The sequence below is a fragment of the Nyctibius grandis genome, chromosome 6 (assembly GCF_013368605.1).
Source record: "Nyctibius grandis isolate bNycGra1 chromosome 6, bNycGra1.pri, whole genome shotgun sequence".
Classification (NCBI taxonomy): Eukaryota; Metazoa; Chordata; class Aves; order Nyctibiiformes; family Nyctibiidae; genus Nyctibius; species Nyctibius grandis.
Window position 1 is genome coordinate 31415232 of NC_090663.1, and position 72089 is coordinate 31487320.

The 72089-nt window shown below is 39.6% G+C and overlaps 1 protein-coding gene, 1 long non-coding RNA gene and 1 other non-coding gene across 7 annotated transcripts; 2 read left to right on the forward strand and 1 right to left on the reverse strand.

The window, feature by feature from the left end:
- Positions 1–19916: 19916 nt before the first annotated feature.
- On the reverse strand, positions 19917–47739 carry USP46 (ubiquitin specific peptidase 46). Its single transcript, XM_068403558.1, has 9 exons — positions 47429–47739; positions 34774–34854; positions 33788–34001; positions 31326–31555; positions 27774–27850; positions 23709–23792; positions 23212–23409; positions 21342–21420; positions 19917–20341 (listed from the first exon to the last, which is right to left on the reverse strand). The coding sequence occupies exons 1-9, from the start codon at positions 47462–47464 to the stop codon at positions 20240–20242; spliced, it is 1101 nt and encodes a 366-aa protein (XP_068259659.1). The 5' UTR covers positions 47465–47739; the 3' UTR covers positions 19917–20239.
- Positions 47740–55764: 8025 nt separating this feature from the next.
- Positions 55765–58817, forward strand: LOC137664917 (uncharacterized). 5 transcript variants are annotated; one of them, XR_011048408.1, is made up of 6 exons: positions 55765–55865; positions 56183–56412; positions 57452–57563; positions 57742–57907; positions 57989–58074; positions 58526–58817. It is a non-coding gene; the product is annotated as an uncharacterized lncRNA (long non-coding RNA). The 5 variants fall into 5 exon arrangements; XR_011048407.1 differs by having other exon boundaries at positions 57801–57907; XR_011048409.1 differs by lacking the exon at positions 57742–57907.
- LOC137665402 (small nucleolar RNA SNORA26) lies at positions 57729–57846 on the forward strand. The gene has a single exon (XR_011048502.1). It is a non-coding gene; the product is annotated as a small nucleolar RNA SNORA26 (small nucleolar RNA).
- Positions 58818–72089: the final 13272 nt, after the last annotated feature.

The following is a 72089-nucleotide window of genomic DNA, read 5'->3' on the forward strand; positions in this document are numbered from 1 at the left end:
TAATAAAACAAAATTGTTTTTAAGAGATACTGCAGTGAGTAACTCCTAGAAATAACTACAGAGTTAGATTTGCAAAATATCTGTACACAAGAGAACTGGTCATTGTGCAAGCAGGGAAATCAGACTAAAAAAGTCACTGCAGTAGAACTAGGTAAAGATCTTTAAACAAAATGAAAGTTAAAAAAAAAAAGAAATTAATAATCACAAAAATATTTTATGGTCCTATGTAAGACCAATACATACTGACATGACATCCGTAGTTAATTGTGTTTGTGGGTGAAGCAAATTCCATCGGGTGTAGTGTGGTCCTCATGGATAGGGTTCAGCTGAGCTATACTCATATTTGGCAAAGGTGCAAATCCCAATTAATTCTTGTCTCTGTTTTGTTTTAAAGAGGGAAGTGGGAATTGTCACATTTTGTTCCTGGATGTATTGCTGCCCTGATCTATCACACTGGGCAATTCATCTACATGTTTCAAGCTTCTGTCTTTCAAAGGAAGACAAAAGCTTGCTGGAGTATTACGGTGAGCTACTTACCATTTATGCAGAGGTTTAAACATGTGAAGTGTTGGTTTACAAAATACTGTATGACATGATTTGTTGGCATTCTTCACAACTGACATTTTTTTATCATGTGTCTTGAACACTTTCCCCTTTCACCTATACTGCCCATGAATCACCTTGTTTCTCCACAAGTTCTCCAGTTTCGTGTAGTTCTTGTTGACACTCCTCACACCTTCCGCAGAGATACAGAAAAAGACAGTGTCATCCTTTACTCATGCTGAACTCATGAGTGATCCTGTAATAACAATAGCTAATAGTAGCAGTCTGTGTAAACAAATGTTTATGAATCTCGCTGCCAGGCCTTGTTCAAATGTGAAGTTGAACTGCCTTTGCTGGTATTTAGATGGTTCCAGTGTCCTGCCCCATCTGTGGGTGTATAAATGTCCACCAACCTTTGTAGATGCTTCAGTTAATTAGAAAAAAAAAAATCCAGTATCCCACAAGTCCCTCAGAGTCTCTGTCAGGGTCCCCGGCTGGTGCTACGTGGTCCCCCCATGAAGGAGGCTGGTGTCCAGGAGCAAGACTGGGTCACCCTGACAGCGCATCTGCATGTCTGGTTGTACCCTGTGCCACCTGACAGAGAAAAATGAGCAAGATTCCAGTCTGTATTGCTGATGATCAGGCAAGTACAAAGCACCCTAAATCAGAAAAATATTTCTAATGTTTGAGATTTGAGAGAAACAAGTAATGTTTTTATAGTAGCAGCCTAATCCTGATCTTGAATAACAAAAAGCTGTTTCTCAGAAACAGGAAAGACAAAAGAAAAAGACAGAGAAAAATTATCACAGACATATTCCTTCTCAGTCTCAAAAACACTGTCATCTCTCTATTTTCTTATGTGCTTTTTTGACTCTGATATTTTCAGTGCAATGTTTGCCTCCCAATATGACATCAAACCATTACTTAATGCTTACATATTGGCTTATGACTTAAGAAAGGAGCACTTTGTTCTGCTGCATTGTTTAACATTACTCTTTGCTATTATTGGCAGAAATATGGTACTGTCATTCGCACACTGACACAAATTCAATCATCCTTTCAGTGGATGTCTTACCCAGATTAAATTAACCACTATGCATTGTATAAAAACATTTCAAGTTAAAATGATTCACGTCAGTCCAATAACCAAGTCGCTCAATGATTCATTACAGCTGATATCTTTAGTCATACTAGTATTGTATCGTTATCTTTTTTGAAGGCAATTAATTTTTTGCACCCTGGATTTTATTAGTGCCGAACACATAGGCCTTTCTGATTTAATATGTTTGGAGTGGGGAGCTGTATAATTTTTTTTTCCCTCTAACTTTTTGTCCTGGGTTTCAAGGGTGGCAGAACAGTTTCTTGGTCTGATGCAGATGTCAGCTGCAGCTGCTGTGTGGGCGATGCACCAGGCAGAAAGGACCCCTGCATGGCACCCACCCTCTGCTTACCGCTGGGACACTCATTTCCTTTCCACTTGTCGCAGCATCTAGTCCAACCCCCTGCCAAAGCAGGTTCACCTAGAGCAGGTTGCACAGAATCACATCCAGATGGGTTTTGAATATCCAGTGCTCTGTCACCCTCAAAGTAAAGAAGTTTTTCCTCATATTCAGATGGAACTTCTTATGTTTCAGTTTGTGCCCATTGCCCCTTGTCCTGTCTCTGGGCACCACCAAGAAGAGTCTGGCCCCATCCTCTTGACACCCGCCCTTAAGGTATTTGTAAGCGTTGATAAAATCACCCCTCAGTCTTCTCTTCTCCAAGCTAAACAGACCCAGCTCCTGCAGACTTTCCTCATAAAAGAGATGTTCCAGTCCTCTAATGGGCTTCGTAGCCCTCCACTGGACTCTCTCCAGTATCATCAGAAACTTTTCTTTCAGAAAAGACAGCAACAATTAAGGATGGAAGGTGGTTTCCATGTGGTGAAAATCAGTAAGATTTCATGGCTCCCAGCAGAGCTACCCAGTCTATTTCAGCAGAGAACTAAGGTCCTTAGACGCCTACAAGGTTTTTTGTCAAAGATGACTCTGTTCTTGGAGATGCATGCCAGAGTGAGCATGTTGCCAGGCAGCCCCAGAGCAAAAGAGACAAGGCTAAAATCTCTGGACTCAACACATGCTGATGCTGGGGAAAACCTCAGGTTTTCTAGTGCCTTCTTCCTTACTCTAAGAACTAGATAACACTGATGAAACACCTTGATGGAAACTTTCCATAGCAAATTTCAAACAAAAGAGGTAGGAGTCTGTGGGTGTATAAGAGAGAACAACTGAATTTAAGGGGTTTTAATGGATTATAAGGGGAAGAAACTGCCCTAACTTTTAAAATAAGCTTCAAACAGTACGATCTGCATACAATCTTTTAGTTATTTGATTATTTCGTCTCATTAGCCGATTTGATTTATTTCCTTTATGACGAGTCTGTCAGCTAAGATACAATGGGACTGCAAAAGAACTCTTAAATTTAATGGCTTTAATTAGATTATGAGGTTCTCACTTCAATGAATAAGGAATTGTTCTCACTTGAATGAATAATGGATTATGAGCAATTTAACTCGTGAAGGGCAGCAATTGTCACAGAGTGAATTTGAACTTATGGAGGGGGCCAGGAGGAGCAGGAAATATTATTATGAACTTCAAACTGCTGTTAAAATCCACATGGGATCTGTGGATAGAAAAGAAATATAGAATCTGAATACCCTGATTTTTCTTAACTATAAATGCTTATTAACCAATCAATCATAACATTCTGACATTTAGATAAACGGCTGTATGAAAACATAGCATTTGAGTAAAGCATCTTTTGGCTAGCACCTTAAATTTAGTATTATTGCCACTGAAATAAACTGAAATCAGGAGTGGCCATATATGTGAGCCGACACAGGCAGGACACAGGAACAGCCACAAGACCACGGATAAAATGCAAAGAGCAAATTTATTCCCGTTACCTCGCAAACCAGGGGATCTCCGAAGCAGCGCCCAGGGCAAAGGCATGCAAGCGGGGACGCAGGCACCGCAGAGCTCGGTTCCTGCTAGAGAGCGAGCGAGAGATTCCGGGCCTGCTGCTTTTGCCTGTATATTAGGGGTTTCTTGCAGGTGGTAGTTTTCCACTGCACTTTGATCTTTCTCACAGCAGGGCAGGAATCTCAGGCATGAACAATTAGGTGCCCCTGAGTCTTATCACAGGCCTATGTTATCTGAATGGAGATGTTCTACTTGTCCAGCACACAAGACTAAACAACAGTTACTAGTATGATATATGTGTTTTTCGACACCTCAGGTGCAAGTCACTTGAGCGTGTTTACAATCCTCCTCCCCAATCTTCCATTATATTCCCACACCATACTATGCAAGTTGTGTAGGACCAAACAAGCATCTATTCCATTTTCCCATCTCCAGCACTGACCAGGTCCAGGCCCACAGCTTTATTAATGCAGCCTTAATGCAAAATCTATTGAATTAAAGGGAAAGATTTCCCTGTTGAATTCAGAAGGAGTAGAAGTAAGCCATATAAGTGGCAATTATATATTCTTTGCTTGTTTTCAAGCCAAAAAATAGAACAGAATATTTTAATACCCCCAAAATAGTTGAAGTAAATTGCATTAATCTAAGTTAATAGAAAAATAACCAAAAGTTGAAAGAATTGTAATAAGGATAGTCTCAGTTTTGCTTGTAAAAGCATTTATATTTATCACCATGACATTTGTCTTTCCACTGCTGTGCTCCATGGGAGACACTTTGGTGCTATTAGTGGTGTTTTTTAGTTGAATCCCAGCCCTCCTTAGAGCCAAGTGACTTGCTGCCCTTTTTTGTAATAACAGCAGAGAACTTACTGGTGAAACAAGCAACCTGTATAATTACCTCAGGGTCCTACTTGCCAGTGGGCATGGGGAGAAGGACAAATGGTCCGGAGTGTGGATGGGAGCGAGGGGGCCCTGATGAACCTAGGGAGACATAGGAATTAGGAGCTCTGGGTTTTATTGTCCACAGGTCACTGAGGTGTTGTGTTACTCCAGTCAAGGACTTCACCTGGGTGAACACTTGTAAAGGGCTTTTGGGTCCTTGCAAAAGAGCATGCTCATGTATTTCCAGAAGTAACCTCAAGGGTCCTGAGGAGAGGATGAAAGACTCACATTTCCCCAAACCGCTTTCATAGAGCACAGGCTTCCTGCCCTTTACGCAGTCCTGAATGGGAGACTAGGACTTGCCCCCTCTCTTGTTCCAAAGGGCATACCACCCTTTTCCAAAAAAAAAACCTAATTAAAAAAATAGCTACTACATATTATGCCAGGATCTGTAAAAAGTGGGTTTATATTTTATGTGCACAGTAAACCAAAAACTTTTGCTCCTTTATATGTTGCTATAGAGATGCATACAAAAGATCTTTGTAGGAGACATTTTAGGAGTTTAAATGCAAGTGATTTATGTGAAAGGAGTCATAAAATAATTAAAGAACCAATATAATTTTCACTTTAACTGTTAGCTTCTGTTTGCTGTGGTACTGGAGACTGGAAATTTACTGCTGCAGAGATGAAATACATACCAATGAGACACTCAGGCAGGAGAGAGTTTTTGGAGTGTGGACCCTTTTATCAAAATAAAGGCAGCATGAGAATATTTCTTGGTATTTTTTTTTAAGGTTTAGCACATGCTTGTTCTAAATTCCCTTTGCTCCCAGCACCAAAGAGAACCTCCATCAAACAGACCCGTGATCAAACACCTTAGGAGTTGTTTTTATTCAAGCTCCTTGTATACAAGTTGTTCTTCTGCAAGTCCTTAGATTACGACCAGGTACTAAAATGGAGGAGAAAAAAATTACTGACCTCCGAACCCCACTGTTTCATGATGAGCCACACTCCTTCTGCAGCTGGTATTTCCTCCAGAAACCTGGATCTTTTTTGTCTTTTCAGACTCTGGTTGTCTGGAAATTGTCCTGGAAAGCACAGGCAAAACTGTCAGAGTGCTTATAACTTCAGGAAATTCATCACAGTCTGCCAAGGTCCAACATCTCTACACTGCATTTTCAACTATAGTAACATGCACCTAGTTACGAGTATTATATGTGTACTTTCAATTAACAGACACCTAGTTACCGGCTGTCCTAGCCAGTTTTCCAACACAACAGGATAAAGGCTGCTCACACTGACTTCCGTGAATGCCCCAAAGCACATTGAATTGTAGCAGTAAAAGGTAGGATTTCTTTCCCATCTGTTCATGTGTATCAAATACTGCATGCATGTAGATGATGATAATTCAGGCCATTTGGGGGTTATTTGGATGTGGTGTTCTGTTTTGAGCTCATTTTTCATCAGACCATGTTCACCAGTGCCTGGGTCCGTTTCATCCACTGGCACTTAGGACTTTTTGAGGCACAGAGGGGTTGCTTTGTTTGGCTTTTTATTAAATTCCTGTTATGGAAGGATGGCAGGTAGGATTTGGGAGGAAGAAAAGCAATGCTAACAACAGCTCACAGAAGAAGGAAAATACAGTTCCAGTGTGAATAAATCAGTGTCAAAAGGCATCTGCTGCCAAGGAAATACACTGTATTAGGGCAATAAGATCATAGTTTTCTCCTACTGCACCTTCTCTGTTTTGATTAATATCTGTTCCAGTCCAGAGGAAACAGCAACAGGAGGAGAAGCTGCTGTTGCAAAACAATTGGGCACACATGGTATTAAGAATAATCTTTTTTAAAAAGTAACAGTAGGATGATGCTAGATGCTTTCATTAGCATTGCAGGACACTCTGAAGCACAAGAATGCCCATGCCCTGAGACTCATTCTTGAGACAGTCATCCATCCATCACTTCTCCCATCACTTTCTCAAGCAGACCTCAAACCTGAAAGCCAGAATATTCTGTGTGTGAAATATGTGTATTGACTGAGAAGCAATAAAAGCGGATGATGATTTAACTGTTAGAGAAAAATCCTTGTCACTTACAAGTTCCTGTGTTATACTCTTGTGCTAGTTATCCAATCCACTGTATCTCCCATGAGGAGATTAGGCACAAGCTACCCAGCCTTTGCCACTTGTAAATGGATTTAAACTATATGGCTTGTGAACCCATAGCAGTCCTAACGTGAGTTTAGTTGGGTCCTATGTACTGCTTCTAAAAACAAGTATTACTAATGTTTTTACATCAAATTCATAAAACTTGGAACTTGTTTTAGGTCTGGATCTGACCTTTCCCAAAGTCTGTGAATGCTGGGATGATTATTATAAGACTGTGACGCCAAAGAGTAAAGGCAACGCTTGGTAAACATCCACAAAGAAAAGCACTAAGAAGCACAAACATTTTCATGTCGCATAGCCGATATGGCCCAAAACCAAGGGACAGTGACTCTCTGGTGTAATGTCCTTGACTCTTCTTATTTGTTCTGTGAAGTGTCTCTCTGTTAAGCAGAAAAGCCACACAGCCATACAGGTTTGCTTAATTTGTTCAAAGGAGTTGAAAACCTTACGTAGAGTCCCTTCCTGGCTCTGTGCAGGTTGGGTGTGGGAGGGAAACAAAAGCAAATTATTCCGCTGTAGTTGGTCAGAGTTATACAATTAACATTCAGCCAAATGCAAATTTTCTTCTACAAAAGATCTTATCATCTTTTGGAAGAGAATAGCTGCCTTTTCTTTGCTAGCTGCCCAGTAGAAAGTGTCTGGTAAGAATGGACATTGAAAATGAATGGCAGATCTTTAAAGCACCAGTCCAGCACAGCAACAGCTGAGGATGGTTCACTTCTGCATATTTGCTAGTGTTTGTTCCAGCCTCAAAACGTGGGTTTTTTGGAAACGTGATCCTTTTGAGCTCCAAACGCCCATGTGGCTGTGGAATTACCCTTTATAAAAGGAACACAGCATTTCTTACTCCCCTTCATGAATATTAACCATTTCCTTCTCAGAACTTTGCAATGCTTTAGCTGACTTCTCTGCTTTGCAGATGTGAAAAATAAGGTTAAATGAAGAGTGCAAAACCCAAGAGAGATATAATTTAAGGGCAGAATTCTGAAAAAAATAGTTGTTGTTCACCTTTTAAATATTTAACTTCATAACACCATTGAGGGGTTGGGTAGGGGGTTTTGTATTATCTTACCTTACCCTTGCTAGGTCTGTTTTGTTGATGTGCTTGTAGTTATCCTAAAAACCTTCCAAGGGCCCAAGATATAATAAGCAATACTGTAAATAACATGATAGCATCTTGTTATCTGAGGCATAAATGGAAAAATATTATGGGAGACAAAATATTTTCTAGGGGGGAAACGAGCAAAGTGAATAAGTAAAGAACCAGGCAGTATGCAGGGTATAACCCATTAGTCTAATTCCTATCTGTAAAAAAGGCAACAATTAACTAAGTTTGGAGAGAAGGTTTCTTTCCCTTGGAAACTTTCCTTTCTTTTCTTTGTAAGGAAATGATCTTCTTTAATCTTCTTAATAAACTTCTTTTATTTCATAGCTGCCTGCAATAGGGTTTTCTCCCTTTCCTTTGAAATCTCTAGGTACAATCACTGTGAGAGACAGCAAGCTGAAACAAACACACAGCAACTCCTTTGCTAGACCACCTATTACTCACTCTGGACCTGATCTTTGCCCACTGACTTTGATTGGGGTTATGATGGGATATGCTGCTTGGAAATAAAATTCAATAATACTGACCTTTCAGGACAAAATTGGAATATATTTATATCACTGAATTAATTCCTGTCACCTCTGGGCAGTTGTTTGATCTCTTTGTAAAGATCTTTTCATGTTAAATAATGGGCAGCTAGTCTTACTGTCTGCAAATCTCCCCCCTTGAAGGGAGTGCTGCAGGTATTAAAAAAAGACTGACTGAAATGGAAAAAATATACTGTTATAAGCTAATTATTGTGCGTATGAGAGTAATTGAGGTTGCAGCCTCTACTTCTCCAACTTAAGATCCATAGTTCTCTGAGACAGATAGATACTAGCATACCCATTTTCTAAGTGGGAAATAGAGGAAGAGGCATTGCATTATTTGCCCCACATAATACAATGAGTTCTTGACAGGGATGAGATTGGAAATCACAGACTCTCTTCTTCAGTCTATAGACCTTGCTGCTTTCCTGAACATCCTCTCCTGAAGGACGAGTCCTGTGAATGTGCCTCTATAATATTGGATATTAAATGGTTACAAAACTCACTGAAGCTGGTGGACTGGTATTGCAGTCCCTCAGAGAGAGAAGCTAAGTACTCTTCCTTGAATGGTAGAAGATACCGTCCAAAATTGCAGGAGTAATAGGAAAAATAAAGAAGTCCATACATTATGGCTTATGAGAAAACAAACCAAAACAAATCAATAAAAAGGGGGCAGGATGTCACTTGAAATTATGCCAGGGAACCTGCATCTTAAGAAATGGTTGCATGAATTCAGGTTTAACAGAGTTTCAAGACAAAAAATGTTTTACCTGGGAGATAAGGCTCATTTTCTTATTATAGGTATTTTGAGTAAAATACCTTTCGATAAATAAAGCTCAATTGTATATAGAGCATGGTGAATGGAGTGGTTTGTTTTCAGCTCAGTATCTGGAAGCTGGGACTGACTGCACAAGAGTTTTAGAGCAAGAGATCCAGTAGGTTAAGGAAACATTCTCTAGGTATATTTCTTCAAGTGTCATGACAACTAAACGGACTTACTACACAGCGAGTGTTTTTTCACTGCTGTGACCACACTGAACGCTGGCTGTGCACCGTCTGTATTCTGCAGTACCGTTTACTTTATGATAAAATGATTGTCTTTGCTCATCCTCTGTAACTGCTTTTGGGAACATTAAATGAGTATGAATGTGTAACATTGCCATAAAATAAACCTTTTAGGTTTCACGCATCACCTTCTCTAAGCCGTGGTAAAAATAATACACTTTAATAGAAATATTGAACACTACTCTGAAGTATGTTATTGCAAAAGTGTGGTTAATTCAATGCTGGTTGAAACCATGTCATAGCACAGTGGTGCAGTATGCCCAGAAATATCCCACATATGCTAACTGTAGAATTAGCAGCTTGTACTTGAGCATTTAAAAAATATCATAGTTGTAAAGATTAGGGGGAGGAATTCTGCTTACCTTTGGGACTTTTTTTGTCCTCAAGGACAGCTTCTGAGGGGCAACTGAATGTCATTCCGGTGTCTTAGCCAACACTGGTCTCTGCCTGAACTACTCATCATGCAGAATTGAAACAGTCAAAACTTCAATGACCTTACCTCAGAATATTTTTGCTCATCTGAAAATGTAACTAGAAATATCCAAAACTAAGAAAGGGAAATAAACTGAATAAATGACATCATCCTTGCTTTACCTAATATTTCCTGCTAGTGTATAACAATTATCAACTATTAAGGGGGCAAAAGAAAGCTAATCCATTCCTTGGCACGTAAAGCGCTGTTATGACAAACTTCCCAACTAATCTCAGCTGCCCCAGTGCGTTCCTGGCAAGAAAAGCTGTTTCAGAGATAGATAGCAGGGGATCAGGTTATACTGGAGCGATGTGCTGCAAGATCTGCACTTTGAACTGCATCTAGAAGTGAAGAGGTCATCAAGGCAGCTGCCAAGGAGCTGGTGAAAATGTTCCTACTAGTTCACCTGGTCTAGCTGAGGGGTGGCCAGATTCAGCTCAAGTTATAGTTACCTAAAATATGTAGGGATTTTGGTACACATTACCCAATTTCTACAATTCTCACCAAATTAAGAGATTGAAAGGTATTAAGTTATCTGGTAAACTATTTTAAGGATGAAAAATGCTTCATAAATGACAGCGAGAATTATACAATTAGTGACTAAATAAAGTGTAAGATTTTGTTCGTGCTCCTAAACCGTGTTTTCAGAGAGCAGAGAGAATCCCACTTGCAGTTCTCCTCCAGTCCTTCCACACATAACCATGCCTTACAGCTGCACAGAAAACACAGCTTTGCACACCAAAAGCTTTATGAGGACGTTGTAAGAAACTATACTTCGGTTTCTGTTATTACTAATCCCACTGTAAAACTGCAAACCTGTCTGGAGCTTCTTTATAGCTACACCAAGGTGACTGACGGTGAAATTTGGTCTCGACTGGGTAGTCTTTTGGTTGATGCCTAAGCATTTGTGATGTTTAGGTTGCAATGTTGGGTGAAATCTGCAGCTTCTGTTTCAACACGTTTGCTGTTCTTGAACACGACTTGAATATTTTTCCTCATATGTGTGTGAAATGAAATCCAAAGGATAAAGTTTCGCTCTGGCTTATTCCAAATTTCATTCCAGTATTGACCTCTTTATTTTACCCTTGCAGTGATTTGACCAAAAAAATGTCTATCAGTCTCCACTTCTTGAATTCTGTTTGATCTTGGTAGGTCTCTCCATGCATCCTGGGGCAACCTACAAACTCCAGGTTATTGCCTCCTCTGCTGTTCCTGTAGTCATGGTGAGATGAAACGCACTGTTATCACCAGGTGAAGTGTTTGTGTCTGGTTAAACTGATACAGGCAAAGAGTATGGCCACTGTGATAATGATCATTCTTTACAGCGGTGAATGCCACCGATGGATTTTTTTTCACAGCCCATCCTCCACATCCAAACCCGAACATTGTGCTCGGAGTTGTAGACACCTGCTATGACAAAGTGAACTGAGAGTGCCTCCCCCCCACCATGTAAGAATATGGGGAAGGGAACCTCAGGGAAAAAAAGGGAAAAGTTGTTATGGTTCAGAAAGGTCTTGGATTGATTCATCAAAGGAATCTTAGGCTCAGACCATGTGAGCAAATTGAAGCAGGAGAGTACATACAGTTATTTATCTTTTTTCTAGATCTGTTAATGTATTTTCTTATGTAAAGCAAAGTGATCTGTACTGGAAATAATACAAAATCTTGCACCATGTGTTCTTTGAAAGACAAACTTGGGGAAAATATGTATTGAAGCCACTTAGGTGTGGAGTGGAGAGAGCCATCACTGGTCTGGTGTGCCCTGGGAGAAGGGATCCAGGAAGATCCAGGTTTTCAGAGGGTTGCTGGCCCCATAGCCTGTGCCACAGGTCTCTCAGAGACAGCAAGGACATGTGGCTACAATCTCTTTAGACTGAGGAAAGCTTGAAGATCTTAGGTCACAGTAGAGTAGCCAAATGAGCCATGCAGTGAGGGTAAGTGAACTTTAACAAGGCAATGGAGTATCTTCTACTATTTGATATAAAATTAATAAGTGAAGATGAATATTTTTCAGAACAGATAATTGAAATGTTCTGTTACCATATATATATGTTCATATGTCCTGAAAATGGTTATGCTATTTTTCTTTAAAAATTTTACTTGATTTTTAAATTGCACACAGACATTCAAGGAAATTAACATCTCCAGAAACATGGTCTTCCATGTCGTATATTTAGTCGTGTCTAATAAATGTTGTTTCAAGTCTGGTGAATGTATTTAAATAAGGAATCTTATAATTTTCTCCTACCATACCTGAGTTTTCAATCAAGATGAAATTATATTTTTAGCATTCCTCTGTTTATCTGGTACACAGAACACAATGCAATCTAATCTAAAATGATTAATCTAACTTATACCAAAAAACAAGGAAAAGAGACATAGCTAAACATCATACAGCTTCTGGGAAAATGCATTTGTGAAGTGAGAGCAATTCTAGTTGAGCCCATGTGCAGTGATTGTGAACCTTGCTCTTGGAAACATTTTCTTGGTTTCTTTATATGTACATATACATTCTATTTGTTTTAAAGTATGGATTTGTGACTTATTTATTTCAGTCATCTCCTCCATTTTAAATTTCTGTCTCCATCCTGCAGTTAAAAGCTATGTTCTAATAACCTAGGAATAAATTTGAAGGTGCTTCAAGGTTTTCAATTTGAGAGGAAAGATGTACTGTAAGATGTGCAGTGTTTTTCAACCTAGTCCTTTGACAGTTTGATGTGCCATAAATCTTACAGCATGTTAGCTATAAATTTAACATGCAGTTTGACAGCTGTGTTTGACTTTGGTTCTGAAGGAATAACAAGAATCCATTTAGACAAGAGCGAGAAACTCCAGCCTTTTGTTTACCTCACTTTTTGAGAAAGTAAATTGTGTTTGCTAATGAATAACTTCAGGAAAATGAGCAGACTACAGGAACCTTTTAATTATCTGACAGAATTTTAGACCTCACTAGCAAAACCGTTTCCCACTCTGGCAGTCACAGGTAAAATCCCAGGCTAAAGGTCTTGGGATTCTCGTTGTTTCCTGATGCAAAAGTAGTTCAATTCTGGCTGCTTTTTATTCTGTTCAGTTTTAGCTGTTCTCAGTAACATTGGCAAGGTCAGTGACGTGCTGTAACTAGGTACAGCTCAGCCACACAATTGTATGCATATTCCACCAAGACGACTCATGAACTGCATGCAAAGTTTGTTCCCTTAAGACACTTCAGAGGCAGTTAGCCCAGGTGGTGAAATATTCTCTGAAGTCACCTAAAATGCAACGACTCCATTAAATGAAATAAAAAGGGAGCATCAGCAGTCTTGCCGTCTGTGAGGATACAGATTCAGAAGCATGTTGTGTGACAACCAACATCAGTGTTCAGCCTTAGTCTGGCTCCCACTGAATTCAAAGCAAGTTGAATGGAAACAAGATCAGCTAGGGAGTTTATTTTACATAAAATATAAACATGTTAACAGAAGAAAATACTGTTTTCTTATGTTACAATCTTAATAACCAACATGAGATTTATCTTACAGTTCTGCAGGTAGTGCAGGGTTTAATTACATGTACATGATTAAAAAGAGCAGACACAACTGTACACATACACCGTGTATTGTATGCTTTACCAGAAATTCAGTATTTTTATGTGTCCCCAATTGTGTGCCTAATAATTTTACTACCTCTTAGGCCATTTAAAAAACTAGCACAAAATATTTAAGTAGTTTTATTATGATTGCATCGTTTTGACAAGGTAGAGGAGGACTATATATTTACAAACAGATATATATATTCAAAGCCTCCAAAAAAACTAGCCCTTTCCGTATTTCTTCCTCTTCTCTTTCTTCTTCCCCCTACCCTACACTCATATTCATAGAGCATATGATGACTTTACTCCTGAAGAGTCATGGATAAGTTATGGACCTTGTGTTAGGTCTTCTTTAACAAAAGCCACTGAAGCTAGAAAATCGTCTCCAGAAAAAGCACTCGAACCTGTAACATGGCTGCCCTGATGTTGCTCTTGCTGTTAGAATGCGAATTGAGAGAGGACTAGGGAACAATTTAGTGCGTGAACACAATCTGTCTTGGGACATTTGCAAATATGAACACCTTTGCAAACACGAACACCTTTGCAAACACAAAGCTGATGTTTAAGCTCAGCCTCTTTAAGAAATGTATACCTATTAATGAGATTTTGGGGAGCGGGGACAGAGGGGTTGCAACTATTCTTTGATTATCTACTGTGGCGAGCAAGATGTTTTGGTAAATTGCAAGGTGTCTTTGCAAGGGTTTGTTCCTGCCGCTTTGCAACCCCTAGGAGAAGGGTTAGAATTATCTAGAGGATGAAGCACCAACTTCAACTGGGTACAAGCTGAGGGTTAGGAAGGTGCGTGCCAGTCCAGCTCCTCCTACAGACCTACCATGCTATCACAGAAAAGTCACTTACTCTTTAATGTTCTTACATACAGTGAAGTTGCCACCTGCAAGAGCCTTCATCAAAAGCATTAGGCTGTTAAATTGACCACTGTGAATAGCACACACAAGTTAATTTATTTTACATTATGCAATAGTCCCAGTCTTGATAACTAAATGAAGCAGAATTATTAAAGAATTATAGCAACTCTGAGACCGTGAATAAAGGGAGTTATGTGCGGTTTCATATTAAATCATTCAGGCAAAGCCAGCAAGCAAACCTCCTAGGGAGTAAAGAATCATTAGTGTGTAAAAAGGTGTGGGCTTAGCCCAGATGGTCCCATCAGGTGGGCGCATATATCCTGATAGCTATTATTTGACCTTGTATGCAAGATTAGTGTGTTAATCTGAAAAAGTCTTGTGGACAGGTTCAAGCAATCTCTTCGAAGTAATGTATGTTAACTGGAAAGAAATTAAAAGGGTGTCTATCGAGGCTTCTCAAGGGCTATTTAAATATTAAGTGCCATGTTAAATTGAGAAGAAACACCTCAGCAACAGAACTGATGCAACAGGAGAAAGCCCTGGTCTTTTAACCGATCAAAGAGAATATAATGGCTAAAAAACTACAAATAAGCCTTGCATTAACAGCACATAAAGTCACTGACTTTCTGATATAGATACCACAGATAATGGCCTCTAAGAAACATCCAGTGTCTTTGATAGATGGTGTGGTTTTTTTACACCAGCATTTATTCTCCTTCATTATCTCTTCCCTTTATAGGAGCCCAAGTGGAGAGAAGGAAGATGTAAAAAGATTGCTCTCCTTTCTAGCACTTACACAAGGGTCAAGAACAAATGCAGCTCTTAAGATTATTCATACTTGAGACTGTGCAGAGCACAGATAAAATAGCAAAGAGAGCAATACCTGTATCATCAGCTGATTGACAGCTAACTCTGTGTTTGGTAAAAAAGAACTCTCCTGTGAGAAATGAAGTTTTCTAAATTATAGTCATTGATAATTGTGCCACGTATTAAAGTATCACAGTCATTCTCAGATGGGTTAGCAAACAGAGTGCAAAAAAGGCTGTGAAATGTGCACTGTGAGTGCAACTCGTCAGGTACATACTGCTATGTGTAGCAGATACACAGTAAATACTGCATCTTTCTATGTATGAACAAATATGTATGAACAAAATTGGGCTTCCCAAATTTACAACCCAGCTAGGACTACAAGCCTAAAAATGGAAATCGGGTTGTAACTAGAGATGTTGGATCACAAGCTGTAAAAGCAAAAAGACAAAGGCAAAATGTTAAGCTGATTGGAATTTCACAAGATTGAGATTGTTGCTTAAAGTGCTTGGGTTGACTACGTTTTTAAAAATCAAAGTACATAAAAATTAAAACAGAAAACTAATAATAGTAGCTCCATAAGTTATTATACAAATACAATAAAAGACCAAATAAAGAGAAATAAATTAAAACAAACACTGATAAAAGGTTCTAGCAAAGAACAGGTACACAGCCAAAACTTCTTAAAATTTCTAGTACACATTCAGCTGTAAGATACTGATCACACTTGTCAGCCACAAGCAGCAAAAAAAGAGATGAAACAAGAAGGGTCTGCTGCTGCGAGGCATCAAATCACTGGCAGCTGCAAGTTGTCGGCTCAGGTCCCAAGTACATGGTGCTGTAACAGATGGGTGAATGAAAAGTAATGTCTGAAGATAAAACACAGGTTGTGATAGCACTTTAGGACCCACCATGTAATGTGAATTTCACTTTCAGCTTAGTTAGGTCTTTAATATCTTTATTAAATCTAACATGAAGAAAACATCTACTGCTTTATTTTCTTTACTCCAGGTACTAAAGGAACAAAACTTTAAAGATGTAATCTACAGCTCTGAGGTAACTGTAAATTATTAAAATAAAATTGACGGGAGTAATTTTGGGACTTAATTTCAACAAGGTGTTCTGCTTCACTGGTATGCTTTCTCCATCACTCCCCTCTTCTGCCTCCCTCTGCTATGTCCCAAAAAAAGAAATTCCATAAAATCCTGACAGCCTTTTCTGTGAAACATAAAAGTTGAGGTCTGAGCTCATCCTCTAAGATAACTGATTCATCAGCACTGCAGTGCTTCATTGGGTTCAGTGGAAAAACAACACAGGACAAAAACGTTCTTTTTTCTAAGTGAGAACATAGTAATAAGATTTATAAATGGACAACGCATCTCAGCAACAGCGTGTGACACAAGTAGAAAACTTCAGATGTCTTTAGTCCTAATATTCTCAGAACCCAACATCATAAAAACAGTCATTTTAGGGAAGCACAGAATACCATTAGACATCTGTGCTACAATTTTGTTTTCTAGCTGCTGACTGAAAAGCTTTTATTGCCTTAGGTATTTTTCCATTCTTTCGTAAGGGACTGGAAATCTATACATAAGCGTAAGGGAAAAAGGATTATGTTTTGTTTAATCAACTAAAATACTTTGTATCATATGACTGTTCCTGTGAGGATCCCAATCCTGCAAAACCCGTGTGAATGTGCTTAATTTGAGATAGAAGATAAGTTCTGCTGCCTAGATCGGCACTATTCATGCTGCTGTGATGGACAGCTTTTGCTGGACTGAAGTCAAGACGTTTAGCACACTGTAGACTGGATATAATTCGTAGAATTGTGACTGCAATTTATTATTTTTTTAATCAAAAGAAAATGCTCCTTAGTTTAGCTGGTGTTAGCATAAAGTGACTATTCCACAATTTTTCAGAGCTGATGTCATACCACTGATGTTGGACTGGTGCAATACCAGCGCTGTGATCTTTTCATGGGCTAGCATGAATTTAAAATGTTTTTTCATACTTAACAAAAAGGCGTGTTCTAGTCATTTTACTCTCAATAACATACTGCAATTATCTGTGTGTTTTACAACCTAGAGCTGTCTTGCAGCTGAAGAAAACCAAAGATTATTACCCTGTACTTTAGCTTTTAAATATTCATATTATTAACATTAAAAAGCTCAATTTTCAGATGTCAATTGAAATATGGAAAATATTTCCTAAAATTGAACTGATTTAAAAATTATTTTTATGAAAAATTACTTTTCATATAAACATGAGGCCTAAACATTCAAATGATACCTTAAGAATATCTTTTTTTTGCTTGTTTTAAAATTGGAGAATGCCCTAAGAATGTTCAGCAGTAAACTATGAGGTACAGACCTTTGGACCAGCACTCATTAATGCTGATCTAGAAAGTGGCTTCATTCACAATGAGGAAACCTCACCCATTTTCAAAGGCAAGTGGTTATTATATTTTTATACGGAAATTCTGAATGCTTCTAAATAAATCCATTAAAGAGGGATTTGAAGGTTTAGCTTTTCAGTGGAAAAGCTGCTGGGTCTCAGTGAGAGTTGAAGTCTCCTGTAAGATGTCTGTCTTCTGTGTTAGAGACAGAACATTTCATTCTAACATCAATAAAAGAACTAGACCTGCATCCCAATTATGCTTGTCTTGAGCCTGCATACCAGCCTTCATTCATGTGAGTGATCTCTGTAGATCACTACTATTATGCACCTAACTAAGTACTCTAAGGTTACATTCTACATCCGTTTTCTTGTAGCGGTATAGTGACATGATAAATTCCAAATAACGTTAGATGAAAAGTCCACTTCTGATTCTCATTCAATGTACAGTGCTACATTCCTTAGTTTAGAAAATGGCCATTGATAAATCCAACTGAACTTCAATTGATGTTGCAGTAGAAGCTAGTACTTCATTTTCACCATTATTTAACAAAAGTTATTTCACATTCACAGTAGATTACAATGAAAAAGAAGTTATCTTTCCCACAGAAGACTAAAATATAAGATATAGCTGCACTTTGAAAGCCATTTCTTGAAATGAAGTGTCGACCATAAAGAAAGAAAAGAAGGACCAAAAGCAAGGTTGTCTAATAAATACTTAACAAGAGTGAATGAAATATAACAGGTAGAAATAAATTCTGTGAGATGAGAGAGTATTTCCTTGTAAATACTAGAACCAGCTGTCAGCCCCGCTGAAGAAAACAAGAGTGTTTTTGCTGTTGACTTGGCCCTTGTGGCCAAGAAGGCCAATGGCATCCTGGGGTGTATTAGAAGGGGTGTGGTCAGCAGGTCGAGAGAGGTTCTCCTCCCCCTCTACTCTGCCCTGGTGAGGCCGCATCTGGAGTATTGTGTCCAGTTCTGGGCCCCTCAGTTCAAGAAGGACAGGGAACTGCTAGAGAGAGTCCAGCGCAGAGCCACGAAGATGATTAAGGGAGTGGAACATCTCCCTTATGAGGAGAGGCTGAGGGAGCTGGGTCTCTTTAGCTTGGAGAAGAGGAGACTGAGGGGTGACCTCATTAATGTTTCTAAATATGTAAAGGGCAAGTGTCATGAGGATGGAGCCAGGCTCTTCTCAGTGACATCCCTTGACAGGACAAGGGGCAATGGGTGCAAGCTGGAGCACAGGAGGTTCCACTTAAATTTGAGGAAAAACTTCTTTACTGTAAGGGTGACTGAACACTGGAACAGGCTGCCCAGAGAGGTTGTGGAGTCTCCTTCTCTGGAGACATTCAAAACCCGCCTGGACGCGTTCCTGTGTGATATGGTCTAGGCAATCCTGCCCCGGCAGGGGGATTGGACTAGATGATCTTTCGAGGTCCCTTCCAATCCCTAACATTCTGTGATTCTGTGATTCTGTGATTCTGTGATTCTGTGACTTCATTGGAATAGGAATTTGGCTACTGAAGTTCAAGAACTGTGAAATGGAGTGAAAGTGTCAAACCAAGCAAGGTATTTACCCAGTGTTACCACTGCCTCAACCTGCTATCGATCCTTTCTCATACCCTATTGATACTTTTTTCTACATTCATTCTTTGCCAAATTCCAGTATGTGGGTTCAGCAATTTTACTAGCCCATGCATGACTAGTGCCAGCCAAATTCACCCAGTAAAACGACAAACTAAGCCTTTTGATGCTTTTAAAATCAGACATTCCGGAGCCCTATCTGTTTCTGTGGTGACCCAAATGCTGTCAAACGTGGCCAAGATGCTAGAGATGATATACACATGACTGTGTGTGTAAACTAATAGCTGTTATGTATTATGTTATGTTGCTAAGAAATGGAGTCTGCCTTGAGAAATGAAAATGGAACGTACAGATATTCAGAAAATTGCAGGACCAAGCCGTGTCTTATGTACTGTATGAACAACACGTATTTAAATGGACTGTGTAGTTTCAGTCCTGATGGAATAGGTGAGCAGTGTTGCAATCTCTGCACACTCAACAAAGTAAACAACCTATGATATCATTTTAACAGAAAAAGAAGCTTAATGTCTATAAATGTAATTTATCTCTGTGTCATTTGTGCCATCTCACTCCCTTTATTCCAGTGCTCTGTAAGTTCTGAAATCTCACCTCATCTGTACTATCTCATGATAAACAAAGTGACTGGACATACAGAATTACTTAGTTCCACTGTAATTTAAATGCTTCTATGTGAATTTTAGGCCTGAGGTTATGCACTGAAAGTTTTTAACAACCTGAAGCTTAAACGGTTTTGGAAGAATTTCTTTTTTGCAGCAGAGTAACATGTAAAAAAATCCCCTATACAACCACAATTCCAATCATCATGAAACAGATTTTTTTCTTTATATTTAAAATGGGTAAGTATATGTCAGGATGTATTTAAAGGAATGCTTTGTAAATCAACACACCCCAAAGCCATTTAGAAAGTTTTAAACAGTTTTGTCGTAAATACAACGAACACTTCCATACAAAATACTACTGTAGGTGAATTGGGTTTAACAGTTGACATCCAAATCTTATTATCTGTAAATGTTAGTCCATATAAATTCCACAAAAATCTGACTGCAATTAACTCTTCAATCAGTCTTAGAAACTACAAACACCCTCCTGCCTCCCCAAAACAAAGTTCCGCATGTCAAAAATGGACGGTTATAGTCAATATCACATAGATCATTTAATAGGAGACAGAGTGTATCGTTGTTCAGTCATATGAGATGTGGTGTGCATAAAAGTCAGTTAAGGGGGGCCATCACCTTCTTTTGTGTGCAGGATCGTTGTGCGCAAATTGTCACAGTTTGCCCAGTCACTCTCTTGACTGATAGAATAAAATATAGCCAGACTCTGAATTTTTTGATATATCAGAGGTCAGACCATAGAATTCTTCAATAGCTTGAGCATCTATTTTCTACAAAATAAATAAAAATGTTTAATGTGCTGTTAGGTAAAAAAGATACTAAACATGGACTAAATGACTGTATAAACACAAAAGACAAATTCAGTTATTTGTTTCAGGGTAGCAATTAGCAAATTCTGTTTGCAATTCAAGCAGTGAAAGGGTAATGTTCAGGGGCTGAGCCCTGCTGGTCTCACTCATGGAAGTTAGTAGGAATGTTTGTCTCAGTGAACCTAACTGAATTAGGCTTTTTCCGATAACAGAGAGATTCCTTGAAATGCAGTAGTGAACACTGTCAAAACACATAAACGTGACCATGTGACTCCATCTTTCTGAAATTTCCAGAAACCCTCTTCAAGACTTGCCCCATTCAATGTCCCAGTGCTTACTTTCCTCCATTGGATTTCCTCCTGGCAAATCAGACTCAAGACCTCAGTTTTGCCAGGTGCCACAATGACATAAAAGGTTTGCTTAGGAATGAATTGCAGAATGCTTAGACAGAATCTGTAACAGCTGTGGGCCAGATCCTGCTCTAATTTACATTCAGACAAACTCAAATCAACTACAGAATCCAGACTTTCATGTAACTTCCCAATTGTTAAAAAATTAAAATTCTACAGCAACGCTAGCTTTACTCAATCCAATTTTGCCAAGTGATATTGCCAACGATTGCAACATAGTTCCTGGATATTTTAGGTTTTAATGTATTAAAATTGATTTTATTAGATATAGAAAACGTTCAAAATTAAACCCTTGAAGTTTGATATTAAAAGCATTTGATGGTACTCTGAAATAAAACAACCCCCTCTGACATTGACAGAGTAAGAACTACAGGATGAATCATTTTGTTTGCAATCTCACTTCCTAAGAGTTGAGCTAAATGTCACATTACAACCAAACGATGGCTTTGCAGACTAGTTATCTATACCCAGATCTGGATCAGAATTTTAACCCCAAATAGAGAAGAGAACATAAACACAAAAGTTGTGCTCATGACCTTCAGCATACTGACCTCTACAATGTCATCATCAAACAAGAGCCAAAATCCGTGACTCTTCACAATAGTAATATAATGCCCCCGATTCGGTCCACTAGAAAACAAAACAAAAACACAAACCCCAAAATATTAGGAGATAGTATTGAGTCCATTTGGATACATTTCTATATGCAAGCAGACTGAATCATAACTAAATGTTATGAAGAATATAGTAAACCCACCCCTAATGGTACAGTAGACATTTACTCCTTTCACCTTTTCACTGACTTGTTTGCAAAGACTTCATCAACTGAAAGCTAAATGTGTTGTTTCCATCTGTGCCATGACCATTTGCAAATTAACCTATAGAACACTTAACAATTCGCTCATGGCAGGCATCAACTATTGCAAATATTTAAAAAACATCATGAACTAAATTTAAGGGGGAAAATTGTTTGGTATTAACCGTGAATATTTAGTTACATACAGTTTTTGAGAAGAGGGAGAACAAGTCGTATTCCTAGAGCCCCAAGGACTTTTCTGTTTGTTTCATATTTGACAATACCCCAAATGCGAGAAGCTTTATTAAACTATCATTTTCATTGCCTTGACAGGAGATCAAGGCGATCTGTTGTAGGGTCTAGATCCTAGCAGGGTCTGGCCCTCACAGAGTCCTGGCTCCCAAGCTCTCTAAGTGGGCCACGAGGAAGGAGACAGCTCCATTAACTTAAGCCAACCTTGTGACTTTTGGAGGCCTGAGACATTATTTTTTAAACAAGTACAGATTTACTCTGAGGGAGGGTGGCTAAGAGGTTCGGGGCAAGTGTGGGAATCTGGCCCTTCCTTTTGAGCATTGTCTCAGAAATCGTAAACCACGTGCTCGGGCGACATCTTATGGCGGCTGCCTGGAATGCCTGAGCCTGGCAACGTGGGATGGCGCAATAAGCTAGGCGCCCGCCCTCCACCCTCCTCCGGATGCGTGTCTCCGGTGACAGCCTGGCAAGGGGCCAATCCTACGGCGCAGGAACCGGACATGTCCCGCCTTCGGACCTGTGATTGGCGCGAACTGTTGACTGACGGCTCCCAGTCACATGACTCTGCCGAAAAACTCTATAAAAGAGGCTGGATCACTTCAACACGTGGGACCCTCACCGCCATCTTCCAAGGAAGACATCGCTGGATCTCAGGGTGGTGAATATTTTCTTTTTTCTTTCTCTTTCAACTGTTTTCTCTGTTTCTTTCTTTCTTTCATATCTCTCTCTCTTTTCCTTGAATATTGAGTTGCCTCAGTGTTGGATCTAATAAAGTCAGAGCCAAGTGTGTTGATACCGTGCCTCGGTTGTGCTTTGTCTGAACTCAGGGATCACGAATCTTTAATATTTCGGGTCAGGATTGTTTGGGGGTGCTTTACCTGCCGGCAGGTTAAGCATACCGGGTGTTCGCATTGAACCAGGCACGCCGCACGTGGGCTGCACTGGAATTATTTATATTTTTGGCGGGCCCTGCGCGCGGGCTGTCTGCATTGAACCAGGCACGCCGCACGTGGGCTGCACTGGAATTATTAATTAGGCGGATCTCTCTCTCTCTCTCTCTCGGGGAGCAGGGGACGGGGATTGTCTGCATTTTATTTCTAGATTTGCTCCTTTTTTTGACTAATTAGGCGGGCCTCTCTCTCTCCCTCTCTCTCTCTCGGGGGGGGCGGACGGGGGGCGGCTGTCTGCATTTTATTTCTAGATTTGCTTTAGAGGCGGACCTTAAATCCGGAACCCGACAGCAAGACACAGGCAAGTTGGTGCAGCAGAAGGGTTTGTGTCCTCCCTCCTACTCTCCCCACATTTTGTCAGGGATGCCTCTGCCCTTGGCAAAAGTCTGGCAACAGCTTGAGGTATACACGAAAGTATCCTACCTTCCACAGTGAACGACAACAGCTACCAAGTCGTACATCCGATCTAAGTTGACAGCATCGCCGGATGTGTTGAAGAGACGTAACTCCAGAGGAAATACTACACGATAAGACAGCTTAGTATACCTGTGTAATTGCTCCATATACTTGAATCTCTTGAGGTGTAAGGCAAGAATCATTGGCAGTTTTTTTACTCTCATCCTGTGAAACCATTAGAGTGCATATGATAAATACCTGACCAGTTCAAAGCCATTCTGTCTTTCCTTAATAAGTAAACATTTGCATTATAAAAGCATTTTGTAAGTAACAGTAGTCAACTAGCAGTAGCTTCTAGACTAAGACACATGTAACAGCTTTGAATCTGTCTGTAGGTTCTCTGGCCCACAGAGGGAATGCAGTTGGGGTATAAGGCTTCTAGGTACCTAAACACAATAAATATCAGGGAAGAGGTTTGTCAAAACCCAGGAGGGACATGGTAAAATAGCCTGCTCTTCACTTACCTTTTCTGTGCCTCTTGTTTACTGCAGCAAGTTTCACAGTAGTATTTCTGTTCACTACACAATGTCTCTGTGTTACTGAAGTCTCTGTAAATAAATACAATTATCAGTTCTTAAAGGATCTTAACACTTTTGCCCCACTTGGGCTGAAGAACTGGAACCCTAAAAAGACACACGGGATGAAATCCTCTCTTCACTGAGTCCAGTTTTCTAGAACATGTAAAGCAACTGTACTGGGGTTTGCAAAGGGACTTAAGGTATCTGGCTGCTATGACAGCCCTCTATTAGGAACTGAGGCCCTCCGTACGATACAGGTGGAGGGTCAGGTATTTCAAAATGGGACTTATATCCTGATCTCTTATATGCCAAGGGGCTGCCTAGACTTGGGTGTAGTCGCTCAATCTGTCCAGTCCCTTTTAAAATTATTTGCAGAATGGAACAGCTTCAAATGCACTTCTGCCATCCCCAAATAGCTCACATATTATGGTGTTCTTCTGTAAGATAGGTTTGAATCCTCTTACACAGAAGAAGAAAATTGAACTCAGTTTTCTCCATCCTCTAACCTCTTGAAATGTCATCCAGAAGTTATCTGATTACACTTTCTTGTTGTCTAAAAAGGAAAGTATCATCTAGTATAGAGGATTTTGTAAACCCTGATCAAGTAAATATGCTTGGAAATGTTGCTGGATTGAGCTTTTAAAGTGAGAGAGGCAGAGGAAGGCTGGTTTGATAGTGTCTCTCAGTTCACAGAAAAGATTTGTTGGAAGTCACAGTTCTAATATGATTTGGAGCAAATTTTAAGTACGTAAAAAAACTTAACTCTAAAAAAAACAACAGTAATTTTTTGTCAACTCTAGTGTTACATTGCAGCTGAGCAGGTGTTTTCGGAACTGTAAATGCAGACATGAGCACCTATCTTCCACTTTAGGAACACAGGATTTCTTGTGACTTTGGGCCTTAAATAGATATATCTGAAGTACAGAACTGTCCTGTGCTTTGCACCTATGTTGTACCTAATAGACTTCTGAACTCCAGACAAATTCAGACCCAACAAACTCCATTCTACCATTGCAGTTCATATGCACGGAGGCTGAAGCCGCACTCTCTGCAAGTTCAGCCTGCTCTCACAGCAGGCAGCACCAGAACCATAGGCTTGATAAGCTGAGGGACATTCCCTTACACATCCCTTGGCATTTGTTCTTTTGTTCCTTTGTCTTCTACTTCTACCTGACAGGCTGTTACCCTATTCTACCAAGGCAGGTGAGGCATAGTCATGGAATTTAGAAGCACTACTAATTCACTTATTCAGCACATATTAATTCCTTTTTCTGTAGCAGGAACAAAACTGGTGGCATATTTATAAGCAATAGCTCTTTCCTTGGGGGAAGGGAGGTATGCAGGTGAGAATTAGATGCTTTTGCTGCCCTCTACAACTGCAACTTCAGTAGCTGTTTCATCAGTTGAGAATTTTCAGCATGGCACTTCTAATAGATCTTGAACAGTTAAAAACAACAGATCATTGACTGGAGTTCACGCAAAGTCTGCATGTACAAGAACTATAGGCTTGAGGAACTTTTATCTATACCTGCATAGCTAGTTTAAAGATATTTCTAACTCTTTCCTATTTCATTAACAGGCCAATCTGCATTCCTTTTATATGCTATTTTAACAGGAGAAAGGAATTTTTAAATACACCTGGTCAAGATATACTAATTTATCATTGACCTCGTGCCTCCATAGTCCATCTCTCTACAGCCTCTATGTTACAGTGTGAAAGATGTTTTCTGTTGATTATATGCATAAATAATACAAATTTTCTGTTTTAAGAGATGAGAGAATTCTTAGAGGAATTAAAAAAGCACAGTCGAACTAGTTAAAAGTCAGGATCAAATGGACTGGTAAACTTTGAAACTTCTAGTGGAAATAAAAATAATGGATATGTACTGTATTTGTTATTAGACTTCTATTGCTTCAGGTCCGTTTGTCTACCCTGTGGAGTTAGACTATGCCAGAGGCTTGTGTTCTTTGGACCTCTTGTGAACACAAGGACCTTTTCAACCTGAAAAGCTAGAGAAATAACTAAAAAGTACATTAATCTTTAGTGTCAAGGAAATTCATTCTACTTAAATATTATCTTACACATTTTTTCTTTAATTTATCTTTTCAATGCAGTAACACTTAAAGGTGTAAACACACAGCAAAGCAGTTGTTAAAAAAAACGAAACAACAAAGTTTCCAAAAAGAGTAATAACTTGACTGTTCCTATTAACAGAAACCAGAAAAGCACTTACACTTTATTTAATAATGCATAATACCATAGAGTAATGAGAGGAAATCCATATTCTAACTGAATATGTTTGCTAAACAGAGGTAGACATGCTGCTAGTATGAAAGACAATCAGAATAGATGATAGGTGATGACTGACTTCCTGTTTAATTTGTAAACAGCAACTTGCACCTCCCTCCCCAAGAAAAGAAAAACTGGGATTTTACTTCCCTTTATTTCCAAAAGGAGCAATGGATGGACTTCAAAATACATGTCATGCTATTGGAGTAAAGGCAGATACTATACTGGGATGTATAAGCAAACTTTTAGGGCATCCATTCTTCTCACAATTGTGTAGATCCCTGCTGGAATATTGTGTCTAAAATAATGCACTCCTTTCCAAAGCTGCTCTTCAGTTTGCTCACCTTTTAAAATGAGGCTAGCTACTGCAATGTGGACTACTTGAGGGCTAAGGACTGCTACAGTGTCCTACAGGAGACCGAACAGAAGTTGAGAAGGAAAAAAATTACTGGATCTAGCACTTTAAAATGTAACAACTTACTTAGGACAGTTGTGGTATCCACAGAGGAGTCACTGCTTTCTGACTCAGGAAATGGTTAGTACCTCATTGGCTTTCTCTTTCTGTAGCTCTCAGCTTGGGGTGAGATGACAAGCAACCCTTACTAGGCATTCCAGAATAACTGTTAAATGCAATTTCAAACTTGGCAGCAATTTTGGAGCTTGAAAGAGTAATTTGACCAATTGATAATCATTACTGTAGAGCAGCAACATATCGTCTTAAATCTGGGTATCGGTTTATTGTATCAATGCCAAAACTCTGGATATTTCAAATCTCTCAGAATAATAATCCATGCAAGTCTGAAAATTATTTTGATCTCTGAAGTATCTGTTTAATAGTCAAGAGTGTACCAGGAGCAGAACTGAAACTTAGAATAAAAGACTTCTTCCCAGAATTTTAGGATGAGACACAGAATAAGAAACTTATATGGCAGAAAACTCAACTTTTGAAATCTTTTGCCCTCTAAAGACTCTAGCACTCATTCTGTAAAGCACACACTTAACTTTTAGGATGCATGTAAGTCCTAATCAACAAAGCACTTGAGTAGAAGCTTAAAGATAAGCACATTTACATCCCTTTGAAGCCAAGCATTATTCTGCAGCAATTCTTCCAGATGACAAGGCAATCAATTATTTTCCCCAAGAGATGATTTTTTCCTCTTTCAAACGCATACTTTGAAAGTGAGTAAAACAAAACACATTAATGTATATTTTGTCATTAGAGGAAACATCTAGTTTACAGTCTTTTTCTTCTGCTTAGGAAAAGCTCAAAATATTTATCGTGCTCTACAACTACCTAAAAGGAAGTTCTAGTGAGGCAGTTGTCGGTCTCTTCTCCCAGGTAACAAGTGATAGGAGGAGAGGAAATGGCCTCAAGTTGCACCAGGGGGCGTTTGGATTTGATATCAGGAAAAATTTCTTCACTGAAAGGGTTATCAGGCATTGGACAGGCTGCCCAGGGAAGTGGTGGAGTCACCATCCCTGGAGGTATTTAGAAGACGTGTAGATGTGGTGCTTAGGGACATGGTTTAGTGGTGGACTTGGCAGTGCTAGGTTAATAGTTGGACTCAATGATCTTAAAGGTCATTTCTAACCAAAATGATTCTATGATTCCATGATTCTAAAACCTGATGTTATTTTACTTCTCTTTTCTGTGCCTACTAGACTTGGAAAATTTAGCAAAGACAGACAGAACTGTCTGCCAAAGAGATGCATTAATTTACCTTAGACAGTGTGTAATTGATGTGTTCTGCTCCACATCAACAGAAAGGTCAAGAAAATCTTCATCTTTGCTACTAACCTGTTGCAAAAAATATACACGTAAAACAGAGACTTAGTAAAATGCCATACATGTAAATGCTGTTTATATCTATGTGCAAATGCTAAAGATAGAGCAATTTCTGTAGAAATGAATTACACAAAAATAATTCATTTCAATGCTTTAAATTTTTTTTCTACTTCAGTATGACTATATTTATTAGTAACTCTACCAATCCAGCTTTCATATACTTTAACTTTCATCTAATCCACTTATCAAGCCCACCAACCGTGGGCCAGTAACTGCAGTCTGCTGTTCATTAAAAGGGGACCATCATCCCCTATATTAGCTGTGACTGGTGCATTACATATGTTCCCTTGTTATGCAACACAGACTAGTTTCTTATTTTACTGGAATTTTATTTACCTTTTGTATAATATATTACACTATACAATCACAGTTTATGCCCTACATAATTATTTCCACTATTAAGGATACAATGAAGATATTTTCCAAATAAGCATCTGTCAAGAAATGTCATATTTAACCATGTTGTGTGTTCTCTCCAGTGAGCATGCAAAAGGCTGGCTTTATATTTCTGGTTGACAGCTGCATTTCCCTATTGAATATTGTTCCTGGTCAATAATTTTGATCAAAAATTTAAAAGATTAAGAGTAAAAGTGGCAAAGTGATAATATTTTGCAAAATCATTTCAATTTTGCCTTTTTTTTTTTTTTAGACAGAACAAGAGGACCAAAATTCTAATAAAGAGGTTTTATTTTAAAAAAGTAACCCCAAATATTTTCAGAATGACAATCTTGGTTTTTGCTTTGAAAATGAGTTTTCACTTAGAGAGTTTAATCTTGAAGATGAAGTAATGAAAAAAAAATAAAAAAACTTTCCAACGGATAATTGTAATACTTCAACTATGTCAAAAAACTGCAGAATTACTTACTGCACATGAATTTAGTCATATTCATAAAAACCAATTCTGTTTATAAAATTCTGCATGAACACTTCGTAATTTGCCTCCTATGACTGTGTTTCCCTAGAATAACTAAATCAGATGACAGGATAGTGAAGTTCAAACCAAGAACTTCAGTGAGGTGTCGAATCCATTGTTCTGACGCAAGTCCCTCGTACTCCGATTTCTGCAATTCTGTGGATGTGAAAGTTATGTACTATTTTCAGCTCATCTTTGCATTATGTCAAGGATCCTATAAACATGGTGAATGCAGCCTACATCAGTCCTGAATCCAGAGGAACACCTTTAGCAGGACGAATTTTGATATTATCAAAGACGTACAGAGGCATAACATGCACCCAATTAAAATGAAAAGCAGTTCTTCAAACAAAAATACTCCCTGAGACATGATTCGACCCACAGGGGACAGGAAACCACAAAACTGGCAGCAATCAACTGCGGTATCAACATACAGCTGGAATTCGAAAGATAGAGCAACAAAGCTTCAGAGAACATTGTGTCTCTACGGCTGGAATTAGAGTTCTGTCAGACACACTGCATATCAAGAAAAAGGTTAAATACTTGGAAAAGTCTTTGGCAAGTATAGTGTTTCATCTGAATACCACAATGAAGCTAGGAATTTTGTTATTGATTTCACCACATCGAATATTTACTGAGAGGGGAAGATGAACTAGTTGGAGCTAAAATAATATAGACCAAAACTAAAGGTAGCTGGAAAACCAGATTCAAACTGCACTCTTTTAAGTGAGAAAAAGAACTGCTGGAATCTGAATGATTCTTCATGCACTACATGTGGATATTTTAGCAAAGGAACATCTTTTAATACATTTTACTATTTCCCAAAGATTTCAATATACAATAATACAAGAAAAACAAACTGGCAAAATATGCTGAGTAGCATACAGTGTTTCTGCATTCACAGGAAGCTACAGACAAGCCTTCCTATAGCAGCAATACCTAGTGCTACTTTTTTCATAAAGCTTGGTCACTTTGAATTACAAATAGGGTATTGTGCAGTTTTGCTGTTACCCAAGGACACATCCTGACTACAGTACAGTTTGTCTGAGTAAACACTGGATATTTAGAATTAGGCCACAAACATTTAAAGAGGCTTGACAGTTTAAAAAATAATTCTACTCTTTCACTTATTTTAACTTGCTATTATTACTTGGGTTTTTATAATTGAAATAGATTAAAGAATTAATCTTCAATCTCTCTCTCATGTTTTCACTTCTACAAGCTTGTTCCAAAATTGGTCCAACCCCCTTTTTCATATTGACTATCACTGTATCTTTTTCCCTCTTCTCTGGCCCAAATTCCTGGAGAAGTCATATTTTCTTGGAGTACAGAGCTATTCTTTATGATTAGAAATATCAGAATACGTTCTTTGACACATCTGGTAGGAACTGGGCAGGGTTTATCTCACCTAACTTCAGCTATCTAAAGTTAGATATTTATCCTTAGCTTGCTCTCTGAAGATACCTTCTCTGGGCACCTCCCATCTCAATACAGATAATCTAAAGTGGCATTTTCTTTAGAGGAAGTCCTTGGTAGTAGTACTGGTCCGAGTTAAAAACACATTATTCTTAGGTCAGATCAGTTTGCTGGCCCAGTTCACAGCACTGCTGCACCAGCAGTTGCAACAGCTCAGTAACACCATGGAGCCAGGACAAGCTGTATGGAGCAGAATACCTGATACTGCTAAAAACTTTCTGTTTCATGAAACAGCTGAGAGACAGATGGAGATAACTTCCCGCAGAATCTCCTTTGCAATCTCCATCGTATACAGAAGGAGCTGAGAAAACTAGTTCATCTTTGACATCTATCTTCTACAAAGCAAATGTTAGGTGAGATTAATTCCAGCCTTTTTGGAAAGTCAGTGTCACTGTTCTCCCCAAAACAGATTTTTTTCCTGTCTGTGTTACTCTTTCACATAGCAACCTCACAGAGAAACAACTTTTTTTTTTTAAATTATTTCTTTTCCCTTTAAGTAGAAGCATGTGATTGAAAACCATGGAAATCAATAGGAGACTTGCAATCAGGTTTCCTCACTAAAACTGATTTTTACTCATACTTCAAACATAAAAGACTTCAAACTGACAGCATCCTTTAGAAAATATTAGGGAGATGAAAGAAAACATACGGTTTGTTAATAACAAACCCTTTGTATACCAGTCACATTCTTAAGATTGAATTAACACAAATTCATCTTAACATTTCACTTATTCATGGAATAATGACGTAAATATCTTCTGCCAAAATTACAGTAATAAGGAAGGGTATTGATTAACTAGCAAGGATTTTAACTGTAGAGATATGTACTAGGACAGCAAGACTCGGCGTAGGATAGCCAAGTTATCCTTAGAAAAATAAATTTGTAGAAAAGAATATACTCACTTCAGGAAGTAAATTCTACAGGAATATCCACAATTCTCAGATGTCTGAAAAGATTCATATATTTATATATATAAAATGTATCTATCTATTAATGGACAACAACCAAAAAAAAAAAAAATCTATCCCAATGCTTACGGTTTCACAGTTCAAACATCTAGTTTCGTTAGTCAGTGTTCCCTGAAAAATCTCATGCACCCAGGTGAGTTCTTGTTTATTATTCTCTTCAGCTTCATTCATGTTGCCATTTTTCAGTTTCCCATTTTGCTTTTCCTGTTTCTTCTCCTCCTGCAAAATGTCTGCGATGGTGTTGAGCAGGTAATTTAAAAACTCATGTGCATCCTGCTGCATGTAGTTGTCAAAGAGATCTGTGAAGAAGAGAGTCGAGATTTCTAAAGCTGAGTATATCCTTTCCTTCAAGAAAGCAAACTAAATTCATTATTTCTTTCCAAATACATGTAGTGGCCCTTGCTCAGCAAAGTATTTAGAATCATGCCAAAGAAGAGCAGTTTTGCTGTCACGCTGGCTTCTGTGAAGCTACTTAGGGGGAAGGTTTCATCTCACCTAACTTGAGCTGTCTGAAAGGTTACGCTCTTCTTTGGAGTTGGTTGTGTAGGCTCCCACTACAGTCAATGAAGAAAGCAAGAGGGTGATTCATCCTAAATTAATTCCTTAGACTAGATGCCTAACTTTAGGCAGCACTGACTCCCACCCACATGTTCCAAGTCCCTCAGACACTTAGCAACATCACAGAGTTTGGACAGTAAGATACATGGGTGAGGAAAATTAAGGTATTGGATGCTGACACACACTAGTGTACTGTGTCTGGCTGGGATGGCGTTACCTTTCCTCATAGCAGCCCATACAGTGCTGTGCTTTGTACATGTGCCTAGAATGATGTTGGTAAGGCATCAATGTTTTGGCTATCACTGAGCAGTGCTCACATAGCATCAAGACTGTCTCTCCAACCCAAACGCTGGTAGGATGGGAGTGGGCAAGAGGTTGGGAGGGGACATAGCTGGGATATTCCATGCCATGTGACTTTATGTTCAGCAATAACAGGTAAGAGAAAGGAGGAGTGGGGTGGGGGGGCATTCATTATTAAGACATTTGGTTTCTGAAGAAACTCCTACGCATATCAAGGCCCTGCTTCCCAGATAGTGGCTGGAAATCGCCTGCTGATGGGAAGTAGAGAATAAATCTCCATTGTTTTTTCTTTGCTTCTGCATGCAGCCTTTGCTTTTTTTTTTTTTTTTTTAATTAAACTGCCTTTATCTCAATGCACAAGCTTTTTTCGTCTTATTTTCTCCCCCTGTCCTGCTGAGGAGGGGAGTGAGAGACAGGCTTGGTGGGTACCTGGCAACCAGCCAAGGTTAACCCACCACAAATAGTAATAATAACACCATCCAAGAAAGCTCATTTTTCACACACAAGTCTTATGAGCAAAGACTTGTCCTCTTCAATAAGAAATGCTTGCAGGAGGAGGGAAGAATTCAGTGGTGATTTAGTACAGACTTTGCCAGTGAAGGCTTAATTTGCCCACCACGTTGAAGAAAAAAGAATCTGTGTTCCCAAGAAATGTGTATTTTTATCCCCCTGCTACTGAAAAACCTCACGTGGATTTCCTCAGAACATATTGCACAGATCCTTCGGCTTTGCAGTGTCTAGCCTGGACACATAAGCAGGTTAATAAACACCGAGTCTGGCCCTAATTTAAAAAAGCTGAAAACGTAAGATCCAGTCCCTAAAAGTGATCCCCAGCAGTGTGGGGGCATTTATCACTAGACGACTCAGAGTTAACTTTGTCACACTTTCAAATGCCTGTTCTGGAATGAACAGTCTGCTCATTTATATGCTGTCACCAGGAAGCAATTTCTTCCAGGTGTTTGACTCGTACTTTTTCTCTTCATTCAAAGCTCCCCTGTTTCTAAGCATACCTCCCACATTGATATGAATCCAGGCCAAGATGGAGCTGCGTGGCAGGCTTCCTTATTTCAAGAGGTTCCTCTTATCCCTTAGACAGAACTACTACAAGATTAGGCATATGCTGTTGCCAACATAATGCTCAAAAAGGGCCTGATGCTTTACAAGGTAAGACTTGTAAAGACACTTCTAAGAATAAATGCAGCAGTTGATGTGTAGTCCACTGAACACCCCCACATATGTACAGTTACCTGTCCTCCAGGGTGTTCTAGACTAGTAGTGCCTGTAGCACTCGTAGGTCGCACAGTTTCTACACTGCCAACTGCCCTCAATGTTTCTCTCTGCCATATTCCACTAAAAAATAATTAAAAAACTACATCAGACTGTCACCCTATTCCCAGCCCTAGCTCACTGTACAGTGTGGTCTGTCCCATCATGCTGTGGAAACATCATTAATTCATGCACCTCTGGGAACTTATGAAACCTGGTGTGGCTATTTCAAGCATAATACCATGTACGCAGATACTAAAATATTAATATCTAAACCCCAAAAAGTACTAAAAGAAATTTACAAATCTAACCTGAACATCTGATTATATGACCACATTGCCCAATATTTATTTATACTTTCCTGATCAATGTATGAATGTCTAAGAGGATTCCAGTTTTCCACTTACCATTCTCTTTTCGTAACCTTGATATGAACTTCTTTGGTGGAATAACTCCAACTTTCTTCTTCTGAGTAGCAATACTGTGGAAAAGATCTGCCAGGCACGTCAAGAGATTTTCCTTCTTTTTCTGTTGGGCCTTGTATGATAATACATTTTCCCGAAATGGCCGGCAAAAATACAATGCCTGCAGCACAGAGTTGCAGTAGCAGGTGTTCCCAAACTGCCATGTAAAATTAAAAACAATCTTAATCCCTGTGCATCACAATAAAACTAGTTGCTTTATTCAGCTTCTTGCTTCTGTGCCCCTGTCACATACCAGCCATCTTGCCATGCAGCTGCACCCACCCCTGACACTTCACAGGAAAAAACTATTGTGTTCTAAATTAACTAGGATACAAAGTAAAAGTTTCCACTTGCAAGAGATATATTTATTGTTGTGGATCTCAGTAAGCTTGTTTCCGTGTATTAGTATACTCTTGCTGGGCTCTATCTTACTGCTCAGTAGCAGAATGACTAATGTTTTCAATGGAAAGAATTACTGTATCTGTTTTATTTATACAGGAATAAGCAAGTGATTAAACACCCTTGTCACTCATTCTCTCCTTAGTCAGATAAAAAAGCTCCTCCTAACAGAGTCCCCAATGCAGACTGCTGTACCTAAGCTTGTACAAACTTCCATCACTTCCTCCCTCACATTTCATAGCTAAAATAGACTTTTAACTTTGTTGAAGTGTAAGTTCTAATCCCTGGAAACATTCACACAACAGTAAACTGTTTTCTCAGCGAGTGTATGAAGCTATCTTCAAATATCTGATACATTTTTGCAACCCGCTTTGCCTAAAATTGGAACATGAGCAGCACTTTTTCAAAAAAAGACAATTGTATCTTAGAACAGGATTGGGGGAGAAAATAAAAAAAAAAACAAACCAAAGTTCAAGTAACATCAAAGCCATAGTTCTGTATATGGTTTGTCTACTGAAAATGGCACTTACATTGACCAATCCGAAGTAGTGTTCATTGATTGGAAACTGCTCTGGGCCAATGTCTTTTTCCAGAGCAGAGGCATTGGTGCCCTATAAAAAAAAGGGAAGACATTATTTAGAATATTAAGATTCTAAAATAAAGTTATGGACATCATCAGGACAGAAACTCATTTTTTCTTTCAGCTACAATTAGCCAAGCTAACTCTGTCTTACTAATGGGCAAGCATGACAGTCACATGAGCCAGTAAAAATATTTGCAGTTCTAGGTAGTGGAGCTGGCCTGACCTGGACACTCTAGTAATGGCTGATTAGAAGTGAAGAGGTCACAACAACAGTGGTTCTCCCCACACCCACCCCCCTCTTATTTTTACTGTGTACGTGAACAGCCGGATCCCATTACCCTCTTGCCTCATAAAGATACTTGTTTATCTTAAGCAAAACCCTTAAAGTTATCTTGGATAAACCAGTTCCCAGGTATAAGGCAGCTTTCCTAAGCATTACTGAAACTCCTCTGAATCCCTTCTAACTTGTCAGCAGCCTTTAACAATACTTGGGCTCCAGACTGGCAGCCAGTTCTAGTAATAACATCACGAATGTTAAAAGTGAGCATAATATATCTGCCATTTTGTCATATCTAACATCGAAGGGCGCATAAGCCCAAGCACTGTACATCCTTTAGTCACTGCCTTGGTGTGGCAAATTATGGTCAGCTGTATCTTCACTCCAACAGCAAAGTTGCTTTCACAACTGCTGGTCTGTGAAGTACAACCACTAATTTTGTATGTTACCTGTAGTTTTGCTATATTAAAATGCCCATTTTAAAACAAGCTTAAGTTACCAAGCAATCAAGCAAGCTAGACTGCTACCAAAGCAAATGTCATCACTCCTAGCCACTCTATAAGCATATAGATCCCTGTAAGACCTCACAAAAAATGCTGTATTTGGACAAGTATTCCTTACATACATTTATTCAAGACCTATCAGTTAGCCGATTTTTAATCTGCCTAATTGCTTTACTGACATCATACACATATTTCCTTACTGAGCATGCTCTGTAGTGTGAAGCATTAATATATTATGCCTTAGAATTTACATCACACAAGAACAGCACAGTTGGTTGACTTTCACAAAACCATGTAAAATGCCCCTGTAACATGCCAACATGCAAAACACCTGAAAATTTCTGAAATTTCCTGTGTTCCTGAGGTTTGTTCGGTATATCATTTGCTCAGAGACTTCATTAGCTAAAATTTTCAAAGTTACTGGTAATCAAATTCAATAATTCTGGTGTCCCTTCCCCATCTTCTCCCCGAAGCCTGATTTGTGTTTCCTTACTGCACCTTCCATCACCACTATTTGCTATATTAGATTATTATTTCATGTCGACTCATCAAAAGAAGATGATTTTAGTCAACACAAACAGTGGAAATAAAACCACTCCTTCAAGATGGCAGCTTCCAGAAAAGCTCCAGAAAGATTTTGCATTTCTTATCTCCTTATCAGATCTCTTTCCAGTCTCCCCCTTTCTCTCATATACATGTAGCTCACTGCTCAGACCAAGTGTATGTGATTTCCCAGTCATTCCCTTTGAGATGAAAGCTCTTTACCTGCACAAGGCTCCATGCAAAGCTTAATAGGTACGTTATACGTCCTCACCAGGCTCTGCTAAGCCTCAGTGAGAAACCTGGAAAAAGGAATCATTTATACAAAGCAATTATTTGCTACCTTTCAATGGAGATGACAGTGTGATAATTATGTAAATTCTGTATGAAGATTAGTTTCTTTGCTTGGAAAGTCAGCCTTGCCAAAGATGCACAGATTCAGCAAAGCATCTGACTTCCCGAGAGAGAGGAAACCAAGAGACATTTGCCTATCTTATATTAACAGTGAAGAAAACAGTGACTGTTACCCTCAAAACCTTGTCTGATAAAAGAAAAGCATGACTACAGAAGATTAATGCAGCTTCTGAAGAAAACCATCTTCATATTAATACTCATTGTACAGCATTAGATAAAAGGAAAGGTTTTGTTCGATTACACTTCTAGCGTTCAAATCAAGTTCCCTAACATAACAATGAAATCGGGGTTTTTTCAGTTTTGCAGAAGTATTTTCCACACTGAAAAAAATTCTCCCTCTAGAATTCATGGAAAATAATATATCCAAAAATTTAACCTCCTACTCTTTCATAAACTACAGGTTAGTGTGTGCTGTTAGACAAGTAGAAAGCAAGTGCTCTGCTACCAAGTCGTTCCTACATCACTCATTTTCCTTTCCTCCAGGGCCAGGGTTTCATACTTCGGAGGATACCAGATTGTTTGACAAATCCTTTCTAGCATTTAAATTGTCTTGTAAATATTGTGAGAAAGAGCAAGAATCAGGATCTACCAAACAGAATTATCACTGAAAACCAAACAAATCCATGATGTGCACCAACTGATCTTCATACAAAAAGCATACATTGCATGGAAATTTCCAAAATACATGTTGTTGAAACAACATATGCTTCGTAAGAGCTTGTTATAGAGCTTTCCCTCTCCAAAACCAAGTCTTGGCTGTTGCAAATATAAAACGAAACACTGTGTGCTGGTTTCCCAATAAAACAGAGAGGCTAAATTCAGTCTTTGGGTAAGATGACATAACTCCCATGGACTTCATTAAGAATTGTGCCTTCTTATATCAAGGGCAATTTCAGTCTGGTTTATTTTAAGGTCTCCAAAAAGACACTGATAAATTCACAGAAAGAGTAGGAAAAAAGGTAAGAAGCACAGAGACCTAATACTTCAAAGCAGGATATATTTCTTACATGGAGAAAAAAACGTGGACAGTCTACTTAGTAAATTCAAACCATGCGACACTGCATATATATTACATGTTTACATGTTTTGCGTAGGAAGTCTCCTCAAGAAGCAGTTGGCGTGATGGCAGAAGAAATGATTGGAAATTTTTCCAACCAAAGTATACCAGAAACTGTACACCCAAGCCAGGTTTAAACTGGAAAAAAAGATGTTATTAGAGATGTATTAAAGATGATTCAGAACTCAGTTTAAACCAACCATACCAAATATAGAAAACATGTTGGCCTATTGAGCTTAATCTGCAGCAAAAATCAACCATGACTATTTAACATGGTTTTAAGCATGATTGTGCCTGTTCCCACTCCCACTCATTTTGTTCACTTCTGCAGTGAAAACTTGCTCGAATGTTTTTAATGCAATCCATTCTCTATGGTTTTATAAACAGTCCTGTGCTTCAGCTAGGAGAACTATCCTACCACAGATGAATCTACTGTAGTTTCATAAAAAACAGCAAGAGTGGCAGTGTGGCCACAGAGCCTGAAATGAGGAGAGACCATACAAGTCAATGAACTGGGATCTGGGACTAGTAAATAAATTCATATTATGGTATAGACACAATAAAGGAGACTGGCTCCTTCTTAAAAGGGTAAACTAGTGAAGGAAATGCAACAAAGTGCCTATGGTGGCCAGAGCTTATAAGAATGAGAACTAGATCAACGTGGAAACTCCTACAATGTATTCTGTGGTGTTGGTGAACCTTAATTTCTCTGAAATTTTACCACTTAATTCAACAATCAGTATTCAGCCCTTATAAAATGGCAAAGACATACAGCTGGAAACATAGCCAAGCATGGGTCAATTCAGGCTAAGCCAAGATATCTACCACAGCATCGCTCCAAAAACCTTCTGGCTGTATGACCTATATTTTTTCCTCTTGTTATTTTGCTCTAGGCCTTCCAACAGATAGGTCTGCCAGTTTTCTTTTCAGCTGAAATTTCTGATAATGTTGCTAAGAGTTTAATTTGTGCTTTCCATCACGTGAAACAGATTAAGTAAAAAACCTCCTGTCCTTTGCACTTTAGCATGTAAACAAAATAACAGTGCAGGGGGAAAAAAAAAAGACATCAGATTAGATCATTAAATCACATGTAGCAAAATAACTTAAATATAATTATTCTATGGAGATGAGAAATGGAACAGAGCTAATATGAAAGATACTGCAAACAGAAGACAGCAAATCAGACGACTTTCTAGTGTGATAGAGCTACAAAAAATGGCAATAACTTTCAAGAAATATGCATATGCTTAATTTAAAGTAAAAGAGTGCAGTAAAGAAATTAGGACATTTTGTAAGTCACCTATGGAAAACCTATTAAATAGGTATTGCCAAATAAACAGAAACACAGTATGAATAACCACCAAACAATAGAATACAAAATAAGAAATAACAAGAAATATCTTGTTCACAAGAAATTCTAAAAAATATAAGAAAAAAAACACATAAAAATTGAATCACGAAAACAGAAATTCAAAAAATATATGAAGAACAAGATGTCAATGAAGGAAGATGGCTGGCTTCAGACTATATACATGTGTGAACCAGATTTTTTTTTCTTAGTATTTAAGGAAAGTGAGAGCAATGTGCTAGAAACAGAGTTGTTTCCTGAAGGGAGAAACTGAAGACTTAAGACAAACTAAGGGTGACATCTGGGCTGGTAGAAGAGAAATGAGAATAAAAATAGAAATGGCTTCAGGGCCAGGCAGCCTGAGTTTCAGGATTTTGGAAAGCACAGCATATGAGAGGAAAGGGGAAAAAAAATAAAGATGTGGAAGGCCTCCCGGCCCACAAAAGGCAGTGATGGATAACTCAAAAGAAAGGAAGCAACTGTAAATAAAATCCAAACTTAGCTCCCAGAAGCAATACAAAGAAAACAGGAGTAAGAGAAATGCAAGCAATATCACACAACATGCAGTGTATCTGCAACTGCTTTCAACAGACACATCACCTGTCCTCGGTGTTGGGGACAGCCTCAGGGACAACCTCAACTTTCAGAGAGGTATGGTGAGTAGTTGGAATAGCTGAACCAGCCCTCTTCCAAACTCATAGATATTAAATGTCAAACCTACAATGTTTCTATAATTTTTAAAGTGTAAGTCCCACAAGACTGTTGAGTTTAACTAGATTAGCTTTTTTCCTTTCTGCAAGGAAATGTTTTATTGTTCCTCCAGCAGAGCTATTTTGGGTCTTTGTTGCCTCAAGATAAGAGGAAAGAGAGGATGCTATGAAAAACATAGGGGATCATAGTAAACAGTAAAAGGATACTGACTGACCAAAAAACCACCGTGTACTCATATTTTTGAAGGAAAAGTGATTTAAGACAATGTATCTAAATAAGATATATTTGTGCATTTTTTCCAAAGAGTTTTCTGATCATTAAGGCAAATTATAAGAGCTTGAAAGGAGATGTCTAACTTGTTTTTTGCTGAACACACTAAACTGTCTCTAATCACAAATCTAAGTATTACATAAACCATAAATAACTTTAGCTCTACTGTGTGGTTACTAAGAAACAGATAAAAATTGAGAGGTCTGAAATCCTGTTTAAGGCCCTCAGTCTTATATAGCTTAAAAAAACCCTGGTTTTCTCAAAGTGCAAAGCAACCTAGTACTGGAAGTGAGGTTCTAGTGAAGTGTTACAAGTTCATTATCTAAATCCATAAGTAATTTTTTTAACATATTGACCTTTAAAGTTTCCGTGATTAGACAACCTTTACCAAATTGCAACTCAGTATTCTCTCATGAGTCTGTCTCCATTCCCAGATTAATGGTTCTTGGATTAGTGGCACTCAGGCTTTTGCTGGAACAAGTAGCAAAAACTTTTCTTTTTGGCCAGTTTCCTTCTTCAGAACACATAACATCAAGATATCCTCACAAGTGAAAAACAGATTGAGGTTTGCTTACAGACTATAATTTCTTCAATAACATTTTTGTCTGGGCCACCCAGACTGCGTACATGGTGCCTCAGATCCCTCTAAAGGCAAGGCACCTTCTAGACTTCATCACAGCTGCATCAGCTGGAGTACTCCAGAGACAGAAGAAAGAATATCTTCATTAAATCTCAATAGAACATGAGTTATGAGTGCTGCAGTTATGTTGCAGGACAAGTTTAGAATTCAAAATTATTTTTGACAGTCAATTTTTGACAATGTTTTTCTTTTAGAGAAATGCTCTAAAACCAGTTGAAATTCAACTGAGACAAGTGCAAGATTCTGCACATGAAAAGAATAATCACCTGTGCATGTACAGGGTGGGAAACAGCTGACTATGGTAGCAGTGCTTAAAAAAAGAAAAAAGAAAAAAAAGTCTAGACACCATAGTGAATAAGATGAATAAGCATCAGCTATGCAGTGCTATTTCAAAAAACACAACAACAACAAATGTTGACAACATAATGAAATTCTTACCAACAGGAGCCTACAAAGTTCTTAAAGTAACTTTCCTGTTTAACTTGCCACAGGTAAGACTTCGGACAGGACCTTATGTTCAGGTTTGGGTGCCAAGTTTCAAGGAAGATGAAGATAACTGGAGAGAATCCGAAAGAAGGCAGTCAAAATCAAAAACTCAACTTTAGAGAAAAATGACCCGTAAAAAAGGGTTGAACAGGGTTGTGTTGGATAAGACAGAAAAGGCTGAGGCAGGGCATGACAATATTTTCAAGTATATAGCTTGTTACAGACGGGAACTAGTTTGTTCTTGATCTCAAGGGTGGACAGGATGAGAAGTACCAAGCTCAAATTACAATGATGTAGATTCAGGTAAGACATTAGGAAAAATTCCTATCATAAGGACGTTGAAGCATTAGGATAGACTGCCTAGAGAGATGATGTAGCCACCATCACTGGAAATCTTCAAGTTTGACAAATATACATCAGAAATAACACAGGTTTATCAAATGGAATTCCAGTGGACAGTTGGAGACTTTGTTGTCCTAAGACAGTTTAGATATAACTATTACTATGTCATTAATTGTGAAATCAAATTAAGTAACCACAACACACAATATCCAGTAATGACTGTATTGAAACCATCAGCACAGCAGCCTTCTCTGCAAAGGCTGAGCATACCCAAGAACATGCTTATAATGGAGCCCTGACGGTGGAGATGCAAGCTCATTTATTGCCCAGAAGTACTGATATACTGTGGTGTTAAGAGTACACAATGTACATAAATGTATATAAGTGTATCTTGCAAACAATCAACCAAAGACAGTTTCTTGAGGCTAAATGAAGATCAGCAGAACAGACTTTGCTGACTGCTTTTCTGATTGGCCGTGATTTACACTCCACAGACGCTGGCTTTTCAAGCCCATCAGAACGTCACCTCCTGTGTGGCACTTGCCCACCACACACAGTTAATCATGGTCCAGAGTCTGCTTTTAATCCCATCTCTTCCACAACTCAGACTCACTCAGCCTTGCTGAGCTGTAATTAAGAGGTTCCTTTATTAAGGTATTTAGCATAACCACTGGTTTGCTCTTAATCCAGCAACTCGAAGCCAAAGACTATATGCATCTAAAAGAAACACACTGTAAACCACATATTGTATTCATTAATTGTCCTGTTGTGCTTATCTTTTAAACAAGTGCACGATAACTACTTTAGCCATGAAAAAGGTATTCATGCAAGACAAGCCTCAGTCATTAGTCCAGGTTATACATTGGAAATGAGGTATTAGAATGTTTCTCACTTTGCATATCCACCTCTATCCAATAAAAAATACCTTTTGTGAACTTCTGTTTGTCTTTTTATGGAATGCACACTTTCAGCTTCTCAGTCCAGTACCCATTTGTCAGCCATACTCTCAAGTTTCTCATTACTTCAGAAAGGTATTACAATAATTAGACTTCACATTCTCTATTTTTTCATATTTTTGTTTCTATATTTTCTATATATGTCATACTGAAATTGTGCACTCTTGAGACTATGCTTCTAAAGTTGTATTGCTTGAACAGCCTGTCATTAATATTTTCAGATGTAAAAATCTGTCTTCCTTTACCAATCTAAATATGTCTTCAGATAGCTGTTTTACTGTCTTGGCATGTATTATTCTGCCTATTCTCTGTTTATGAGAAGCTTTAAAAGTCATGAAGAAATACACACTGCAGGCTGCCCAAATAAATAAATCCAGTTCAAAATCATAATGATCAGTTCTGTAATACAATAACACTCTTATTGTATGAAGCAGAATTTGACTATTTTTACAGCATTACAATTGTAATTTTTTTGATATCAAGCATTTTCCAAACCTATGTTTGCAGTTTGAGTCTTCATTCTGCCAATGCCCTATATTCAAACAAATCCTGCAATGAGTCTCTAAAATAATGACATTAAAAACAAAAAAACGAACAAAAAAAATCGAAGTTGTTTGCTTCCTGAATATAGAGACTCACAGGTTTTTATGTTTTTCTCTACAACTAGTTTCTAGGATGGTTAGAAACTTTGTTTTGTTTTTAAAAATGAAAGCTGAAATTTACAGGTATACACATAATTCCTGGTGAATTGTGTGAATGTTTTCCTGAAGAAAACCACCAATTGTTACGAAATTCATAGAGACTATGAGAAGAATGGGTAACATGAAAGTCCAGTTAATAACAAACAAAATTAATCTGAGGAACTGCAACTTTTTTTCCAAAGGATTTATATACAACAACTATCAGGAGCAACTGTGAGGTATCTCAGATGATACCTTGTATCAGAAGTGGTCCAAATGTGTTCTGAATGTCCCATTTATTAAATTGACAGAGCACTCTGAAATGCCAATCAGATTATTTGAAATACTGTTACAAAATTATCAAAGTGGAGATTAATACCTCTTCTCAGCAGAATACTAAATGGCATTTAGGAGAAATATGGTCCATGGAGCTTGTTAGCCATCTCTGTAAAAATATATGTCAATACATTCTGAAATGGTTAGATGTCCTTCACTGCACATAACAGTAATATCCCTAGGCCACAGCTGCAGCATGAGCTTAATTCAAAATTCAAGGCTGTACCAAAATCTCATCAACAGAGAAACATAACACAGAGGATTTCAGTAAGCAACAATCTTAAAATGCCAGCATGCCTATCTGCCTTTGAACCAGCATTTTATACTTGAGTCATTGGATTATCTCACAGAAACAATACCAAAGAGGATTACAGTGTCCTAGGGGCTAAAAGCACATCCCTAGTTTGTGTCAGGTGCTGACATTCCCTCAAACAGGGTTTCTTCATGTATTTTATGCTTCCTCATATCTACTGTACCTGTCCTACATAAAAGCTGATGATTGCCTATCGTACACCTCCTTCTGTGGTGAACCTGGTGTGCAGACAGAGTGGATGAACTTTCCCAGTGTCTGAAAGGCAGGTAAGAGAAGCATCTTGGGGACTAGACCTCCCTTTTCAGTGAGGATGGCCACTGTGCCCACATAAGAGTCCCACCGATTCCTTCAGGCACAGTTGCCTTCATCCCCTCCACCCCAGCAGAACAAGTTTTAGCTCTTTGGTCTCATTAATCAAATCAGTGAATAATAACTAGTACTATTGTTATTATAACTAGGGGGACAAAACTGGCAAAAGACAATAGAGGAATTTTGCTTAATTCTAGAAGTTGTGCATTTGAATATTTACTACAAATAAATGTGCCAAGTGGAAAGTTTGCACCTAACATTTTTTCTTACTGGTTAGCTCCTACTGTGCATGTGCCTCAGCATGTGAGAGCTTATCCAGTGAATATATAGTACGAGATCTCTTTTGCAAGCAAGTTAAATACTGTCCCTGGCTTCCTTGCTTCACTACACTTGTTTTGATCCTTCTTGGAAAAGACTGAATCTCTACCATCTTCAGGAGACCAAAATTACAACCTGAGATACTAGACCTCAGGCAGTCAATCAAATAGCAAACATACATCCTAAAATGCTGACTAGACAGGTTCCCTTGAGTTAAATTTATTCAGCTAAATTTTGTCTATTTTTCCCCTTCAGAACATGAAAGTCTTGGTCAAACAAACACAGAAAACTTGGTCAAGAAAGGACTACCATTGAAAACATAACCTATGTTGCATTCAGAGAAAGACAAGTATTTCAAGACCAATTCCTCCCTCTGTCTTTCTCCCCCTGCCCCCCACCTCCCCTCAAGAAAACCAACCAGGCATCATCTATTTTTGTGCAAAAGTTAAGGAAAAAAAAAAACAACTCTGTGAACACTCTCAAGTGGAATGGGAATGGAAAAAGATAAAGAAGAACAGAACCTTTTTTTTTCATTACTGTGTCCAGTCAGGTTAAAAAACTTAGAAACATACTACTATGCACCATTATATTACCTAAGAATTATGCAGCCATTTCTTAGTCCACAAATTGTAAGTAGTTCAGTTCTACAGGCACTATACTATAGTGCGGAAACAAGGTATGGGAATTAACATCTTTGTCTGGTAGATTTCTACAGATGCCATAAATCAAACTAGAGCTGCAAATATTCAGGTTTTATACAGGTAAAAGGTTTTCTTATATACCCCTAACTTCCAAAGTCCCTTTGTTATGGAGGGTTGTCATAGCTCCTCCTACAGACCATTGAGTTCAAGTCCACCACCTCATCTAAGTGGATACATTTTTGGAGGAGCCATAATGCAGTGTTGCCAATACTTCCAAGAATTTATATTTCTCTTACAGCCCCAAATTCCTGTGGCTTTCTGAAAATCTCAGCTTTTTTTCTTAAAGGATCTTCCAGCCTCTGTGGGTTATCCAGAAAACACTAGATGTGACCAGCACAACACAACATCACTAAAAGCTAAGTACACAGACCCCAAGGAACATGTAGCTTTAAAACATCATTATCGTTAAACCAACTTTACCTTCTGTCACAGTAGTGGTACCATGAGCTAGAATTGCCTTGAACTATGAGCCCTTGTATGCCTTTTCAGCCTGAGGCTCTAACTCTTCTCTTCAGTCTCTTAATTTCTTGGATGCTACGTTTGCAGGCTGTACTGGCAGCGACAGCTGAGCAGCACACCATTAGAACAACCTCATCAGTTTTGTTGTGAATCTGCTCAGTCTTTGGGAGAAGCGTACTGTATACAAGTGCATGTCTGAAGCACATGAAAGAAATCTTGGAGTTCCTAGTACTTTATGCCAATACTAAAGTCTTACAATCACCTAAGAGTCTCCAGCTCCCCTTCATGCGGTGCTCTCTTATGCAGTCTACAGGGCATCACACCCACCATTCATCAGCAATAAAAACTGGAGCCTGCTTCAGAAGGAAGGTAAGTGTGCCCAGGTTTTCTCCTCAGTCCTGTACTGTTTCCTTAACCTTTCTTTGCAGTATCCCTGGCCCACAGGACTGGAAAATATTAAGAACTAAAAGTTTAGAAAACTACTTACTGTTGGTGAAGAAAGATGAGCACCCAGATTATTTTATCCCAAGTCTGGATTTTGCATTAAGTTTTTTCAACCCCAAATCCAACCCTCCCTCTCTGCATTTCAGAGCAGGCATTTCAAAGGGAGGACTGAGGCTTAAGTCAGAACTATGTGTGGGATGCCCTGGGCATCTGGTTGGAAACAAAAGAGCAAGCCCACTTAAATGGAAGCATGGCTACGTGGAAGTGGAGCAGGCTCACAATCCGCACTCCCTCCCCCAGACCACTGCTGCTGACCCCGCAGGAGCCAGGCCTCTGGGGCTGTGCCTGTTGCCTTACCCTAGAGGTAGGCTCCATTCTCCAGGGCAGATGAATGGTATGTGTGGCATCACCAGCACAAGGCATGCTGGGGCACCACATGGAGGGAAGCTGGCAACTGCGTGTAGCTGCTCTTGGAGAACCTGGAAATAAGGGGGAAAAATACAGACTAAAACAACAAAATGTGCAGAAATAGGCTTCTCTTCTGTTTGTATTGGGGTGCTTAGCACACACACATTTCTTTGGCAAGTTTATTACTGCCTCACTGTATTAATAAACCTTTGACAGACAAAGTTTGAGGTCTCCCTTCCCCCACCAAAACGTTTCAAAAATCTAAACCCAATGAGATGCTCCAAGTTTGTTAGGATTAAAATTAGACCCAAGAACAATGAAGAAAGTGTCCTTTCAACTGTTCCTGGGGAGGAAAGTGGCAAAGTCTGAACATAACAAACAAAAATACTAATGTTTCCTTATTCCTTCTTAATTGCCTAGTCTGATTTAGAGAAAGCTAAGTGATTCAAGAGTACTTAACAAACTGCAGTCCTCTCTGAGTGGCAAGCAGTGCAAGCTAAACACTGTTAGCTCTAGAGCCAAGACTTCCTAGAACAGGTGCCTAGCATCGGGATCCAGAAGCGCATTACCAGGCATCTAAACATCCTCGTTTTCTGTGTAATCTGGGGAGCTCCTGGCCCCAGGAGACCACGGGGTACCCGCCGGAGAGGGTTAAATGGGGTCACTGACTTAATGTGGATTCAGGGCCCAACTTTGGGGTCCTTTCGCAGGATTATCAGGGCAGGAGGAAGGGCAGGAGGAGGAAGGGCGGGCTCCGGCTCTGTCTGCAACGAGTGTCGGCCGGGGCCAGCCCCGCTCCGGAGGGCCCCGCACCGGCTCAGCATCTCCTTCCCTCCCCGACCCACTCCCGGTCTGCTCCGGGGAAACTCCCCGGGACATCGCCGCTCTCCGGCGGCCAACTCCGTCCCAGGCACGTCCCGGCGCAGCCTGCCCGGCTCCCCCGCCGCCTCGGGCAGGGATGGGGCCGCTTCCTCTGCCCGGCGCCCCAGGGCCCCCCCGCCCCAGCCGCCCCTCCACCGGCCCCAGCAGGGCCTGCCCCCGGAGGGGCTGCCGGCCGCCCCCGCCGCCGCGCCTGCCCGCCAGCACTCACCATATTACAGATGGAGGCGATGTTTCTGACAGTCATTAGTCTAAAGGTTGCAGCGATCCCACACCGCCATCTTTATAAGGTGAAAACAGCCCCGCTCATGGTGGGAAGAGCGCAGGAGGGAGAGGGGGCGGTGGCGGCTCCTGCTCCGGGGCTGGGATAAATGCGAGAGGAGGGGACTGCACCGGCACCCTTTGCGCCCGCAGAGCAGCGGGAAGGACGGACCTTCCTGCCCTCACCTCTCTGGGCTAGTGATCGGGAGCTTTAGCGGCGCGGGGAGAGCAGCCGCATCTCCGCTCCTTCCGCCTCTGACTCCCGCACGGTGCGCAGGGCCCCGGGCTCCCGCTGGAGCGCTCAGCCGCGCCTCTGCGCCAGCCGGCACCGCGCTAATTTCTCCCTTCCTCCTCCGCCTCCTCCTCCTCCTCGCCCGGCGGCTGCCGTTGCCGCTCGCCGCTCCATTGCAGCGCCGCGCCCGCTGATCCGCTCTGACAGCGCCGGGGAAGGGAAGGTCAGAGGCAGTGACCGGCACCGGGGCACCCCGGCGGGCCCGGCCGGGGCGGCTGCCGCCGCAGCCAATGCGCTGCGGGGAGGAGGGGGCGCGGGGAAGCTGCCCCCGCCGCCCGCCCCGGCCCGCCGCCCCTCCGGCGGCGCGCAGCGGCCTGGGACGGGCGCTCCGCGGGGAGCGGAGGTGTATTAATGACCAGGCCCGGAACGGCCGCAGGGCTGTAAACTCCGGTTTAGTGCGTGCGAAATCATACTGGCGGGCAGTAGGGTGGAGGGCAGGAGGGCAGAGTCCAGGCACGGCGACACGGATGTGTGGCAGCGCGGCAGGAGCGTACTTCGGGACATGCTCTCTCCACATTTGAGGTACACAGGAGCCCAGGCACTCACAAACCCCAGAACAGTAGGCTGGAAGGTAATTTACTGACCACAGTAGGTGCTTTGCATTGCCGTTCATGCAGGCAACATTTAACTTCACAAATGGTGTTTTGGGACCGTGTCCACACCACGCATCTCAGTGCCAAGAGCTCACTCACAAGTTTACAACACGTGGCATTTATACAACACTGTTAATGCAATAATCTCAGTTCCTCTTCAAACACGAGTGAGTTGAGGCCCGTGCCTTTCTCCAAGGCGGAGCAGTACGAGTGTAGTGAATTTACACACGTGATAGTAGGCACAAGGTTGTTAAATAGCTGACTTGAGGCCACACAGCAAATCTCTGAGAGAAGCAGAAGAGAGTTCAGCTAGGGCAATGTCTCGTCTCAGAATTCCCTTTGCCTTAGCAGATGTGCTGTTCTCAGCAAGAAGCTTAAGGCCCATTTATTGTTCCTCTGCTACGCTGAGGAAATCATTCAAATGAAGAGAGAGAACTGCTACTATTTCTACAGGCACCTCTGCTCCTAGCAGCACCTGGAAGTATGTCACACTCAGCTTGGCTACACTTTTTACTTCATATGCCAGAATATAAAAATTTCAGTCTATGGAGCCCACAGGCTTTATTTACAGGAAACATTCTGAGGTCAGTAATTTTTTTTATTTCAATATAATCGATATAATCTAGTATCAGCGTTAGTATCTAAAGATAAATTCCTACCCCGAGAATACTGTTAGGTAAGTAGCCTCAATCCAGCTCACTGTGGACAAGTGCCCACTTTATAAAAATGGTACCAAATTTGGCATTAGTTGGCACCCTGTTGACAGCTTCAGTGGGGAAACTCAGAATGGAGTTGTCACAGAGACAGAACTTACTTTCCTCAGTAAGGTGGATTAGTTATATTAAATCATTGCAGACACTGAAATACAGGATGGAGAAAGGTTTTTGGACATTATGGAGTAAAGTAATCAGGGCTACTAAACTGCTTCATAAATCAGATCAGTATGTAAAAGAGACATCAAATAATGTAACACTGAGAAAAAAATAATCTTTCATATAATTCTATTACGTTCATGGGAGAAAAAAATGATCTTTCATATAATTCTATTACGTTCATGGTCTTACATTCTGTGTGAATTTGATCTCAAGTGTTTAATTAGCTTAAACTCTGAGAACTGGATTGTATGTAATATCACAGGTTTTCTTGACATAACCAAGGGAAACGGGAGTCAAACTGAGGTGTGATTTCAGGACTGCACCCGCCCAGCCTCTGTTCTGAAGCAATCAAGGCCTGACTGGTCTCCGGTGCATTTCTAAGTAGCCTACAGACCCTGGCAGTACTGCACTATAGCTGTTTTTTAAACTCAGATCCCTTTTATTCCAGAAGCCTAATTGTGCAGTCCTTGCTGCAGCCCATTTGTTCCAATTTACTGTAGAGAATCGTACTTGCTCTCAGTGAAAAGTTATGAAGAAAATGAATGGGTTTGAAAGGTGATTAAAAATTTAAATGAAACAAAATGTGGTAACTAATAAAGCCATTTACCTCACATATATTTTAGTGTCAAGGACATTATTCCCATCATACAAACCCCAGAGAAATCACACAAAGTAGGAAAACAAAAAAGTAAGAAAAATGTAAGTGGTATTTCCACACTTTTGCTTTCTCAGTGATGCCAATTACTTGACTTCAGGGTAAGGTTTCTCATGGTTGGTTTGCTAAACTTTTATTTTTAAACACAACATTAAATCGCTATTAGTTAAGCATTTATTGGTTGTTTGAGTAAACGACTACTGTTGAAAATAAGCATATTTGGAAATACACACATACATACTTACACACACATCATTCTGTGAGGAATTCAGTATCATTATCCTTAACATTAATAAAAATACTTTCAGTTAATGGTGGACACATTTCATGTCTTATTTCTGAGGATTCATAATAAAAAAAGGAAATATTATACAAGTGTTTCTGTGCCAGTTTATCAATAGTTTAGCGCTGGCTTTTTTGGTCTTCAGTCACATATCAAACCGGGGAAGAGGAAAGAAAATTTCACACCTGAAATGGGCTGGTGAATGTTTTGGTTTTCTTCTGATGTTGTCATTTTCAGGACTAGAAAGTTTATTTCTATAGCTTTTTGAAGACAAAAAAGTGATAAGAAAAGCAACAAATGCTAGCTACAAACATTATAGGAACTGTATAAATAAAAAACAGTGAACAATTGTTTCCAAAAGCATTGCCCTATCTCTTCATAACAAACAACTAACCCTGTGTTTCTTCTGAGTGTTAGACAAAGAGAAGGAAAACAAAGGACTATTTATAACCTACGAGTGCTTATATAATTTCTGTTGAAAGGTCAAAAACTGCCTCCTGCATTTCATTTTAGATCAGTCTTGGTCTCATCTGATTATACGCTTGAACATTTTTATTTCACTACATAAAATGCGAACCTCTTGTAAATATCCTCTTTGGCTAGCAGAGACTTGGACTTCCATAACGTTTTCCATCTGACATTCTCAGAGTACTTTGCAAACATTCACTCAGACTTGTCAAATTATTGGGTGACAAGTTAATATTAGCTTCTTTTACAAAGCAAGAAAACAGGCAGCAGAAATTTAGCAACTTGTCCAAAGTTACACAGGAAAGTTAGTAGCAAAGCTGGGACTGGAATATCTGCTCACTCTGTGCTACAACAAGGATATTGCATTTCCTCTCTAGAAATCTTGGAAAATTCCACTGAGGGTTCATTTATGTTTTTCTTGTAATAAACTCTGGTCCAGAAATGGGTAAACATCAGTCAGTTTTGCTGAACAAGTGTTTGGAACAGAATCAAATTTAAGATACATTTCCAGGCAATTAAAATGGTATTTTAATGGAAAAGGCAGTTAAAACAATACTCAGGGTTTCTGGAAGGTGGAAGAATATATAATAAGAATTAAAAGAGAATTCAGATATCTGAAATACTTTCAGTGCTGACAATGTATGATTAGAATTTTACAAATAGTTTTTTATATTTTGTATCTCACATTAAATTATGTTCTACAAAAAATATCAGTATGTCTGATAAACACAAGCATGAGGACTAAGGTTTTTCCATGAAGCTTGGCCTCCACTGCAGAACAGATTGGGAGCTTTAGTACAATGCCAAATGCCAACTTGCGGTCCACGGAATGAGGCTGTACTGCATGGCTCACAGCAGGTCTGCGGAAGCCACTCTATTTACACCTGAAATTCTAATGGTCAGAGTGAGTTGTAGTCCATGAAAAATTCATGGCAAACCACAGAAAATGTGGAGAGTCTTCTGGGGGACCCTTAGTCTAAAAAAAAAATCCCCCACCTTTGGAATCACTATTCTTTAAGACTGTCAGCTTCAAAGCAACCCCTACCCAACATTTGCAAATTATTTGAGAAATTATTTATCTTGATTTAAAATATGGTAAAACTTTATCTTTAGAATCCTAACAAATCATATTCTCACCTACCAAATATGAAGCACAGAAAATGAAACATTGCATTAAATTAATCTCTCAATTTTGCCTATGTTTGCTGAGGTAAACAGTATACTTGTTGGCAGAGAGGGAACACCATCTCTTCCTTTCTCTCAGAAACTGAAGTTTTACAGAAGAAAAGAAAACATATTTACAGCATCTGACTTCATTTTTTCAGCCAGACATCAGATTTGAATGCCCAAAGGCAGCAGAATAAGACAGATGCAAATACATTGATGTCAAATACACTGAGTAGATAAAAGGGGCTAATAGTTCTATAGTGATAACCATTAGACAGTCTGTTCTATGAAGAGGCTGTTTAGGTCTTTACAGTCAGTTTGGTGCTCGATAATGGCCTAGAGGTATGATTATCTCGTATCTTACTCTTGCCTTTTTTCTTCTGCTTAATTGTGTTTCAAAAAAATTGTGTTAGGTGCTTTGAACAGTGACAATAAGAGAACTTTTGTATATAGCTTCATCAGTTTACATAATATTAATCTCCCTTGGCTCTCACTACTCAACTAAAAATATTCCCACATTTCTGTAAGGGAGAAGCTTGAAGAATGGCCTCTTTATCAGGTATTTTATTCAGCAAGGAAGTTCACTAGCCAGCTTCACTGTCATTTTTCTTACCTATACAAAGTGTGCTTTCAGTTGGAAAGATATTATTTAAGTTCTAATCATACATATTGGCTAGAAAGAGATAACAAAAATTTTTAGCCATTGAAGTAATTTATCAAACAAGAAGAGACTCAGTGACCAAAAGTAACAGAAAACTTAAGTTTCTAACAGAAATATATTCCTATTTCTGCCTCTGGAAAGGAAATAACAATTCTGGCTTGCCCTCCTCTTCTCCAAAGATTTTATTTATTATTTTTGTTCTGTTCTACAGGCTCTAATTTTAACTAACATAGACTCTGAGGACAAAACACAAAGGATATTTTGACAGTAGATAGGCTGTAAGTGGCATTTAGTCTATTTTCAGCATGAATTTAAAATAGCCTTTTCATTTTATGGAAATTGTGGCATAAATTAATCAAACACCTTTTTTTTAATTACATTAGCATTTCAAAGTTTTAATCAAGTAAAAAAAAAAAAGGCTGCTACATTGTAAGGTCCCAACCCAAGCCTCCCAATTATTTAATGCAGTTGGATACTGTCATCCAACTGCAAAGACTGATGGTCACATGAAGATTTTACTTGCTTGGTTTTCCTTCATATTAGTGTGAAGGAAAGTGGAGAGTGTGGAGAAAGACAGTGAAATTGAAATGAAACATTAATGACAATTGTGGTGAACCCAACATGATGTTTTTAAACAGATGTTTTTCAGCTGAGAGAGGTATCAGACCAGTGACTTTGAAATTAAATTCATACATCCCACAAAGAGAGACTTGGCTAATCAGAGCACCTCTCTTCAAGATTTGAACAATTCAGTTCAGATAACCACAGACTCCTTATGAAGCTCAACACTAAATCCACAAAGTAACCAAGGCACCCAGCTGCCTAACTTCAAAATGCAGACCTTCAGACATTCTTCTCCCTGACTACCTAAAGTGGAAGTGCCCTAATGTAAACAAACCTAACTACGTGTACAGGCATGGTTGACCAGGTGCCCGACAGTTTTTTCCTGGGCATGTGTAGAACCTGCTAACCTCTCACACTGAAAAGAGGCAAAGGCTCTTTTTCACCATGAGGTGACCAGTGTGGAACAAACGTTAACACGTTAACTATCTGATTAAGTGTAATTCTTGTAACAATTGTCCGTACTCCCCCCGGCCCCCCTTAAGTATTTTCATGTTCAGTAGTCAAGCTCCCATGATAACTGAAGTTCCTGCAAATTCTGCTCATGACCAGACCTGCATCTCTCCTGGTTAGTGATCCAAGATCTATCTCAAAATTACGCTGTACTTAGATCCACCAGTAATGTGGGCTTTCCCACAAGTCCCCAAGATACCAGGCTTGCAGGCAGGCTCAGCACCCAGCTGAGAAGTTTGTTCAGATAAATGTTAGAGGCAGCCCTCTCCCTCCAACAAAACATAGAAACAGCAGATATGCCTACAGTCTTGTAGATAGCAACTCAATGGCTACAGCACTTGCCCAGGAGACAGGAGAACCTTACCTGCAGTTAAAGAGGCTCAAATCCACATCTGACCCTTGCTAGGACATCAATTTATTCTATAGGGAAGGTTTGGGAAGGGACAGACAGGGCAGGTGGCCTCTGCACTCCTCTCTTGAAGTTGTGCCACTATCAGACAAGAAAGTTTAATGGAGCCAGAGAGAAGGCAAGCAATGCAAAGTTTGTATGGGGAAGACAGCAGAAAGCTCATGCAGGGGAAGAAAAAAGAGTAGGATTTTATCTAAATTATTAAAATGCTCATCTGGGATGGGTACTAATCACTGGTTTGCTGTGCAAACAGGGGTGCCAGTTTACGTTCTGTACCGGAAAAGAAGAAACTGAGCTTGACATACATCCCACTGGCATAGGTGGTAAAAATGTAAAGGTTGGATGCCCCTTCATCTTTTTGGCTACATTACAAGCAAGGACTGAATTGACTTTTGTGTCTAACTGTAGAAAATGGTCATTGCAGAAAACCCCGCTTGAAATAAGCTGAAGCTGCCTGCCTCGCAAATTCGTGTCCAGAGAGTGACATAGCTAGGGCCCTCAGACAGCTTTTGAAGCCTGGAGTACTCATAATAACCTTAGTGGCACATGGATTACATTTGCAACACTGTTTTAAGGAAGTATCAAGAACTAGACACAAGAGGTTACCAAAAATAATAAGAAACAATTTCTAGAGCTATCCCTTGATTGCAGCTATGTGAGTGTTTGTTTCAGGCTCAATCAGATCGGTTTAGGTCTGCTGAGGGTAATTTAAATGCAGGGTTCAGAAAACTCAGGGATAGCTGGCCAAACAGTTGTTTTCTCTCCACACACTTACAGGTACTGTGCTGGCAGCAACTCAGTATGAGCCAAGACATACTGTTTCTCGCTGAGACAGGAAGCTATGAATTATAAGCAATACAACCACCTCTTTGTGAAGCAGGGACTTCTGTTGAATTCAGAACTCCACAGGAACAAAGATGTTGTGATTCCTACCTACTAGCTTTGCTGGGCAATGTTCAAAGTTTCTGTGCTACAAATTCCTAATTCCCAGTTTATGCTAATCTGCTTGTACTCACCCTAAAACCTCTCAGTAGTATCCCCAGTCACGCAGCACCTCTCAGCTGAGGTAGAACAATAGCGGTGTTCTGCATCCATGTTGTGCGCTAGCTCACAGGACGACAGGCCTGGTTCCACCGTGCCACCCTGTGAACTGCAGCCCAGGTGTGCTCTGGAGCGAGCTGCATGTGCTGTAACTCAGCGAGGGTATTAGCGCACGCTTGGGGCTTACTTCGCTATCCTTACAGACAGATGCTAAGCCTCCTAAAGCAGGGCTTAGGTGGGAGTTTAGAAGGAGATCAGCAGTATTTAGTTCCTCAAAACCGCTGCACAGCTGCTCCTTCACACCGAAGGCACTTTTGTTTCTCTGTATTAAAGACCTCCGGGCCCCTAGAGCTCGGCCTGGGCAGAGACAAACAATTATGTCCCAACGAAGAGGAAAGCCCCGTCATGACCCAGGCGCTGGTCCGCCCCTGACTGACTGCCACAGGAAGAGCGACTGAGACACCGGGGCGCTTCTCGCTAAGGCAGGAGGCCGTCCCCTCATTCCCGACCGCACCGGCCGTCTCCGTGTTCCAGGGGCGGCCCCAGGCCGCCTCCCCTCGGGGGGCGCGGGAGGGGAGGCGCAGCACGGCGGCCTCTCTTCTCAGCGGCTGCTCGGAGCCCCGGTGCGCGCGCCAACGGCCACAGGCCCCTCGCGCGCGCCCTACCAGGGGTGACCCCCGCAGGGTCACATGCGCCAGCTCCACCAATAGGCAGCGGCGCCCTTCACGCTGGCGCTGGCTCCCCCTCCCCCTGCCCCCGCCCCCTCCAACGGCGGCGGGCGCCGCGCGGGGTCTCGCGGGAGCGGCGGGACGGTATTTAAGGCCCTGGGAGGTACCATCCCCCCTTTCTCCCTGCCGCCCGTCGCTGCGGTAAGGCGCGTGCCGCAGCTCCCGCAAGGAGTCTCGGGCTCCTCACCGACGGGGTGTAGGGGTCGGGACGGGATGGGGTGGGGTGGGGTGGGGGTGGGATCTGCTCGGATTTTCCCTTCACATTTTGCCCTTTCGGAGCCTGGCGGTGCTCCGGAGAGTCAACACAGGGGGATAGAGCACCTTTCCCTCACAGAAACCCAGCGCGGAGCCGTCCCCTCCGCCCTGCATCCTGTCGTGAGGCACACGCGGTTCCCCGCTCCCTTCTCCCTCCCCGGCCCCCCTCGCTGCTCCGGGCTGACTCCTCTCTCCCTCCGCAGCGTGGGGCGTGGGCTGCGGGCCGCACGCAGCCCCACGGCGGCCGCCCGGCGGGCAGGAAGGCGGCAGGAAGCGTCCCACGGTACCGGCAAGGCCTTCACATGGCCCCGAAGGCGCTGCCCGCTGGCCTGCCGCGCACGGCTGCTCCCGACGTGGGGGGGAGGCAAAGCACAGTAGGCCTTGCCGGTGGGAAGTGCCGGGGATATGGAGTCGTGCGTTTGAACGCCTATAGGTAAGGGGGCACACGGACCTCATGGCGTATCTCACAGCCTGGGGCTGGTTAGGTAAGGCGTCGGGTTTTGGAAACAAAGGGCTCTGAATCCTGAGATTTTGTACCACTTTGACACAAACGCATATCTGAGGGTGCTGGCCTGTATCACTGTACGACCGTCAATGCCTAAATATTTAAGATCTTTAGGTCCTGCCTGTTCTTTCTAAATTTAAAACATTTCTATGCCAGGTAGCTTAGTGAGCTTCCACATCTCCCTCCTTCAACTTCAAACTAGTGATACCTAAAATATTTCCCTAGCACTGTGGGAAAATAAACGAAAGAAGGATTTGTACACTTGTACCTTTCTGCTCTTTTCTAAATTATAGGTATTGAGCTGCACAGACCTTACATCTGATTCAGTACGGTGGTTTCCTTTTTTATAGACTGCACCAAGAAAACGACAGTTTAACCTGCAGTGTTTAGGGTACTGAATGCTGTAGGCACTTAAGTTCAAACGGATTTAGTAACTTTTCAAACAAAAGTCACTGATTGCACCGGCCTTAAGCCCAATCTGCTAGTATGTCTGTAACAGTAACTTTTGATGTCTCTCTTGGTTGAGCTCTGTATAATTTGTTACAAGGTATATGTAAGTAGGCACAAGGTAGCAATGAATTAGCTGGTAAAGATCAGTCTGTTAAATCTAGAAATTTACAGCTTACTTCAGGGTAATGTCAACACTATAAGCAATCTAGGCTTAATAAATGTTCCATTGTTTTTGATTAGTAGTGTATTTTAAAATATGTTCTATGTAGTTTAAATGGGCTGTTTAGAAAAGAATCTTTTCAACAGATTGAACCATTTTGTACTTTTTGCTCTAGGTCTTGATTTGATCATAAACTTTACGTAAATGACTTCTGCAACTTTGTAGACTATGGCTTTAAGAAGGTCTAATTTGACGTAATAGTACTTTCATAGAATGTGGCTTTAAAAAGGTCTGTAACTAGACATAACATAAATTATATTATAATTGAATAATTTTTGTCTTTTTTGTGCTGTTTAGGGGTTCTACTTAGCAACCTCATGTTTGAAATATTCTAGACATGGATGATCACACCTAAATCAGAAGAAATGCTCAGGGCTTCTTAGGAATGAATAATACCTTCTTCTAGAAGGTAATTGTGCTCTAGTGTAATGACAATTGCAGATCATCTTAAATCTTCCTTTTTGATAGTTCACACATTTAAACTAAATTGTGATATCTCTCTTGAGTAAATGGTAAGTTCAGATCATCGTAATTGATAAGAAAAAATCAGTACTCTAATCTCCCCTTTTATGCTTTGCCCTCTTAAGTCTTTCAGTGTCTTAAGTGGCCAACACAGAGGGGTATAAAAGTTCTCTCTTATACCCAGAGGTGAGGTTGAAACTCTTCTTTGGATCATGCTGAGAGGAACACATTCATGAAACTACTGAACTTCAGGAAGTTACCGGATCAACTCTGTTGTGTTCAAACCAGCTTGTAGGTAGCTTTTGAACTGTCATCTGATTATCGTGTTATCTGAGTCTTAACATTGGTTTCATGTAAATCTCATTTTTCCAGGTTTCTCATGTGTGTTGATGCTTTGTGAACCTATGGGATAAACATCTTGAGTGAAAAGAGTTCCTTGTAAATTGATTGGTTTCCAGGTATGTAATGTAAAAAGGATTATCAGATATTAGTGGATGGATCTATATATAAAGTTTAAGTTATTCCTTACCTGAAAACTAAAAGCAAAAAAAAAAAAAAAAGGGGAAAAAACCCCCCAAACTAAAACTAGTTTGGACTAGTGGAAACCAGAGTGGAAATTGTTAAAACTTTACATAGATTTAGCCAATCTAAATTGGAAAAGAATCTGAGTAAAGCTTATAGGCACGGTAGTTATTGGATCCTTTTACTCTAATCTGTCTGGTTGTCTGGAATGTACTAACGATAAGGGAAAGGAAAATCCTGTCCTATACAAATGAAGAAATTTGTATTGAGAAATGGCTCTGACAAGGGTTAGTGCCATGTAGCATGTTTGTATAGCTCAACCTTAGGCTAGTTATTTCTCCTGTGTTTGTGATGCTGACGGCAAATTAAACAAAACTTCTTTTACAGAGAGGAAACCAGCTTGTGCAAGGGATTTGAACTGATATTAAATATCAGCTTATGATTTCATGAGTGGCTGATTTCTGAATACCTACTAGATGACTCCAGTTGTCACCTGTAATGTATTGTCTTGAGAGTGGAATTGAGAGAAGCAATGGCTAAAACTACACATCTTCAAAGACCATGTTTAAATAGAAACTTTGCCATTTGTTGAAACTGAGGTTTCTTAACAAAAACTGCTGTAATTTATTTCTATGTCTGTGTGGATTAATAGAAATAAAACATGAGAATGCTACCAGAAGTTTGTGTGTTCTGAAGGTTTCTTTTTCAGGTACTTCCTGTATGAAGATTTTGTTTCATGGATATGAACACTTTCATGTTGTCATGCAGAAACATTCTGTTGTCATGTGCAAACTTATAAGCTTAATCTTTAACTTACAAATCCATTGAAAAAGACTCTCAATCTTTTATGATGAATGTCTGGTCATGGTTTTCTGAAGTACTTTAAAATGCAAAACCAGTTTGAGGTCAACTGCCCAACTTCTAAGTTATTTAATTAGGCTGTCTTATTTGCATCTTCTCCAACTAGTCAAAAGATTGTCTCAAACTTTAAAGAACAAGTACTATTACATCCTTAACAAGAATCCCATTATCTCCTTATTTCAAATAAACAAGGAAAATGTTGCAATATTCCATGTAAAGAACCAACCAGTGTGAAGATCCTTGAAGAGCAAGGTCAATATTGCTGAGCAATTGAAAGCTTGTATGTGCTTTTCAGTTGCTTATGTCTAAGTAACTATTAAAACTCATTCCTCAATGGTTGGTCTCAACATGAAGTGGTTTATCTATGACTAGCCAATGCTTCCTTAGAATGCACAAGCAAGAATATAAAACAGAAGTAGCTGCCAGGCAATCCCCACTGCTTGCACAAGAAAGTGAGCTAGTGTGGATTTAAGACCAAACTCTCATATATACTTGGTCAGATTGAACCTCCACATAGCCAGGAAGTGTTTCTAGTTGTTAGCTTTGCTTAAATGTGTATTAACAGGGTGAGTATTTAGTGATCTATTATATTTGTAGCCTGCTAGGCTTATGTGTTTTCCTCTGGACTTGTGTTTTAATAAAACTTGAAACTAAATTTGAAGGGTATACAAAAGTACTTTCTCTTCTTTATATTAAACCTGACAAGTGTCTAGTTCCTGTTATGAGAAATAATGAATCATTTTCCTACAAGTAACATTAGTTATTTTATAGATCTCTGTTCTCTGCAGTTATGCTCAAGGATTAAGTTTTAGTCTGTTCAGTCTTGCCTTACTTGTGCGTGGTTTCATATCTGATTCGTGCTGCCCTGTGCAGGTTTCCTAAATCTTGTTTCTCTTATGTTCAACACTAACTGATGGTATTCAGCATAGATTGGTTTCTAAATGTTCATTCCTGTTTTCTTAACTAGTAAGCTTGTTTACATTTGATATATTGGGATTATATTTTCAGTGAGCTGTCTATGCTTCCAGAACTTTCTGAAGGGAATAGAAGCTATCTTAGAATTAGGGCTGGAGTTTGCCTTCCCAGATTCATTAGTCATGCAATAAATGGTGTTAAGTTCCATCTGCTGCTCTGTCCACCAGGATCTTGTCAGAATCCAGATCTTCTGGAGTCTGCAGCCATGGTTAGCTTTGAGTATTCTGCTTTTTTCGCATCAATTGATGCTGAAAACAGAGCTTTGAAAACTTTCCACTTTTGAAAACTATTTGTTTCTTTCCTTCCTGAATGAAGGGCCTAAGAGTGAGTACACTAAAGGTCCCTTCTCTTTCATGGTAGCTATCACACCCTTGAAGGACCAATCTGAAGACTTTCTGAAAATAAAGTGTGTTCCTTTGAGTCCTGTTCTGTGCTTAGGTGCTGACTGCTTCAGAGACTTGTTTGTTTAGTTTTTTTGAGGCATTACTACTCTTCAACTTCATGCTGTGCACTTGGTGATAAAAAGTACCATCAAATCCTAATGACTTGGTCCTTATTCACAACTTTGTTCCAAAATGTTTCAGGCAGGTCCTTATTCATTCATCCCTAGTTTTTAAAGACTTTGGGAAAGTAATCTCTATCACAGACAAGTCATTCAATCGGCTTTTGTGATGTAGCCTTCAAATTCTCAAAGGCTCCTTTCATACTTGTTCATTTCTTGGGCTTGCAAATTCTTCTGCAGGCTGCCTGCTTCTGATCAATTTGAAGAGATTTTAATATTCTTTTCTCATATTGCTCCTTAAGCACTTCTGCTGCTTCAGTGTGGTGCAGATTTAAATTAGGTTATTCATTTTTACTTTTCTTTGTTTTGGCATGACTTGCAGTTACTTAAAGATACAACTTCACTATGGAACACATTCACAGTTTAAAAGTGCTATCATTTTGTGTGTTTTGATTTGCCCATGAGACTGATTAAAACTTGTCCTTTAAGCAACGTTTTATCTGTTTAGCTATACTGCACCCTTTTTCACTGGTACTTTAAAGTAGTTGCTCATTGCTTTCCTCCTTTTTTTCCTCTCTTAAGGAGAGAAATTTACCTTAATTTTCAAGAAGTTCAATACAAAAATGTTTTAGATGTACTTCTTTCCATTGCTGGCAGCTGAAGTTTTGTTTCCTATCAGTCTGTCTGTTGCAGAGGATAAGCTTTTTCACGTTAGTGTCTTACACACTTACACTGTATACTGACAGTATGTTGTACACATTTCCTGATAAAATTTCAGTGTTAGTGAAGTCCTAATTTGCTGTAGCTATTAATGAAATACCCATGTACCACTAAGTGATGATGTTGCCTGTAAAATCCAGGCTGTGCTGTTCCAACCGTCTGAAACATCTGGTCAGAAAGGCTGCTGAAAAGAGAGGGAATCAATTCTAAACATGATCTACTATTCTGGCTTCACACAGTATAAATGGATTCAGTTTACCGTTTTAGTACACCTGGAGAGAGAGCATGAATGGAAAAAAGCATCCTTGAGACTCTGGTGAATGCTTAATGGTTCACCTACCTTGTTCTTTAGGTAACAAGGCAACCTTAAGGCACTGTTCTTGAAAAGTGGGAAGAGCTTTTCAGTAGAACTGATTTAATACAAAATCAGAGTCTGTATTTTAAACTAAAGAAGTATCAAATGATTTCATGTGTTTATAAGGCTTGTGACTTTACCTTTGACTGTGCTATCACTCAGTTGGGGCCATTATTCTATGCTGAAGGCTCGTTTTGAAGAAACACTTGTTGGAAAGATAAGTCACTTGAGAATACTGTATGACTTCTCATGAGTAGTTATAATAAGAAATCTCTTATCAATTAACTTTGACTTGTTTCTATTCCATCTTCAGGCTTTTTGGAATATAAATATGTCAGTTCAGGCATCGTTCACCTAATTAATTCTATGATATAACATGTTAAAGCAGTGAAGCAAAACAAACGGATTAGCATTAGTCTAGGAATACGAAGTAAGTCTAAATCTGATAACTTTATTGTTGTAAATCAGCTCATTTACCCTGATCACCAACCACCCTGGGGGACTGCATACTTGTGGCTGTGCCATTCACTAAGAGCTGGTTTGTAAGAATGCTACCCTCTAAAAGAAGTTACAACATTGCAATTTTCCCTTTTATTATTCATTGAAAAAGTGAAGACCAATGGAAGAAAAACAGGCAGGTTTGCTGGAGAATGGTTGGCTTACACCATCACAGATTTGTATTAACTAGCCTTGCTACAGGCTAAATGACATTAAGCCAAATTCTGTCATTTTATAAATTTTTGTATGTATGGTTTGTACAAAAGGCATTGTATGAGAGTTTTGGGGGAAATAAAGATGGAGGAAAGTTATATATAGCTTTTAGTCTGTACATTTCTGTTTATTCTGGCTATTGATTGCAAATTTAGGAAAGCTGCTTTGGTTTTTCATTGACTAAATCTGCAAGAATGTTAAATTTGTTCAGCAAGACTGAAGACTGTCAGGCAGAAGAAGGGGGAATATTTTCATATCTATGTATTTATTCCATGCTCTAGCAGACAGTTGAAAAGCATGATATTTCCTACTTCACTTCCTCTTAGTAAGTTGTTACAACTGTTGAGACTCAATGATGTTATAAATGTTGAGGTGTTGGAGCGAGTCCAGAGGAGGGTGACCAAGCTGGTGAAGGGTCTGGAGGGTCTGACCTACGAGGAACGGCTGAGGGAACTGGGGTTGTTTAGCCTGGAGAAGAGGAGGCTCAGAGGTGACCTTATTGCAGTCTACAACTACCTGAAGGGAGGTTGTAGTGAAGTGGGAGTCGGCCTCTTCTCCCAGGCAACTAGCAATAGGACAAGAGGACATAGCCTCAAGCTTCGCCAGGGGAGGTTCAGGTTGGACATTAGGAAGAATTTCTTCTCAGAAAGGGTCATTAGACATTGGAACGGGCTGCCCAGGGAGGTGGTGGAGTCACCATCTCTGTGTTTAAGAAAAGACTGGACATGGCACTTAGTGCTATGGTCTAGTTGACATGGTGGTGTCAGGGCAATGGTTGGACTCAATGATCCCAGAGGTCTCTTCCAACCTGGTTGATTCTGTGATTCTGTGATCAAAGGAAATGCAGATAAAAAAAAGCTGAAGAATGAAACGTACTTTGGGAGTAATGTGTGCTAAGTCCTGGACAGTTTTCTGTATGCAGGGCTACATGCAACAACATTGTTTTGTGTCCTGTGCAAGGGTCTGGCAAGACAAAAATGCTTATTCTTCCTTTTTTTTTTTTTTTTTGAATTGGGAACAGTTGCTGGGGGACTACCTTGAAAGTCTGGTACTCTCCAAGAGTTTTAATTCTGAGGAGCTTGGCAGTATCAGAATTTGTTTGACGACTTCTACTAAGTAACACGTTTGTCACCTCCAGGGTTTGTACTGCTTTGCTTTTGAGAATCTAAAGCTTGGATGCAGGTATTAATTCATGTTAGATATAGGTTTATGATTCTCTGTGGCCTTACATTAATAAATCATACTTATTGGTCTTCAGTGGGAAGCTTGGAGGCAATAGTCAAGTAATAATGGCTACTTGTTGTCCTAGCTATGCTTTTGAGCTGGTGCTTAGTTGTCTGCATCTTCCTTACTTTTCCTCATGCCTTCCCATAACATTACAGTCGTATCTGAGATTCTTGAGTTCATGCAAAGAGCAAAATAGCAGTAGGGTGAGAATTTAGGCTGAATGGGCTTGTACCTATGAAACAATGAGTGTGCATCCCATGCATTCTGGTTTGGATCAATGCAGGCAGACATTTCTTACAAAACTGAGATGGAAAAATCCTCTTTTTGTGGTCATTAGATCTCAGATCTACATAGAACATGTTTTCTTAAAACTTCCTACATTTGGTTTCAGATGCAACTCACATTGGATTTTTCCACACTTCAACACTTCTGTTTATCTAAATAAAGGTGAAAGCTGCGTGACCTTCACTGACATTCATTGCTGCAAAGACGGCCTTTTCTGTTCAGTGGGCTTTGATGTAAAGATCAGAGATTTCCTCACATGCTTTGATATTTAAGTTCTACAGCTTTGACTCAATGCATAAATACTGAAGACTATAATACTGAAAACGTTCATATTCTTTCAGATTAAAAAAAAGTAGAGAAGCTGACAACAATGAATCTTCAGATTGTATGGTGTTTACTGTAAGACACAAAATTAATATAATTCACAACACATTCTAATGAATGTACTTTAACTTAAATATACTTTATTAAAATCATGAGCAGGAGTAATCAGAAATAGCAGAGCCCTAGGAAGAACAGTGTGCACAAAAGTAGGGGGTGAAAAAATGCTGAGAGTTCCTGCTTTTAGCACTGCCTGGGTTTGGAGACCATAGGTCATGCAGATCCCTAGTTTGTCTAATGTGGTAGCAGGAGAGGTCATTTTATTTCCTTCCTAGTGGTATATTGTACACCAAAGCAGAGCTGGTACGTGGCCTATGATTCACAGCGTTTTTCAGACTTTCTTCTGATAAGTGAAGGGATTGTATGAAGGTAATTTGTATAAAGGAATTTGGCTTAGGTTTCATTAGTGCTCCTGCCATTGAGTCTTATTACAGATGATACAGGAAGATGAAATCCCATCTTCTGTTTGGCTATATCATGATCTGTGCCTTAAAAATAGAAAATTATCTCATGCAGTTTGGAAAGTGAAAGAAAATAAATAGAAGTTCTACAGAAAAATTTCTCTGCAAGCTACTGGAAAAGATTGCTAACTGAAATGTTCTCAGCATTTTGGTTATGGGTCCTATTAGGTTCATCACTTCATTTTTTTTCCTCCAATGTGTAAACATAAAATACATACAACATACTTCATTGGTAAAGTAACCAGAAGAGAATAAAGCCAAGTAAAGCATACAGAAGGATGCAGCCTGTTTCCAGAAATAATGTATTCTCTCCCACATACCCAGACTCAAGATACTGATTTCAGGTCCAGTATGGCACAAGCTTTTTAGAGTTGCGGGTATGCTGTGACATACCATGATTTTTTTTTCCAGATACCCATGTGTTTCCTCAAAACTTCTGTTTTAGACCTTGCTGCTGCTGTTTCAATTTCCAGGTAGGTTATGGGCTCTCTGTCCTCTGTTGTATTGTATAAAAGGAAAAAAAAGAAAGAAAGAAGTAGAAAATAAAAAAAAAAAGACAAATCTCTTCTGCTGCTCTACATGAAATCTGGGATTTTCATTTGGACAGACTCCTGCTATCAAGAAAAGCTGGAAAGAGGAAAAAAAGATATAATAATAGAACAACTCATATATGTGCAATAAAAATGTTTTAACTCTATGATGTGTTTTTATAGACATAGTAATGTGAAAATTATTAAAAAGCAACCCCAAGAACTGTAAGATGGCATTAAGTCCTTCCCAGATTCAAGCCATTGCTGCTTCTTATATTGCATAATGAGTATGTTTATTGGAACTGCATATCAGTTGCAATCCTTTCAGTTGTCCACTACTCCTTGTTTGTGTATCACTGATGGCAGGGCATGAATAATTTTTGGCCTTACACAAAAAGATGCTGCCAGGTCAGTATTGTCATATCATTTTGTTGTAGGGAGAGCACCCCAGGTTTTGGTACCTTAACTGTAGGTAATTTCTTCTTCATAGTGTTGCAGATGTAATAGTAATGTGTTCTGATTCCCACCTGTGTCATGTTAAGTCTGAGAAGTCTCACTGATCCATGTGAGGTCCCATCTGCCCTCTTGGTCTGAGCTGGGAAATGATGGTTCCAGCTGATGTGGTTCCTCTCCAGCATTGTTTTACCACGTCTTAGTTAAAGGAAACGAATTACACAAAGAAGTAACAAGGTGACTCTTTTTTTACTGCTACTGGGGTGCTGCACCTCTGTTTTTTCTTCCAAACTTATGTTTTATTGCTGTATCTGTTTTAATTCACAGTATTTCATCTGTTCTTGCCTGACTTGATACAAGACCTTTCAGTGTGTCAATTTACTGTGAGTCAAAGCAGAAGGAAGATCTCAATGTAATTCTACGGGTTAGTCTTATTAAGCTCTACACCATGTTCCTCAGATTGCCATGTTCTTCCCAGGCTCCTCGGGTTGCAATCTTCCTCTGCAGTAGCCATGACACTCACTCCTCGTGGGGCTTCCTCCCTTCAACCAATTTATGAACACTCAATAGATTTATTATAGTGTTTGAGTTTTGTTGTTCACCATTTCTCAGAAATGCTAAAGAAAAAAACATCTTAAACTGATAGAATATAGAGAAGTAACTGCTTTTAATAAACACTAGGGGATATGTGTGTGTGATTTGCAAGAATTACAAAATTAGACAGGCTAAACAAAACAAACACAAGTTTAATATATGGAAAAATACTAGCTCTGCCTTGTAGCTATCTGTGTAACTGATTAATCCTTATAATTTCAGACAGCAATAAGCTGATATTTAAAAATCACAAAAAAAATATTTTTCTTTCTTGTATGCCTACAAGCAGCATATTTTAGAGGTGAGCAGGAAGAGAAAAATTACTGCCGTTGTCATAATTCCATAATGAAATTAGCACCACCTCATTTATGCACTATATACCCTGCAGTCCACAATTTTTCTAAACTCTTTCCTTGAACTATTTGCTCACTTTCTTTGGAAACCGCTAGGAAAAAGAAAGTGTGCCAAGAATTCATCATAAAACATTGAGAACTCGAGTATCTCTATTTATGCCATTAGAGAGGGGCTGATGGTATTCCTTTTCGATTAGAATTATGACTGTTAACTGAATGCAGCTTCAGCTATCGGATGAGTGCTCTCTCTTCATATTTGGATATAGGGTTTGGATATGAAATAAAAAGGTAAAGAGAAATAGTGAGTATATTATATACCTTCTTAAATATCCCATTATCTCAAACTGCTTGACAACACTGAGTTATAGTGCTGCTGTCACTTCAGAAACTGTATGCAGATACAGCATTTGTTATGTAGTTAGTAACAGCTACCATATAACCCATGGACAGAACTTGATTTATGAGGAAGAAAATATAGATAGGGTACTACCACTGTTGAATGGGGTTTTTTTAGAAAATTGTTGCATTTTTTATTAAGTGGAGATGTCATTCCATGTAAACTGTAGCATGATAGAAGAGTTGCTCTCTCATCTCTCTCTAGCTTGAGACCTATGTATTAGAATTTGAAAAGGCTGCTTGAATCTAGGTAGCTTTAAAACTTCCAAAAATGAGGCATGCAAACCTAGCTGGAGGTCACAAGGACCTGTAAATTGGTGAATGACAAGCATGCTAGCACAAATGTAGGATAGATCTTCAGACAGTTTCACCAAAATTCAATGAAATTCTGCTTGTTTAATTCAGCAGAGAGTCATGCCTCCCATTCCTCCCTACAAACCTTAGTTATCTTTCTGAGGTTGCTGCTCATAACACTAATACCTAAAATTATTTGAGGTCCTGTTCTCAGTCTTGCCTCTTTCTTATCATCTCAGCAGCTCACCTCACCGTTCCTGCTCTGTGCTGTGCTACTGGGTGCCCTGGAACAGTCTGAATGTTTGGGGTTATATAAAGTTGGGTTATTTATACCATTTCTCACTAATCCTCATGCTGTTAACCTGAATTCATCCTTGATCTTGTTCAGAGGGTGCCACAAGTTTCTAGCTTGACTCATACAGTTTGTCATGTACTACCTTTGGTTTTCCCTGTAAGAATAATAATCTTTATTCTTCCATACAAGTCCTTCATCTGTACTTCCATTGTGGCTTCTGCAGTTTACTCGTAAATTATTCCTGTTTCACCACTTTTTGTTTTTATTCAGAGTAATTGTACTATTACTGAGTCTGCCTTAAGAAGGTTATTTAATATCTTCCCAATATTTTGTGTATGTTTGTGTGAGCACAGAGAGAAAAAGTCCCTTGCAATTTGTAACTGGAATCTTTAAAGTAGTTATAGACCGTGATTTAAGTGCCTTTGTTTTTATTCTGTTGGACTTTTGCATAGTTTATATATGTGTTTATTGCCTTGAGATTTGAGTACAACTTGGACTACTCGAGAGGGTCTTGCATAAAACTCAGTAGTGTAAAATGCTGTTGCCATTTTCTTGTGGAAAAATAAATTAGATGTGTATATTTCACGTATTGAAAAGGGGGTGGAGAGGAATTGTTTTTCCTTCCAAGTAAATTATTTTCAGTTGTCAGATTTCAAAGCTCCACGTAAGAATATCGTATGGGATCATCTGTTTGCTTGTATTCCCAGCTGCCGTTCAGATCCACTCTAGCAGAATTTCTTATGGTAGATTCTATAAATAGCACGTTTTGAAGTAATTTAAAATAATGATTTTAGGATAGTTTTTCAGAAGTATTCAGAACTGGATTCTTTCTAGTCTTTCTGAAATTAGAGTTTTACTGTTGATGTCAATAGAGCAAAATTTGGCCGGTGCTGAATAGTTTGAAAATCCCACTGCTGGTTACTAAAAGCAAAATCTTTGGTATTCCTTAATCTCTTCAGGTGGCAGGGCGTGTTTGGTTCAGCCAAGTAATTTGGATTGGCCACACTGAAACTGCTGATAATGTAATTTCATACTTATATCATGAACCCAAGAGGAAAAATTAATTTATTACCCTGTGGGCACTGAAGGAAATATAAAACACATAGACATAGTTGTAGACTGTCTTTCAAGCAGCCTTAGTTCATGCCCTGTGTATCACCAAATACATCACACAATACAAGCAGTCTTGCAAATATGAACTATTTTAGTAGGCAGGAGCTTGATTTGAGTAAATCGTTTTTGTTACTCACAATGCAGTTTGTTTAAGAACCTGAGCTAGTCCTGCATAATATTTAACTCCCTGCTTGAATTTTGTTTCCTAAAATACAGGTCTAGAGGTAGAGTCACTATCTATACTTCATAACCATAGTCTGTAACACACTACAGGGACAACCTGTAAATGAAAACAATCATTGAGGTAAAGAGTTTTAGGAAAATATGAGTTTCATAGATAGAATTGAATGGAAGACTTGATCTAGAAAACAAGGACAGTCTCAGATGGTCATGTGCGTACTTTAGTGTCATTGTGATAGCATCACTGGGGTAAAAGAAAATCCTATTTAAACAGTATGTAATTAATTGTAATTAAAACCTAGATAGAACATGGAGTTAAAATAATGAAACTAATCTACTTAGAAAATGGTAGCTTGAGGAAGCACCATGAAGTGACTGAAAAAGAGTTTATAGCCATCACATACAGGGGTGTTGTAATTCCAATTTTAGTTTGAAACTAGAAAGCTGACACAAATTTGATTTGAGTTTTTTGGCGTGGACTGAGGAAAAGAGTAGATATGGTTGTGTGAATGCTTCTGAAGAATGAAAGCAGAAAGTGAAGATGCAGTGGTTTGTGTTTCACACATTGTTCAGGAACCTTGAAAGTTGGGTTTGGTTGCTCTGGTTTGGAATAGTTCAATAAACACCATCCACTGAATGCCACCTATTGTGGGAAGTCCATTTCTTCAGTCCCCTAAAAACATTAACTGAGGGAAAAAAAAATCAAAGCCCCTGCTAAAGAGATGTTAAATATTGTTTGCGGCAACATAAGCTCAGTAGTCTGTTCCACCAAAAAAGTATCAATCTATGATGAATTACAAAATCAAAGTCAACGTGACAATTAATTGGTGATCAAAATTTATCTAGAGTTGATATAAAATTGTCAAGAACAGAACAGAACATAGAACAAAATGTAGACATTTTATAAAACTCAGTATGCCTAGTCCGCATTGAAGCTAAACTAGTCTTTCTTCTTGTTTAATAGTTTATATATCAAAACCAGAAACATTTCATACACCTCTCACATTTCTAATCTGTAACTTTGCAAGAGGTGGGATATTCAATACAAGTCATTGGTTATCAGTGTCTGTAGATTGATAGTTTAGGAGTCTGAAATATACTTTGTTCACATCCATAATTTACTAAAAAGATGTCTAAACCACAAGCCATATGATCACAGAATCACAGAATGTTAGGGATTGGAAGGGACCTCGAAAGATCATCTAGTCCAATCCCCCTGCCGGGGCAGGATTGCCTAGACCATATCACACAGGAACGCGTCCAGGCGGGTTTTGAATGTCTCCAGAGAAGGAGACTCCACAACCTCTCTGGGCAGCCTGTTCCAGTGTTCGGTCACCCTCACCGTAAAGAAGTTTTTCCTCATATTTAAGTGGAACCTCCTGTGTTCCAGCTTGCACCCATTGCCCCTTGTCCTGTCAAGGGATGTCACTGAGAAGAGCCTGGCTCCATCCTCATGACACTTGCCCTTTACATATTTAGAAACATTAATGAGGTCACCCCTCAGTCTCCTCTTCTCCAAGCTAAAGAGACCCAGCTCCCTCAGCCTCTCCTCATAAGGGAGATGTTCCACCCCCTTAATCATCTTCGTATGATGAAGTATGATTAAGTATATTACATAACAACTCAATAACATTGCTCTAAAATCTCACTTGATCTTTTTAATCTTCGATGATTTCTCTCCTCCAAAATTTTTTGCAGGCAGCTTGTCCAGAAAATGAATTGGTAATTTAGGTTATTGCTGTTAATTCAGCTGAGAAAAACCCAAGGGTAGTATCACCTCTGCTTGTTAGAAAAGCAGCGCTCAAACAGCAAGAACATCTCTGAGTTTTCAAATGCACTTGGTTGTATTGGCTGTGTGGTTTCTGTCCTTGTCTAACTAGAAACAGAACTGGTTGGGGTCACAGGCTGTGGCTCTTTGCTCCTTGTTCAGCTATCGCTCTGCTGAACACGATGCCGGGGGTTTTACCAGATTTGCTTGCTGGTTTTGATTCCAAGCTGTTTGGAGCAGGTCTGCTTATGTAAACATGCATACAGAAACACTCTGCACCAGGGGTGGATGGCTACCCAAGATTAATCAGAACTAAGACAGAGAACTCGTCAAGAATGTAGGTCCCAGCAGGCCCAGCTTCTGTGGAGCATTGTGTCTTCAGGGAAGAGTTAGGGAGTGAGGGGGAAGGTAATGGAAATTGATGGGGCCTCGTTACAATTTGCGTACCTGTGAAAGTATGGTCTCAGACATTTGTAGGGCAAGAGAAGGGTACGGTTCCCTCACTCAGGAGTTCATTTTCTGTTCTCTCCCTGGAACTGCAAATCTACAAATGAGCCTAAAGGGATGTGATCAGTGCAGTGTAAAAAAGTCCACTGTAATTTATAGAGTATCAGTCCTTGTTGTGGTAGCGGACAGGAACATGGTAAATAAGCCTATAGGGAACACCATAAAATTGCATTTAGACTTCTTGCAGTATGCAAATTAATCTGCTTAGACCTAATTTTGTGGGGGAGTTTGCGCCATGGAGCCTGGATATATCTTAAGGGACCTGCTTCTCTGTAGTTTTGGGCATCCAGCCATAGTGCAGGATATATAGCATTAATGATTTTATAACAACAATGATTTTGATCTTCTGCAACTGTTTTAAACAGCTGGGATTGTGTGTAGAGCAATAGGAGCAAACATTTCTCCTTATAATCATACTTCTATACATAACTGATTTTACTGTATTGAGAAAATGAGTTCCTTCTTGTGTTATCCATTACCTCATCGTACCCACTGTACAACAGACAAACACGCTGGCTACCCAAGGACAAAAGTGTCATTTTATTTAAAGATGTACTTGTGTCCCATTTATTCATTGTTAGGTTCTCTGCACATGGTAACAGAACTGCTTTTTACCAAGTGATAACTTATAGAAGGTTTACCTTGATTCACAGCAACATGAAAGAAGCTTCCCTAAGTCCCAGAAATTATAAAATTCTAGTCAAGTGTTATATATAGGTTTTTGAAACCTCATGGATTGTAACAAAGAAGGCTTTTTGTCTTGTGAAGGAAATGTTAGTGTATCAAATCCAGGATATTTTGTATAATGCAGAGACCTTGCCTTGTTCAAGTTACAACACTTAAGTCATGGGCTGGCTTGAAGAGAGAAAAAGCTAAAACAGAGCAAGTGGCAAAATCCTGGAGCGTACTACTGAAAAACAAACCCACTGCATTGTATCATCAATGAAGGGAAAAAAACCCCAAATTACTCTAAATTATTATAAAATTTCT

Coding starts and splice junctions, on each gene's coding strand:
- USP46 (XM_068403558.1), bottom strand. CDS start 47,464: ATGACTGTCAGAAACATCGCCTCCATCTGTAATATG. Junction 21,421..23,211: donor GTTGTCGTTCACTGTGGAAG/GTAGGATACTTT, acceptor TTTGTTTTCTAG/TGGACCGAATCGGGGGCATT. Junction 20,342..21,341: donor TTGATGATGACATTGTAGAG/GTCAGTATGCTG, acceptor TTTATTTTGTAG/AAAATAGATGCTCAAGCTAT.